Source organism: Eriocheir sinensis, chromosome 14 (genome assembly GCF_024679095.1).
Source record: "Eriocheir sinensis breed Jianghai 21 chromosome 14, ASM2467909v1, whole genome shotgun sequence".
Lineage (NCBI taxonomy): Eukaryota > Metazoa > Arthropoda > Malacostraca > Decapoda > Varunidae > Eriocheir > Eriocheir sinensis.
Window position 1 is genome coordinate 14,757,318 of NC_066522.1, and position 70,400 is coordinate 14,827,717.

At 43.4% G+C, this 70,400-nt stretch overlaps 4 protein-coding genes and 1 long non-coding RNA gene across 5 annotated transcripts in view; all 5 read right to left on the reverse strand.

Moving 5' to 3' along the window:
• Positions 1-20,423: 20,423 nt before the first annotated feature.
• On the reverse strand, positions 20,424-23,967 carry LOC126998552 (uncharacterized). The gene is made up of 2 exons (XR_007752919.1): positions 21,858-23,967; positions 20,424-21,612 (listed from the first exon to the last, which is right to left on the reverse strand). It is a non-coding gene; the product is annotated as an uncharacterized LOC126998552 (long non-coding RNA).
• A 576-nt stretch (positions 23,968-24,543) lies between these two features.
• On the reverse strand, positions 24,544-44,430 carry LOC126998550 (uncharacterized). The gene is made up of 3 exons (XM_050860339.1): positions 44,148-44,430; positions 32,358-32,442; positions 24,544-27,498 (listed from the first exon to the last, which is right to left on the reverse strand). Exons 1-3 carry the CDS (start codon positions 44,203-44,205, stop codon positions 27,309-27,311), a joined length of 333 nt encoding a protein of 110 aa, XP_050716296.1. The 5' UTR covers positions 44,206-44,430; the 3' UTR covers positions 24,544-27,308.
• Positions 44,431-50,395: 5,965 nt separating this feature from the next.
• Positions 50,396-54,821, reverse strand: LOC126998548 (ankyrin repeat domain-containing protein 50-like). Its single transcript, XM_050860337.1, has 7 exons — positions 54,685-54,821; positions 53,779-54,369; positions 52,887-53,456; positions 52,446-52,619; positions 51,197-51,379; positions 50,964-51,081; positions 50,396-50,870 (listed from the first exon to the last, which is right to left on the reverse strand). The coding sequence occupies exons 1-7, from the start codon at positions 54,706-54,708 to the stop codon at positions 50,554-50,556; spliced, it is 1,977 nt and encodes a 658-aa protein (XP_050716294.1). The 5' UTR covers positions 54,709-54,821; the 3' UTR covers positions 50,396-50,553.
• Positions 54,822-55,756: 935 nt separating this feature from the next.
• LOC126998549 (integumentary mucin C.1-like) lies at positions 55,757-57,836 on the reverse strand. Its single transcript, XM_050860338.1, has 4 exons — positions 57,687-57,836; positions 57,074-57,235; positions 56,749-56,883; positions 55,757-56,577 (listed from the first exon to the last, which is right to left on the reverse strand). The coding sequence occupies exons 2-4, from the start codon at positions 57,232-57,234 to the stop codon at positions 56,118-56,120; spliced, it is 756 nt and encodes a 251-aa protein (XP_050716295.1). The 5' UTR covers position 57,235; positions 57,687-57,836; the 3' UTR covers positions 55,757-56,117.
• Positions 57,837-62,142: 4,306 nt separating this feature from the next.
• Positions 62,143-70,400, reverse strand: part of LOC126998553 (proteasome subunit alpha type-1-like) — a 9,344-nt gene continuing 1,086 nt past the window's right edge. The window contains exons 2-7 of the mRNA XM_050860340.1: positions 69,036-69,095; positions 67,873-68,035; positions 67,491-67,678; positions 66,618-66,827; positions 63,472-63,666; positions 62,143-62,323 (exon numbers count right to left, since the gene is read on the reverse strand). Coding sequence (XP_050716297.1) covers positions 62,300-62,323; positions 63,472-63,666; positions 66,618-66,827; positions 67,491-67,678; positions 67,873-68,035; positions 69,036-69,095 — 840 coding nt within the window. The 3' untranslated portion in view covers positions 62,143-62,299. The remainder of the gene's footprint in view (positions 62,324-63,471; positions 63,667-66,617; positions 66,828-67,490; positions 67,679-67,872; positions 68,036-69,035; positions 69,096-70,400) is intronic.

The window sequence follows — 70,400 nt, forward strand, 5'->3', positions numbered from 1 at the left end:
GACATTTAGACCCTGGTAGGAGCGGAAAATTCCATAGTTAGGGTAAATGAATCGAAAGACATAAGTATCATATGCAATGTAATCGATGCTTATATTTATCTCTAAGAGTCACACACACACACACACACACACACACACACACACACACACACACACACACACACAAACACGAGACAAAACCATTCATCTTTCCCTCCCTCCCTTTCATACACACACACACACACACACACACACACACACACACACCTCTCATCGTGGGCGGGCATTGTTCCCTGTGAGACAACACTCGGGGTGGCTCACACAAACACGGGGCGGTAATGTGATCAGTGGGCTAAGTAGATCCCAGGGGGGCGGAGGGGGGGGAGGGGTCACACACGGGGCCATGCGATTCAGGTGGACCACAAACACCCTCACAAACAAGTCACTGTGGATTAGGTGGACACATACGAGGCCGCGATAGAACCCTTATAATAGACGTTACTTTTTTTTCCTTTTTTAGTGCCCTTGAGTTGCCTCCTTTACTGTAAAACAACAAATCACACTAATTGCAACGTTGTTATTAGCAGCAAAGATATGTATGCCACGGAACAGCGTCACATATTTGTTATTCTTCGCTCTGGTGTTATTATATCAACATGGCTGGACAACACAAGGATGGCCTCACTCCTAACAGGGATAAAGGAAGAGACGTGTGATGCTCCTTGTGTGTTAATCCAATCCGATCCGACCTTTTCAAATTTTTGCGCTCGTACTCATTTATCTGAACAACGATAACGCTCATGAACACTAAGTACTGGTACCGAATCAGTGGTGTAAAACAATAATGAATAATGAGTGAAGGGAAGCTAGTGGAAAGTAAAAAAAATAAAGGGTATCGTTTTGATCGGTGTCTGAGGGGAGGCCAGGTTTGTCCCCCCTCGGCTTGGATAGGGTTAAGATCAAAGCGAGGCCTAAATAATACTATCTGAACCCAGGACCAAAGGATCTCACGAGTATACGGGAGGAAGCCCCACTGAAAGGACTTAGGGTCATATTCTTAAACATTTCGGCGCCCAAGCACATTTGACAAGGCTTTCCAGGGGTAGCTTTATGACCCTGGTGGTAGTTTGACCCTTCTGTACCATGAACTCTATAAAAAGCAAACATGAGAACCTGACAGATATCCTTTTCGGCCTTTGCAATTAGTTGATGTGAGAGGCGGAAGCGTCATAAAATACCAACGATAAGGCCAGCTCAATCTCAACAGTGTCTTTGTAAGCGATCAAACTAAACTATACTCTCCATGATGATTAGAGTTCCTGCAGAGCTTCCTCAAATTTCTTACCTTCTGTACTAACACCAAAGACAATGAGGGAGGCTGACGCTGGTGATTCTGGTCGCTTCATTGAGCACGGAGCATCACAAAGGCAGAGTTGTATAAACCGATTAGCCTACATGATTTCCTAAGGCGCTAGTCGAGCCATTAGGTAAAGTGATTGATTGATTGATAGTTTATTGTTGCAAGTAAACAACAAAGGAGAAGGGAGGAGCATGCCATCCCAACCCCCAGGCAGTACAGAGTGTGATTATACAACGAAGGATACATGTGGAAATAGCACCAGGAAACTAAAAAGATACAATGGTTGGGGACAAGTGCTAAAAAAAATAAAGGCCTTGATTTAGTTAAGGTAAGGTAAATACAGAAACTATCTCGTGATTCAGCCCGGCACCGCGACAGCCTAATCTTTCTCATCCTCAAACTATGCTCACCACACACACTCTCTCCTTCACTATATCTTGCCTTTCTCCTCACTGTGTGGCCTTATGTCATCAGCTAATGGACGACACCACTGCCTACGCGTTTTGTGTCGCCCCAAACCCATCACATATATTATCTGGCACAGTCTCTCTCTCTCTCTCTCTCTCTCTCTCTCTCTCTCTCTCTCTCTCTGGCACCGATCTTTCTTCTTTATCTCTCATTTTAGATCTTCCACATCCAGAGGATCCTCTCTCTCTCTCTCTCTCTCTCTCTCTCTCTCTCTCTCTCTCTCTCTCTCTCTCTCTCTCTCTCTCTCTCTCTCTCTCTCTCTCTCTCTCTCTCTCTCTCATCTCTTATATATTGCCTAAAAAGATAAGTGACACATTCTTCCAAAATCTCAGCAATAAACCCGAACCGCCTTGATCCGATCCTTCCCTCCGCCCCGTCTCGGCCTATTTTCCGTCTCATTCCACCGATCGTCGAGTCAGGGAAATGCAAAGTGACGATGCTAAGTTGTTCTGCTGTGTGTGTGTGTGTGTGTGTGTGTGTGTGTGTGTGTGTGTGTGTGTGTGTCCAAGCAGAGTACAAGAGGAAGCAAGCAGGAGTGTTGGAGTAGCGGAGTGCACCAGGAAGCAAGCAAGCAGGAGTGGTGGTTTAGGGGAGGGAGGGCAGTAAGTTGAAAGGCTACGGCATTTGTAAAAGGTATTAAGAGTGACGTGAAAACACTTAACAGACTTTGGTTTAACTGCTGCACTGCTGTTTACTGAGGTGCTTGATCGCTGACAATGACAATGCTGTTTCCGTGACCCACCAATGCACCAATAATGTTTCATCGATGACGTCACACTGTATAGAAAGGGTTAACATTCTTACTTTACATACTAGTTCAACAAACACTGAAGCAGCTAAAATGTCCTTGCTTACTGGGCTGGATTCACAAAACATTTACCACATAGTTTAGAGCATTAACAGTAGTGGCATTCACAAAAGCCGAGGTAATAACTTTAATGCTGCAGGAAATTAAGCCACAGTCATAAATAAGTCGAAACTGCTCACGAGGGTATTATATTCCATGATGAAACACACGTTCGTTAGGCGAGGAAAGTCCGCGAACCCAAGATGGATTCTTGCATGTCAGCCTGCAGTCGCTAATGGGGCCCACGTGGACGAGCGGGGCGCAGAAAGTCATCAAAGGCGGCGAAGACTGAGCGGTAATGAGCGGCGGCTCCCTCGAGGACTGGTCTCCGGTTCTTCACCACTGATTAAAGGCTTCAGTTATTTCGCGTGTCATCAAATTAATATAATTCTTACGAGATTAAAATTCGTAGCTGATGGTGAGTTTACACAGCGGAAATATTAATTGCTTCAGCCAGACGTAGTGTTCCGTACAGATGATGTTAGGCACCTCTACTGTTAGCACGTGAATATAACTATACGATATTATACACTGGGCCATATTCTTAAACATTTAAGTGCCCTAGTACACATATATGACTAAGCTCTCGTAGGAGTGTGGGGCATTTCCAGGGACAGTTTTATGACCCCTCTGGTAGTTTGATCCTTCTTCTGTACCGTGAACCTAAAGAAACACTCATTAGAACCCGATTGATCCCCTCTTTGACCTTTTGAAATAATTGATGTGAGAAGAGAAAGCGTCTGATAATAACAACCTGCTTGTACATAAGAGCCTTTCAAACCACCAATCCTTCCTGCTCGCGGCCGCGGTTCGAGCAGTGCGTCACGTACGACTCACCGCGGCCTTGAAGGGGTCAGTGAAGTGGTGGCGGTGGTCGGTGGCGTGTGTGACTGCATGTGTGTCCTGTACTCTTTATTGTTAGTAAGAAAACCAAGTGCATGTCGGCCCTCATAGCCAAACCGTGGGATGGAAGAGGTTCACGGACGGTCCCAGCAAGCCCTGATCAGCAAGGTGGCGACGGGCAGGCAGAGGCGACTGACGCAGACGCCAAGATGCTGCCTCCGCCATTACCAGCACCAGCACCGCTACCACCATGGCTTCCTCCCACCCCTCGTCCTGCCCCGGCCCCCACGGCGTAAGTAAGGGTCCTCGTGAAATCATGTAGCGTGATAGTGGTAAACTGAAGGATACATTCGTTTATACGTTCGTTTTACATAGGCTTAGGTTATGTATGATGCGTTTCGGATAGGGCCGTGTCGATTAAAATTATATTAGACTATTGTTGCATAAGGATGAGGTTACCAAGCAGAGTTAGAATAATACATTTCGATTTCAGCGCACCAGAGAGAGAGAGAGAGAGAGAGAGAGAGAGAGAGAGAGAGAGAGAGAGGAGGGGAGGGGTACTAAGAGCGTAGATTTCAGTGGCTAGAAGAATTTTTGACCGTGTTACAAACCCTAATAATTAGAAAGCCGCCTCCTCCTCCCCAAAAAGAAAAGACACTGGAAAAGAAAGAACAAGTTTTAATGTGAATTGTTGACGCTTGAAAGTTTTGTTGTTTTAATGAGGCTGTCGTGCTGGCGGCCTGACACGGACACAAGGTAATTAAGTATACTGTTATCCCTCTTCAGCCCCCCACCACCTTTCTCTCTCTCTCTCTCTCTCTCTCTCTCTCTCTCCTTCTCCTCCTTTTCCTCCTCCCCCTCCTCCTTTCAATTAATCTTTCTCATTCTCCTTCTCCTTCTCCTTCCCTTTCTCTTTTTCTCTATTTCTCTTTTTCTTTATTTCACTCTCTCTCTCTCTCTCTCTCTCTCTCTCTCTCTCTCTCTCTCTCTCTCTCTCTCTCTCTCTCAGCCTGGCCTTTCCAATACCACCAAGCAGATGCTATCACGGAAATCCGGGTGTGTTTCCGACATATCAGGAGAGCAAAGGAAGAGGAAAGGGAATGAGATGAAGTCGTGAGAGAGAGAGAGAGAGAGAGAGAGAGAGAGAGAGAGAGAGAGAGAGAGAGAGAGAGAGAGAGAGAGTTTTATTAATTTTAAAATGAGAATGAAAGTTTAGGAACAAGTGGACCGAGTATAAAATGGTTTAGCGGAGCAGGACCACGCCGGCTGACTTAACACAAAGGCCGCCAACAAGGATGCCTGAACTTTGCGAAAATGAAAGTTTGTGGTGAGATAGATAGAGAGAGAGAGAGAGAGAGAGAGAGAGAGAGAGAGAGAGAGAGAGAGAGAGAGAGAGAGAGAGAGAGAGAGAGAGAGGGGAAATCCTATAGCCATGGCAAGCATTCAGGATTCAACTGTAAGCTCACTTGTCAATTTAGATTAAGTGGATCGGAAATCTGACGGTCTGTAGATGAAATTGCCACAGACAGACAGACAGACACAGACAGACAGATAGACAGAAAGACAGCTGAGAGAAATAGGACTCGTGCAGCTGAATGAGGGTTGAATATAAAAGTGAGAGAGTACGGCCGAGATTGAAAAAGGCGTCAATGATGAGAGAGAGAGAGAGAGAGAGAGAGAGAGAGAGAGAGAGAGAGAGAGAGAGAGAGAGAGAGAGAGAGAGAGAGTGATGAATATAAAAGTGAGTGAGAATGGCCGAGATTGAAAAAAGGCGTCAAGGATGTGTGTGTGTGTGTGTGTGTGTGTGTGTGTGTGTGTGTGAGAGAGAGAGAGAGAGAGAGAGAGAGAGAGAGAGAGAGAGAGAGAGAGAGAGAGAGATTAATAACTACGCTCTAGCACAAAACTTTACATTTCTTCTCATCTATCTTCGTTGGAGTGCAAAAAAATTAAACCCTTGCTGCGAGGTACCGACTGTATTCCCGTTTTCTTTGTTATTTTTTTAGGGAGGGACAAGACTAAAAGAAAAATAATGTTACGTGTTTACTTAGGTTGGTTTTCCTCTTACTTACTGCCAAGAGAAAGGAAAACAAACAAAACTAACAACGAACTGAAGGAGAACCGTAAAAGAGAGAGGTAGGTACGCTGGTTTTAATAATTTGCTGCAACTATGAATGTGCTGGTCGTCTCTCTCTCTCTCTCTCTCTCTCTCTCTCTGCGTCTGGTTCTAGAGATATGAAGGATAAAGTTGTTATTCTCGTTTACATAAAAGAGCGACCAGAGAAGATTGTTGTAAGGAGAGAGAGAGAGAGAGAGAGAGAGAGAGAGAGAGAGAGAGAGAGAGAGAGAGAGAGAGAGTAATAAAAATAATGGCTAAATATGGTAAAAAGAAATTCCAGGAAGGTTGGTTGTGTATATATGTTCAATGAAATTCCAGTAAAACAAACAAGAGCATTATGTAATCAAACTAATTATCGAGAGGAAGTGAAAAAGGGAATAATATTTTTGTAGCCATTAAGAACTAACGAGCCTAACGATCTTTCAATAGCAGGGAATATTTTTCAAAACATAACAGCAATAATATTCTATGCTGGTCGAAGTCAAGGCGCTGTTTATATACTAATGAACGTAATTACTGAGAGAGAGAGAGAGAGAGAGAGAGAGAGAGAGAGAGAGAGAGAGAGAGAGAGAGAGAGAGAGAGAGAGAGAGAGAGAGAGAGAGAGAGAGAGAGAGAGAGAGAGAGAGAGAGAGAGAGAGAGAGAGAGAGAGAGAGAGAGAGAGAGAGAGAAATCGATACCATTATAATACGAAAAGGAATTACATTTTAGGCAATTGCAGAGCTGTGGAGACCCAATTCCTATTTATTTTTTACACTTCGACACGCCTTTTTAACAGCTATGCGACTCATCCGTAGCCTAGTTTGTTGCCGCAGTCTTTTTTTTTTTTTTACAGTAAAGGAAGCAGCTCAAGGGCAAAAATAATTGGGAAAAACACGCTAATCGCTACTCCAGTAAAAGATAGTTGTATTATATGTTAGGGACGTCAGTTAAGGGAAGGAAGAAGTTTACATATTGCTTATCTTAACGTCTACTTCTTCGTATGTTTCTGTACGTATATATTTATCAGGCTTAAGGGCTAATGTGACGGAAATGAGCACCGAGGCAACGAGGAAAAGATTTAGTTATTACTTTTCTTGACAACTACTACTTCACATATTTCTGTACGTACAAATATATTTATCATGTTCAAGGGCCAATGAGACGGAGATGAGCACCGAGGCCATGCGCAGCTATGACGTACGCTCCTCCCTCCTTTGCTTACTTTATATTTATTCTTCCTTGCTTGATTTTTTTCCTGTATCAAAGCGACATTTTTGCAATCTTTTTTTTATTTCCCGTGATCCTGGGCATGCATTTCCTCCTCTTGTGCAATTGTATAAATCATATGCATCCTTTTGTTCTGTCAAAGTCTTGATCCTCTTTCATCTTTTTCGCAGTTTTTTTTCTTTAGTTGAGTCTTCGCTTTGCTGTTGCTGTTGCTGTTGCTGTTCTTGTTGTTGGTGGTGGTGGTGGCGGTGGTGCTGCTGTTTCTGATATTCCCTTCCCTTCCGTTCCCTTCCCTTCCGTTCCCTTCCCTTCCGTTCCCTCTCCTCCATGATCATGTTTGTCTCTGCCCTGCACATTCTGGTTTTCCTCATCAAAATCCTAATAGTTTTACTCTTTAATCTTCTTTTCCTCCCCCTCCTCTGCTGCTGCTCCTTCTCGTCGTCCTCCTTTTCCTCTTCCTCCTCCTCTTTCCTCCTGCTGCTCCTCTTCTCTCTCTCTCTCTCTCTCTCTCTCTCTCTCTCTCTTATTCTCGTATCCTTACCGTACTTTTTTATTATTATTATTGACACTATCATCATCATATTTATCATTACCATCAGCATCGTTTCTCACACATTCCAACGTCTACGAGTGAATTGGCTGCCAAGAGAGAACAAAAAAAAAAAAACAACAAAAAAATTTGGGATGTTGATGTGTTCTTGGCTTGGTTTTCGAGGGAGCGGCTGAGGCGGAACAGGTTGGGAATAAATCCTCACTTCCGGTAGCCTCTATCCCTATCATCATATATTACCATTATTATTTTTTTTCTATTACTTTATCGTCTATAGTAGTATTAGGAATGTAGTAGTAGCAGTAGTAGCAGTAGTAGTAGTAGTAGTAGTAGTAGTAGTAGTAGTAGTAGTATTTTCTATCATTATATTGTTGTCTACGGTAATATTAGGAGTGTAGTAGCAGTAATAACAGTGGTAGTAGCAGTAGAAGTAGTAGTAGTAGTAGTAGTAGTAGTAGTAGTAGTAGTAGAATAGTAGTTTTTTCTATCATTATATTGTTGTCTACAGTAATATTAGGAGTGTAGTAGCAGTAATAACAGTGGTAGTAGCAGTAGAAGTAGTAGTAATAGAAGTAGAAGTAGTAGTAATAGTAGTAGTAGTAATAGCAGAAGTAGTAGTAGTGGTAGTGGCAGCAGCAGGCAGCATCATTACGATCCTTATTCAGCTCTAGACGCGTCCCTCATTAAGTGACTAGCAGGGAGGGACAAAGGGGAGCAGGTGGAAGCCTCGGAGTCTAAAAACCCCATTCACAAGGAAGAATAGAGGTTCGGGATATGCATGAAAGCGGCGCCGGCTGAAATGAGAAGCCTCTGGCACTGGAAAGGAGGAGGAGGAGGAAGAAGAAATGGATGAGGAAGGCGAAGAGTAAGAGGAGTGTGACGGATGGAGGATGAAGGGAAAGAAGAGGAGGAGGAGGAGGAGGAGGAGGAAAAGGAGCATATAATAACTGATCGGGACAGACAGACAGACGGGCGAGGGGAATAATAAAACCTGAGCGTCTGAATGAGCGAGAATACAAAAGAGAACGAAAGATCGAGATGGAAAAGGGCGTCAATGGAGAGAGAGAGAGAGAGAGAGAGAGAGAGAGAGAGAGGGGGGGGGGGGGGGCCGCGGAAAGATTAATAACGCCCCCGAACACAAACTTTTGCTCCTGTATTGGTATTTTCGTTGTAAGAGAGCAAGAAATGAAACGGGTCCTGGATGCCGCACAGGGTTGCCAAGTCTCATGAGTGGGCGCTTACCAAATCCACGAAGATTCATAGCCGAACTGAGCGTTTTATTACCAAATTTCCTATGTGTGTGAATGTGTGTGTGTGATTTATTTATTTTTGTTGTGCAGCTTACAGGTTGTAGTAAAGTATTGCTTATGGGTAGTTAATCAAATAAAGCATTCAAGGAGATATCGTCAGGGCTGTCCACCTTACGTATTTAGTCATACATGTCTACAGAGAATTTATCCAGCATATTATTTGTGATTTTCAAGTCCTTGCAGCATATCCCTAGCATGGTGAGAGTGGTACGTATTCGCAAATTTGCTTCAAGCATTTTCAGTTTCATCATGTTGCGTACCTTTGTCTTGACGGCATTTACGTGGGAATAAAATCCTCTCACGTCTGCATTACTGGCTGGAGTTGTCAGTCATGCCGAAGCGTAGCCAGCAAGCTCCTGATAAGGTTTTCTGTCTCCTTCCTTATATTTTTTACTGCAGATCAACACTGGACTGGGTCATCAGGTATCCCACTCGCAAATATTTCCTCATTATTCCATGGATGGTACAAAATTCGACGATATTGCTCTTCGCATGCTTCTAAGGAGCCTTCCATTAAACAAGAAAATGGTAGGCCAGTAGAGGCTGGCCTGTTAATGTGCATTAGGATATTCATTTTGTTGGAGACTGCTTGCACAAACTATCAAACAGGCTTTTATTGTCAAACTACTGTGCCTTCTTATTACCAGATTTAGACTTGTTCATCACCAGAATGCCAAATGACATACTCATTACTAAACATATTTTTCATTACCAGATTTATGACAATCTGGTAATGAAAATGGCAACCCTGGACGCCGGCCGGTCGCTCCTCCTTTTCCGTTTTCTTTTCCGTTTTCTTCCCTGTGTCTTTTTTTTTTGAGGGGGGGGAAGTCTAAAAGTGAAAACATTTGTAAGAGTTAAAAGGAAAAATAGTATTGCGTGGCACTAGTATTAATAAGTTGTTGTTTCGCCTCTCGACTAGATGTGATTGGTGGTAGTACATGAGCGTTTTTTACTCTCTGCGCCTAGTTCTGGAAATATAAAGTATAACGTGGTTTTCTTTTTCCTTAAAATGTAATATAAAAAGATTACGTAGAGAGAGAGAGAGAGAGAGAGAGAGAGAGAGAGAGAGAGAGAGAGAATCAATGCCATTATAATAAGATTAGGGCTCTCATTAAAACTTGTTACAATCCCTGCACGTCCCGGCTCTCGGCTCAGCGTGACGCCCACTTCGGCCGGCACTGGAAGGCCTCGGTCCGTGTGTTGGGTTACCGGAGTGGTTTAAAATCTTCATGATGTTGGACAGAAATTAGAACTGCTGGTGGTGGTGGAATAATTTATAGTGAGTAGGAAAGTATGCAGTAAAGTAGTAAAATGGTAAAGTAGTAAAACAGTAGTAAAATATGCAGTAGTAGTAATTTTCTAAGCACGTAGACTCTGGAGATAGGAATTAAGACACGTACATAACTTACCGTAATATTTTTCTTTAAACATTCCTCTTATCATCGATTTTTTCTTTTTTTCTTACGTTTCCGCCTATGGTGCCAGTAGGCAATCTTGGTGAGGCCTGATGCTCGGACCAAGCCCATTATGGCGCAGGCAAGTATTTATAGTGGCGCCATCTTGCTTGGCTCATGCTGCACCCCGGAAGTCATCTGCGATCCTCTCTTTAGAGAGAGAATCTAGAGTCCGGGTTGATAGGTAGTCTTCACGACAGCATGCGGGTAGTCTTAGGCCACTCGGCGGTGACTGAAAAATCCCAGTTTGTGGCGGCGGACGGGACGAGAACTCACCTGCTCCTGAACGCTGCGCCGGCACGCTAACCACTCACTGACCCACCGCCTCTCTCTCTCTCTCTCTCTCTCTCTCTCTCTCTCTCTCTCTCTCTCTCTCTCTCTCTCTCTCTCTCTCTCTCTCTCTCTCGGTTAGTACTTCCTGTTGTCACTACTACTACTACTACTACTACTACTACTACTACTACCATTTCTGTTCCTCCTCCTCCTCCTCCTCCTGCTCCTCCTCCTCCTGCTCCCTGGCTTGCGGAAAATGTTGACCTGTCAGAGGCAACTCGTGGGCAGGAGGGGAGGGGAGGAGGAAGGAGCGAAAGACTGATGTCAAAGCTGCGAAAAAGGAAACAGGCATGTGTAATGGAGGAGTGAAGTGCAATAAAAAAAAAGAGACGAACAGGAATGGTGGAGTGGAAAGGAGTTAAAGGGAAAAAGAGTGGAGTGTTGGAGTGGAACTGAGTAAATAGAACACAGGAGGAGTGGGTTGCAATAGACAGGAATCAGGCAGGAACGGTGGAGTAGAATGGAGTAAATAGGAAAGAAAAGTGGAAGGATATGGAGTAAATGGAGTAATGACACCACGGAATTGGAGTAAACAGGAGAAAGGAGTGGAAGGAAAAGGAGTAAATGGAGCAATAATAGAGTGAAACGGAGTAAAGAGGAGACAGGCAGGAGTAGTGGGATCGTGAAGAATTAAGGAGTAGAATGGGGTTAACAGGAGTCTTGCAGGAGTGAAGTGCAGCAAAAAGGAAACGGGAGGAATGGAGTGGGATGGAGTAGGCAGGAAGCAAGCAGGAAAAGTAGAGCGGCAATGAGCAAGCAGAAACAGGCGGTTGTGGTGAAGTGGAGTAAAGATGAGACAGGCAGGAGTGGAGTGAAGTGGAGCAAGTTGAGCAGCGACGGCAAGGCAGGCGGCGAGGCAGGCGAGGGCTGGCCCATCAGTTCAGGGGCTGACGCGCTGACCCGGAAGATCCAATTCCAAGTCCCGCCAACGCCATTTTTCACACGTCGGTCCAACTCGAGTGGGGCTGCCGGGGCGAGGCGAGGCGAGGCGGCTTCCTACTGACGCGGCGTGATCGGTGACTCGGCAAGCTGGTCGTTCAGAAGCCGCGTCAAGAACAGAGGTATTTTTGTGTTTGTCGTTGTTGTTGTTGTTGTTATTGTTGTTGTTGTTGTTGTTGTTGTTGTTGTTGTTGTTGTTGTTGTTGTTGTTGTTGTTGTTGTTGTTGTTGTTGTTGTTGTTGTTGTTGCCCTCCTTATAACGAAAACGTATTATGAGATGTTAAGGGGAAAGTCCGGGGTTGCTGGATTTTGTAAGGTTCATATTTTCACGCTACAAAATGTCTTTTATATTTTACACGAGAAAAAAAAAAATCCGTCACGGTTTTTTTTTTTTTTTTGTTTGAGGAACCTGAAGAAGTCTATTTGTTTATATTTGTAAAACATTTTAACATCCACCAACAGGAAAGGACGGGAGGGATAGGAGGGGAGGGACGGGAGTGGTCAGGTGGACGTGAGGATTCAGGTGGACGGCCAGGGCTCGAGAACTGAGGAAATTTGGTATTGGAGAGCAGGAGAGCAAAGCCGTGAAGAGGAGGCGAGAGACAGGGATTTCTCTCTCTCTCTCTCTCTCTCTCTCTCTCTCTCTCTCTCTCTCTCTCTCTCTCTCTCTCTCTCTCTCTCATTTGCATTGTAACATTTTCGCATCACACGCATTCATCGCTGGACTCATTTCCTTTACTTCCCCCTTTTCTGCTTTACGTCCTCTTGCCCACGCGTCACTTTTCATTTTCTACCCACTCTCCTCCTCTTCTCTCATGCTATTTCACTGTTCCCATTCCTCTCCCAACGCAACGCTCCCTTCCCTCCGTGCAGTGAGGCGACGGCGTCCCACTCTCACTCCGCTTGGGTGTCGGGTGGCATTGCTCTCAGTCCCGGCAGCTTTATCGGGTGGCGGAAGTCGAGGCACCAGGCAGCCAACAGCACGCCACCTCGCTAACAGGGACGACTCGGGCGGCTGAGGCTCAGACAGGAACGGAGTTAAGATAAGCGGCTTCCGGAGTGACCGAGTTTCGCGTCCGTCTTTTTGTTTTCCTCACGCCCTGATTCTTGCTCTGAATATTTGGCTGAAAAGGCGAGAGAATACAAGGGAAGAAAAGATGAGAAAAGGAAAGGTAAGGAAAGGAAAGGAAAATAAAGGAAAGGAAAGGGAAGGTAAATGAAGGGAAGGGAAGGGAAGAGAAGAGAAGAGAGAAAAGAAGTCAAAAGATAAGAAAAGAAGAAAAAGAGAGAAGAGATGAAGAAACATGGAAAATTTGGTGCTTTTTATGACGAAACCTGTTCCCATCGATTTTTTTTCATTCATATCTACGCGAATAAGATTAACTTTCGGATAAGCGATGATATATGAGCGGAGGCGAGGGATGAAATAACCGATCTAAAAATTGTATTCAGGGAGGAGGTGTTCCGCGTCGTAAAGCATTCCGGGTTTTGAGTTGAAATTTCCTTGATTCCCAGAAAGTGTCTCTCGCCTCTCTGCCTGCCGCCCACCCCGCCGCCGCTGCCGCCTGGACTGGGAGCGCTGGGAGAGGGAGAGGAAGCTTGATTTATGTCATCGTTTTTCTCCGACCAGAGCGAGACAGAAAGGACAGCCCGTCGGTGGGTGGCTGGCGGGAAGGAAAGTCGTTAGGGAGAACTGGAGAGGAAAGAAGAAACACGTAATGTGCACGTGAAGGGTAAAAGGAGGAAAAAGAATGATGACGGATTGATACGGAGGAAACAATAGAAAGATGAGAGCAAGAAAAGGATAAAAGTTTAATAAGGGATGAAGGAAATTGGGGGAGAAAAGAAGAAACGTGTAATGCGCGCCTGAAGAGTAAAAAGAAGAGAAAGAAAGATGAGGAATTAATAAAGAGGACCCAAGAGAAATATGTGAGCAAAAGGAGGATAAAAGATGAATGAACATGGAGAGAAAAAAAAGAAACGTGTATTGCGCAGCGGATGAGTAAAGGGAGGAAAAAAAAATATAAGAGATTAATACGGAGAACGCAATAGAAAGATGAAAGCAAAAGGAGGAGAAAGAGTTAATAAGAGATGAAAGAAACTGGAGAAGAAAGAAGAAAGACGTAATGCGCAACTAAAGGATGACATGAAAGTAAAAGACGGAAAAAAAAAAGTACAAGGGATTAACATGAAGAACGCAATAGACAAATGTGAAGAAAAGGTGAAGAGATTGATCAGTGAGGAAGAAAACTGGGAAGGAAAAAAAAACAGAGTAAGAGGAAGCAAAATAAAGAGGACAAAGGATTAAAACGAAAGAGACAATAGAAAGGTGGCATGAAACTATATGAGGAGGAAAAGGTATGTAAGGGATTGAATAGCACTGAAGGAAGGATTAGAGGGGATTCAGTTCGAGAGAGAGGTTTTAATCAATCAGGAATTCTACTCAGTTTATAAAGGTGTCGAGTCGTGTTCAGACTTTTCCAAATATTTCTCATTCAAGAGGAAGGTATCAGGACACCTCTTCTCACGTAATTGACTGCTCTTTCGGCCACCTCTTCGGATTTTTTACAGGAGCAGCGAGTAGCGGGCTTTTTTTTATTGGTTTCCTTTTTTTGTGTGCCCTTGTGCTGTCTCCCTAGCTGTAAAAAAAAAAAAAATAAAGTCCGTTTCGAAAGATTGGAATGAACCTGGAATTAACGAGAGGGATTTTTCTACCTGTTTTTTTTTTTTTTTACCATTCCATCCCGGGCAATCACTCTGTAGCTCATGATAAAAGAATAATGGAAAAAGAGAAACTGACCCCCAGCGGAAATTAAATCGGTAACATTGCATTCGTGTGTGTAAGGCAGAAACCCTGAAAAATACTGTGCGGCAAACATGTCCCGATTAATTAGGAGTTTTTAGAGGAAAGGGAGTGAGTGAGGGCGGGAGGAAGGGAGAGAGAGGGGCTAGAGAGGTGGGAGTGAGGTTTCGTATGTAGCGCGAGGGAGGAAGGGAGGGAGTGAGGGCGGGAGGAAGGGAGAGAGAGGGGCTAGAGAGGTGGGAGTGAGGTGTCGTATGTAGCGCGAGGGAGGAAGGGAGGGAGTGCGAGAGAGAGAGGGAGTGGCTGGACTAGGTAATGTGTAGTGTGTCGTGGTGTTTGGTAATACTGCTTGTTTCTGGTTTCTCGGTTGCCACTGTGTCGTAGTTATTGCGTTACACTGTTCTGACGTGTTTGGTTTAGCGTCCTTTGTGATTTTTTAGGTTCACGGTACAGGTGGCGATGTGTTTTAAAATACTGCCCTATTACTCTCCGTTTACTGATTGCCGTTTTTTTTTTTTTTTTAGATGCTGTCTATAGCGCCGGTAGGGTTGCTTACTTGAGGGGTCTCTTGGGCGGCCCCAGCCCGTTAGTGGTGCAGGCGAATTCTATTTATAGTGGCTGCCGTGATGTATGACTCCTGCTTCGCCCATGCTACCCCCAGGTGCTCCTCTTGACCGAAGCTATTGAAGTTAGGGTTGATTGAAGATCTGGGCGATGATTGAAAATTGTCAGCGTGCATCGGCGGGACTCGAACCCAAGTCCCCGGGCTCACCACGCCAACACGGCGACTACTCAGCCACCGCCATGGTTAGGAATGAGACAATCGTCTATGTGTCGTTTCTGTTCCTTTAATGTATTGGCTTTCTATATATTAAAAGTTTGTTTCATATGTATAGATTTTCGTTATCAGTGAAAAAGTTATGTTGGAAAGTTGTTATTCTCTCTCTCTCTCTCTCTCTCTCTCTCTCTCTCTCTCTCTCTCTCTCTCTCTCTCTCTCTCTCTCTCTCTCTCTCTCTCTCTCTCTCTCTCTCTCTCTCTCTCTCTCTCTCTCTCTCTCTCTCTCTCTCTCTCTCTCTCTCTCTCTCTCTCTCTCACAAAATTATAATGAGCAATCCTGGCGTGTGAAAAAATAAGTTGGGTTTTCTTTTGTCTTGTCCTATTTTCCAGACTCATCACCTCCTCCTCCTCCTCCTCCTTCTCCTCCTCCTCCTCCTCCTCCTCCCTCTCCTCCTCCTCTATATCCTCCTCTTCCTCTTCCTCCTCCCTCCTCTCTTCTTTTCCCTACTCTACGTCGTCTGTCCTTTGTTTTCCCAGGTCACTCTCTCTCTCTCTCTCTCTCTCTCTCTCTCTCTCTCTCTCTCTCTCTCTCTCTCTCTCTCTCTCTCTCTCTCTCTCTCTCTCTCTCTCTCTCTCTCTCTCTCTCTCTCTCTCTCTCTCTCTCTCTCTCTCTCTCTCTCTCTCTCTCTCTCTCTCTCTCTCTCTCTCTCTCTCTCTCTCTCTCTCTCTCTCTCTCTCTCTCTCTCTCTCTCTACCACAAAAATCAGTTCTCTTTCATCCCTTGCATCTTTATCTTAGGGAGGTTTGTATTGAAATGTAATTATGATCCTAGCCTCGGTTTACCACATAAATCAGTTCTCTTTCATCCCTTGCATCTTTATCTTAGGGGACAAGAGGGAACAGAGATTCAAAACTTCATCATGCTTACTATTGTGTCATAAAGAGGTTTGTATTGAGATGTAATTATGAGACTTTCCTTGGTTTTCCACATAAGTCAGTTCTCTTTCATCCCTTGCATCTTTATCTTAGGGGACAAGAGGGAACAGAGATTCAAAACTTCATCATGCTTACTATTGTGTCATAAAGAGGTTTGTATTGAGATGTAATTATGAGACTTTCCTTGGTTTTCCACATAAGTTAGTTTTCTTTCATCCCTTGCATATTTTTTTCTTTAAGGAAGAGAGGGAAGAGAGATTTAAGCCTTTATCGTTTACCATTTGTCTTATCGTGGTGTCTTGTGTTTTGTGTATGAAGATGTAATGACACTTTTCTTGGTTTTCCTAATAATTCAAGCTTTTTCATCCCTCATCTTTTATCTTCAGAGGAAAAGGGAACATAGATTTAAGCCTTTATTATTCACATCGTAGTGTTTTGAAGGGTTTTGAATATGGATGTTGGTTTTCCTTATAAATCAGCTCTCTTTTTCTCTCACATCTCTATCTTAAGGACGAGAGAGAAGAGAGTTTGAAACCAGGGCCAAAGGAGTACAGGGTCAAGTCATGCGTCGTCCTTTGGCCCTGTTGTAAACCTTTGTCATTCCTATCGTGGTGTCATTAAGAGTTTCGCGTAAGGATGATCTGCCAAGCCTGTCTCATTATATTCAGGTTGCTGTCGCGGCACGAAAGGCGGGAGTACAGTGAAAGAGGATCCTGCTGATGAGACGTGGGGACTTGTAACAATGGAGGATTAGCGTCGATGCTAATAACGGTCGGATGCTATTTTGAGAGTCGAGCCGAGGAGGGTTAATCAAGGACACTGGAGGCTTTTACATAACAAAGTTTTGGTCCCCTTACTTCTTCCTCTTCCTCCTCCTCTTCTTCCTACTCTTCTTCCTCCTCTTCTTCACCCTCATTCTAGTCCCCTCTCTTGCTCCTCCTCCTTCTCTTCCTCATCTTCTTCCTTTTCTTCATCCTCATTCTAATCCTCCTATGTGCTTTCAATCTTCTCTTCTCCTCCTCCTTAATCTTTTCATTTTTCTGCTTTTCTTCTTCCTCGTACTATTTCTCCGCTTCCTCCTCCTCTTCCTCATCTTCTTCCTCTTCTTCATCCTCAGTCTAATCCTCCCATGTGCCTCCAATATTCTCTTCTTCTCCTCTTTCTCAATCTTTTCCTTTTTCTGATTTTCTTCCTTCCCTCCCCGTTTCTCCTCTTCCTCCCCTTCTTCCTCCCTCTCCTCCTTCTCCTTCTCTTTCTATTCCCTTTTCTCCACTTTTTTTCTTTCCTTCCTCTCTCTGATACTGGACACTGGAGACGTTTATATCACAAAGTTCTAGTTCCCCTGTTTCTCTTCCTCTTCCTCCTCTTCCTCTTCTTACTACTCTTCCTCCTTTTCTTCATCCACCTTCTAATCCTCCCAAGTGCCTCCAATATTCTCTTCTTCTCCTTCTCCTCAATCTTTTCCTTTTTTTTATTTCTCTTCCTTCTCTTCCTGTTTCTCCGCTTCCTTCTCCTCCTCCTCCTCCTCCTCCTCCTCCTCCTCCTCCTCCTTCTATTCTTCTTTCTCCTATTCTTCCATCTCCTTCCTCTCTTATACTGGACACTGGAGACATATATCACAAAGTTCTGGTCCCCTCTCTCTCTTCTTCCTCCTCATTCTCCTCTTCATCCTCATTCTTTCTTTGCGCTTCCAATCTTCTCTGTTCATTTCTATTTTCTTTCCTTTTCGTAATTTTCCTCCTCCTCCTCCTCCTCCTTTTCCTCCGCCTCCTCCTGCTCCTCTTTCTCCTCCTCGCCATCCTCTTCCTCTTATGCGCCTTCAACATCATCATCTCAACATTTTTCCTTCAAAACTCCTCCTCCTCCTCCTCCTCTTCCTCCTCCTCTGTCTTCCTTCACTCCATCCTTGTCTTGCATATATATATTTGAAATAGTGCGGAATCTGGGGCACCCAAATTGTGTGTGCGTGCGTTCGTGTGAGTGTGTGTGTGTGTGTGTGTGTGTGTGTGTGTGTGTGTGTGTGTGTGTGTGTTTTGTCTCCGTTTCTGGAAGTTGTAATGTGGATATAATGGGTTTCGGGCAAAAGTTTCCTTGTCTGCCGAGAGAGGGCGGGGCGGTGGTGCCTCTGCTGCGTCACTGGGGATGGCGGCGGTGGTGGTGGTGACGGAGGGGATGAAGACAATGCTGAGGGAGATAGAGAGAGAGACAGAGAGATGGCTGGTGAGAGGAAAGAGCGGATGAAATAAAAAAATAGGAACAAATAGGAGGAGTGAGTGAGTGAGTTAGGAAGCTGTGGCGAGGAGAGGAAAAGGAGAGGGATACTATATGGGAAATGAAAGGAAGATGACAGTGATACGATGATGGGACGGTGATGTGAGGATGATAGAAGAGAAGTGATGGTGTAGTGAAGATGATGGTGATGGAAGATGAAAGATGCTAATGGTTGAGGTGGCAGCAATAGGGTGGTGTTGGGAGGTAAAAATGCTGCAGTGAAGATTGTGTTGACTTGATAGGGTGATGATAGGAGATAAGAGATGCTGCAGTGAAGATGGCAGTGACTTGGTGGTGATGGGAGATGAAAGATGCCGCGGTGAAGATGGCAGTGATTTGGTGGTGATGGGTGATGCAAGATGCTGCAGTGAAGATGGCAGTGACTTGGTGATGGGAGATGAAAGATGCCGCGGTGAAGATGATGGTTATGGGACATGAGTGATACTGCGGTGAAGGTGAAGGTGAAGGTGGTGATAAGATGATAGTGATCGGACATGAGGGATGCTGCACCAAATCACGACGACAGCCAGTAGACAGCCATCCAATTTTCTCCCAGCTGGACCATCATCGGCAGGTCTTCTGTGGTTAACGTGGCTTGAGATTGGCTGGGAGACGAGACCTTTCAGCCTGATCGATGGCCCCACTTAGACCGAAGTGCCATATTCTCGTATCGTCAGGGGGCTTACTAACACACACACACACACACTTTTGTTTAGGCTTTCGTAGAGGTTGTTGTGTTAGTATTTCCATGAGTAGTAGTTTGAGGAGTTTAGTGCTAGTTTGACAAAGGCTTCTGCACCATGAACAGGAAAAGCTTCAGTGAATACGAGCCAAAGATGCTACTTCATTTTAGGGTTTACACACTCAATTTTGATAAGGCTTACGTAGAGGTTCTTGTGTGTAATTCCATGGGTAGTTTTATGAGCCTAGTGATAGTTTGACAAAGGCTTCTGCAACATGAAAGGAAAAACCACTCATGAGAACCCGACTAATCTCCTTTGTGGCCTTCGGAAAGCGTCTGAGAATGGGAAACCACGATGTGATTCGGCACTTTTGTCAACACACCAGCGTCCAATCAGCTAATGCCTTCCGTCGTTTTTTTTTTTTTTCTCTCTCTTGACCCTTTAATGACCCTTACATATTATCCAATTAGTTAATGTGTTCTCCGTTTTTCTGTTGATGTAACGTAGCTCTGTGGTGTTTGATATAATACTTCATTTAATTAATTGATGCCGTGTTGTTTGTTCTCTTAATGAAACTGTTCCTTGATTAATCCTTATCCAATTAGTTAATGTCTTTTCCTATTGATGTAACGTTGATCTTTGGTTCTTAATACACTTCACCATTCAGTTAATTGATACCGTGTTGTTCTCTTATTGTAACTTGTCTCTTTGAAGTTCTACAGTCATATCAACTAAGTGTTTCAATGCCTTATAATCGTACCAACTTAGTTCTTCAATGTCCTATACATACTTACATGATCCACTTAGTCTTGTTTGTGTTCTTGTCCCTCTACCATATGACAAAATGAAAATCTGAAGTAATTAAGTGTTATGTGGACTATATCTTTACATTTAGGTGTCTTTGTCAGTATTTCATTATTTAAATGGGTTTTGTTTGTAAGTCTTTTGCTTGTTTGGAAACGTGGCTTGTGAGGGCGACGAGTAGTAGTAAGGAGAAAGAAAAATATGTTTGGTTTGGGGGACATTTTATTGGAAGCCAGGCCGGGTGGTAGGGGGGGGGGGTGCAGGAGGGAGCCACACACGAAATTTGCAATTAATATGAAAATAATGAATCCAGCCTCGCCGAGTTTTATTAATTCTGGACACACGGAACTTTGCATAACTCATTTCAAATATTTGTTTTTATTGGAATGCGTTGTACTGGCGTGGGCGGAATGACGGATAACATGACGTAAACACACTTTTGCGAAATTCTATACACGGGAATCGTATTGATGAATTCACTGGACCTTGGCGTTACCGAACCTAAAATTTACAAGAGTTAATTTCAGCCGGTTAAAGAATAAATAAACAAACGAATAAGTACAATAAATAAATTAATACACAGTAAAAATATAAATAAAAGACCGAATAGAGAATGGACTAGAAAACTCATTACATTATTCGATTTCACCCTTCGCTGTTCCACTTCTTCATTTAACTTGTTTTCAGAAAGTGGTTACAACTTTTAGTGGAGGAAATTAATTGTTTTTTCGTCTTCGTTTCGTGTTCGTCTTATTCTTTTTTCTTTTTTTTCTTCTTCTTCGTCTTCTTGTTCTTGTCTTGTTGTTGTTCTCGTTCCTGTTCTTGTTCTTTTTCTTCTCGTTCTACTTTTTGATTTTCTTCTTTTTCGTCTTCGTTTTCGTTTCCGTTTTCGTCTTCTTCGTCTTCATCTTCATCGGACCGTGTATGAGCCCCCTTACACAAAATACGGCATGTCCTCCCTTTACCCGGCTTAGGGCTAATCCGTTCCATAACTTCACAAGCAGAGACGGCCTCGTAATTGGAATAGGACGAGAAGCTCCATAATGATCATACACATACACACACACACACACACACACACACACACACACACACACGTCATTGGAGTTGCCTGCGTGAATAAAAAAAACTGCCTGAAGACTATAAATTTTCCTCTCAATGGCAGGAATCGACGGTAGGAAATTTGATTGACATTGGAAGACCGTAGTTACCTGGGTGGCGGTGCGTTAAAACAGATATGTTGACGGAGCTCCTGAAAACTTAACCCCGGAAGAGAGAAAAATATATACATGTCAAAGTTAAGTAAATGTTTTGGCACAAGACCGAGTAACCAAAAGCTTTATACCTCGTTCGTTAAAAAGATAAAGTTGGTGTGTGTGTGTGTGTGTGTGTGTGTGTGTGTGTGTGTGCGTGTGCGTGTGTCAGCCCATTCACGTCAGTCTGAGTTTAACGAAAGTCTTTTTCCGCTCGTAAAAATAGCTTTGAAGTGCCGCCCGCCGAGTGAGTGCCGAGTCAGCGGGGCGAGGCGGCGCATCTTTCCGGCGGGGAAGAAAGAAAAGCGAAACTCGGGACGACGTAAATTAACGCAAACACGCGAGGAATTTTGTCTTACCCTTCCAGCCAGTCCATTAATTTGCGCTCGGCTGGATTCTCGAGCTCACGAGGACGCAATAAGAGCGAAATTGCTGGCGTCGATCGAGATCCACGAAAATAGGGTTAGGAGGAAGTGCGCCCTCAGCAGACACGGCGGTTCCAATCAGACTCGTTCCGCCGACTCTCCTCCTGCTGTATAGGTGCTTCAGTATACCACCGACCCCACAGAATGAGTCAACGAGAGGTCGGTTATCGGGTTTTGGCGCTACTGGATGTGTTGTCTGACGAAATAGAAAGTCAAAATATAAAGTGCAAGACTCGTTTCGCGACGCACCTGCTAAATAGACGCGTCAATATTCCACCACCGACCCCGCAGAATGAGTCAACGAGAAGTCGGTTATCGGGTTTTGGCGCTACTAGATGTGTTGTCTGACGAAATGGAAAGTCAAAATATAAATACGCGTCAATATTCCACCACCGACCCCGCAGAATGAGTCAACGAGAAGTCGGTTACTAGATGTGTTGTCTGACGAAATGGAAAGTCAAAATATAAAGTAAAAGACTCGTTTCGCGACACACCTGCTAAACAGACCCGTCCATTACACACCACCGACCCCACAGAATGAGTCAACAAGAGGTCGGTTATCGGGTTTTGGTGCTGTAAGATGCGTTGTGTGGCGGAAGACAAAATCAATCCAAATATTAATAGACCCGTTCCACTGTGCAGACGCGCAAATATACAACGAACCACCAAAATGAATCTACAAGAAATCTGTTATCGGGTTTTGTTTGGCACGGCTGGGCATGCTGTGTGACGGAATATGAAGTTGATCAGAATTTCAATAGACTTTCTTTTAGGCGTTCGCTACATCAAGGAGGCCTCTTACACTGACTGGTATACACTTTGTAATGGTGTGCATGGGGTATTTCGAACGCTCGTGTGCATCCTGAAGAGTGAAAAACAAGGAAATGAGGTTAATAACTAGCTAGAAAAGATTGGTGTGGTGGCAGGTTACGACTGATGAAGTTTTAAGACAATACTGAAAGGCATACAGGAAAAGGAGAAAGAGGAAGAAGGGATGGAGGAGGAGGAAGAGAAAGATGAGGAAAAGGAAGAAAAAGAGGAGAAAGAGGAGGAGATGGAGAAGAAAGAGGAGTAATTAAAATACTGAAAGGCATGCAGGAGGAGGAGTAAGAGTTGATATTAATATGGGAAGTATGGAGTAGACTGATCAGCTAGACAAACACGGTGTATAATTTTTACGTTAACGGGGACAAGCCAGGAGTAGAAAAAAAGTATATACAAATGCATTAAATAAATCCCACAAGGCGCTGATCCTATAATGACGGAGAGGGAGTTAGAGGAAGGGGATTAAATTCATTTCCCGAGGTATCTTAGTCACCTTCCTCTTTATGTCGATTGGCGGCTTGAATTGGGCGTGAAATTGCGTTTAAGTGACTGGCTCGAGAGGCTTCCGGTGGCGCGCGACTCACGGTCCGTTTAATCAAAGCGTGGAATTTGATAAACCAAGAGGCCGGCTCATCACATTTCGAGTTTAATCAACGTGAGGGGATTCCGAGGAGCAAGGCGTGCCATGGTTATTGGATTCTTGGATTCCTCTAGAGACTTTACTGAGGATTAAACATAATGAAACGTCGTGATCTTTTGCGGTAACACGTTTCTAATGATGATAATTTGAGCTGGTCGTTATTTTGTGACGCCTAAATATCGACTGAAAAGAACGTGGGTTATAATCTTGTTAGTCGTGATACAGATTTTTAAAGAAGAGGAGAGAGAGAGTAGTAGTAGTAGTAGTAGTAATAGTAGTAGTGGTAGTGGTGGGGGTGCTGGTAGTAGTGTGTATCTTGGTATAGGTAGGAGGTAGTAGGATGATAATGATGATAATTATGGTTGATCCTATATCTGTGGCTTCCAAATACCGATAGAAAAAAGAACGTGAACTATACTCGTGTTAAACGTGTTATAGATTAGAGAGAAGTAGAGAGGGAGAGGGAAGGGGAAAGGGAGAGAGAGAAAGAGAGCGAGAGAGCCCCTATTACGGTCCGCCTACAAGAGCGTGAGTGAGTGAGGGTGGTGGTTAATGAGCATGTTTGTTGTTCACTGAGGAGCCAGAAGCCAGGACGGAGAGAGCAAACAGGAGCACGAGAGGTAAAGGGTCCGAAGAGCTTTGCCGCGCCCACGTCTAATCGGAGTGAGTGTGTCCGTCCCTCTCCTTTCCTTCGTCTGTGTGTTGGGTAAAGAAGCTGAGTGAAGGGAGGAAGGGACGGCAGCGAGGGCCCGGGGAGTCATCTTTTCATTACCGGGGCCGTGTTTTTTTTATTTCCCTTTCATCTGTGTATTCTGTTTATCTGTTTATCACGTTTATCGGTATCTGTTTCTCCTGTTTATCTGTTTTTCTGTTTTATCTGTGTGTTTCTCCTGTGTATTTGTTTTTCCTGTTTTATCTGTATCTGTTTCTCCTGTTTATCTGTTTAACTGTTTATCTTTTTATCATTTATCTGTATCTGTTTCTCCTGTTCATCAGTTTATCCCGTTTATGTATATCTGTTTCTCTTGTTTATCTGTTTTTCCTGTTTTATCTGTATATTTTTCTCCTGTTTATCTGTTTTTCCTGTATCTGTTTCTCCTGTTCATCAGTTTATCCTGTTTTATCTGTATCTGTTTCTCCTGTTTTTTATCTTTATTATTATCATTCTTTATCTTTATCCTGTTTCCTGTTTATCTGTTTATCTCTCTTTATCTTGTTATCCTGTTATATCTGCTATCTCTGTGATTTGAACTGTTGAGATGAGAGTGAGATGAGGTGATGCTGTGGTTTTTGGTTTTGGTTGTGAGGTAGGAAGTTGTTGGTTTTGTGTGTGTGTAGAGGTAGAGGTGCGTGTGTGTGTGTGTGTGTGTGTGTGTGTGTGTGTGTGTGTGTGTGTGTGTGTGTGTGTGTGTGTGTGTGTGTGTGTCTGGTAGAGAGAGAGGAGGGGAGGCAAGAGGAGGTCGTGTGGGCTTGTGGAAAGGGTTAGGTTAAATGAAATGAGGTTTAGTTAGATATGGTTTTGTGCGTTTGGCGTGGTGTTTTTATTATTAGGTAGATCAAAGGCAGTAAGGAACCAATTATCGTATTAATCATATTATTACTTTTCTATCATTCTACTCTCCACTACTGAAACTCACAAAATCAAGTCAAAGTAAAAGCTAATGAAAATTGATTGATGTTTTTGTTTTTTGTTGATAGTTGTTGTTCAGGAAACTAGAAAAATAAAATGAAAATAGTACGATAATTTGGCAACGCTGGATGGGATAGGTGTGACAGGAGGAAGGTGTGTGCGTGTGTGTCTAACAGGAAGTCGACATTTACTGCTTAGGAGGTCAAGTAGGAAGGTCTCAGAGTGTACCAGGTGTCATTAGAAAAGCTGTATTCCCTTTCATAACATCCTCTGTCTAACAAGTTTACCAATCGAAGGAGTCTCTTTGATGGGAGCTTCGATGAGAACGTCCGTGCACTCCCTCTCGCATCCTCGGTCTCCTCTCCGTTGAACCACCGCTGTATAATTCCCACTCTGTTCAACCTCCGCCGGCGCGTGTTTGGTTAATCGACAAGCAATTACAGGGCGGAGTGTTGGGCGAGAAGCGATTGCCGAGGGTGGCTGATGGTGGTGGTTGTGTGGTGGTGGTATAAAAGGAATAGGAGTGGTGTTGATGATAAAGGAGGTTGGCGGTTATGGAAGTAGTATTAATGGTTGTGGTTGTGATAAGAGTTGTAGTAGTGGTAGTGGTAGTAGTAGAGGACGTTTCGGGAGGTTGTGATAGTGGTGGTGGTGGTTATTATTTTGTGGTAGTGGTAGTTATGGAGTGGTAGTTGTAGATGGTAGTAGGTGTTGTGGTGAGTTGTGGTGACGGTATAACAGATGTTTTTGGGTAGTTGTGGTGGTTATAAAAGTGATGCTGACGGTAGTGGTTGTTGTAGTAGTAGTAGTAGTAGTAGTAGTGGTGGTAGGATGGTGCAAGTTTAGTCATTGTGGTGGTGGTGGTCGGGGTAACAATGGTGGTGATGGTGGTGGTATTGGTATCAGAAAGGCAGAGGAGAGAATACACGCACCAATACCTGGCTCACATTCCTCAGTTACTCCTAATTAGAAACAGGGGAATAGGTTACGGGTGTTGCTCATTAGTCACACAATGGAAAGCCGCGCACACGTCACTGGCGGCAATCAATCATGTTCCAACACGTTCCTCGATATCTAATAAAAAAAATAATCACGTTGCGTTTTTTCCGATAAGCCGAGTGGAAAACAACGCAGCGCTAATATAAAGGAAAGAAATATTAATAAACCAAATAAAACTAATGAAGAAACTAAATATTGATACTGGTTTTGGAGTCTTGTCTTCTAAAACACAATATTGCATTTATTCTTTCGCTTCGTTTACACCGTTATCTTCTCTAATACAATGACTCTTCGTGCTGTCTTAAGAGTGTGCAATATGAAAGAAAATTACATCCACTTGTCAAATCATACAACATCTCTCCTTCAGTACAATTCCTCAGGTCTTAAGAGCGGAAAGTCATAACGTGAGAAAGTTGCACCTGCTCGTTCACTTTGGTCAAACAACTTTCTCCCCTTCCAATACAATTAACCCATTCATGCAGGTGATCGCAATATGCCTTCAGACGAACCAGCCAGTCGGAACCTTCATCTCGGGAGACTGGAGAAGCGCGCACACACACACACACACACACACACACACACACACACACACACACACACACTCCATTGCTCTTTACGACGTGCCACTTGATAGGAATGCTTCGTGTGTGTGTGTGTGTGTGTGTGTTCCTAACGAGAGGACACGAGGGTAGATACGGCGTAGCTACATTCAGACGGTATTCACACATTTCATCCTTTTCATATTCCTCTCCTCCTTGTGTTACTTCTGTCTGTGTGTGGCAAGGGAGAGGGAGAGGATTGGCAGCTCTTTTCACCCAGCTGTCTGCGCTTACATTACTTTTCGTCAGGGTACCATTTCTTTTATGTTCCGTTGGGGTATATTGTAGGAGAGTCCGTGTGTTTATAGCGCCAGGCAGATGTATTGTTATTGGGTGTGCAGATTGATGGCGAGGACAATAGATTGATGCAAGGAGGGATCGACGTGCGTGTTGGATGTGGTGTTGTGTTTGTGTCAGTCTAAGTGATGCTGTCGGGGCGGCGGTGAATCGTCAAGAGCCTGAGAGAGATGATGCAGAGTGGTGTGAAGTAGTGTGTGTGTGTGTGTGTGTGTGTGTGTGTGTGTGTGTGTGTGTGTGTGTGGGTATGGGTGTGGGTGTGGGGCGTTGGAGGTGAATTTGGCAATGCGTTGTCGTGGCTTTCTGGTGTGTGAGGAGTTTCATTTTCTTGTGACGTTGAGAAATTGATGATACTGCAATTCGTATATGTCAAATAGTGGTGGTAATGGAGAAGGAGGACGATATAAAGAAAGGCGTAATGAGGTGAGTGTATTTCCGACTAGTTTCACTCACGCCTCCGTGGTCTAGAGGTCAGCGTTCCTGGCTATTACTCCACGGGCCCGGGTTCGAACCGTGGCCAGGGCAGTCGGCGTTCAGCTTACCCAGCTCTTCATCCTCCCTTTCGGGCTGGTCGATAAATGGCTGCCTGGGGAAATCTGGGGAAGATAAACTGTGGCAATCCCGGATTTCACATTGGCCCGTCGTCCCGAGGTAAGTGGTTCTAACCTACCACAAGCTCAATGGGTCAACGGATTGGAGTAGAGCACCGCAGCCACGCGCAGATATAGCGTATGCACCCACCTTTACCTTAGGGAAGTACAGTCAACTCAGTGCACCCGTGTTTCCTTCCACCTCCTTCTGCAATTAATCGAGAATGTCCCATTGTTAGCGGTAATGTTATCATCTGTTTTCGTAAGCCTCTTGAAGCTCATCTGCGTGTGGAACCTTCCTTTCACGCTGTTCTCTTGCCTGTGCAGCGGCGAGCCTAATTTTGAGGGTAGGGAGAGAAACAGAGCTAGTGTAGAGAGGCGGCGACCTCTTGCGGTGGGTCCTGGAGGTGGTACGGTGTGAGGGCTAGGTCGTCGAGGTGCGGGGCGTTGGTCGGGGGACACTGGTGCGGGCGGAGGTGCAGGTCTGGTCCATGGCTGATGTACCGGACTGTTCGCTGTTGCCGCACTGCCAGAGGGCGCTCCAGCCGCGTCTGGCTGCGGGAGACAAATACAGGGATTAGTTAGGCTTGGTGAGATCTACTGATAGGGTGAAATGTGTGTCATCGCTGCTGTGTGGATTATGTGTGATAAGTTCTCGGGTTGTTCGTAGCATTATAAGCATCACGCAAAAGAAAACTGAACTAATCTTTAGACACCTATCACTGGTATAAACTATGGTAAAGATGGTATGTTTCAATCTCGCCTTTATTGTAAGACGAAAATGATTGAGTTTTCCTTGAATAAGATGCCGAACACTACCGTTGAAGGCGATCCTGCAACCATAATGCTATAAGCCGTTCCTGTCACAAAGGTTTCCGCTAAGATGAAAGTTTACGTCCTGGTTACTCAAGCCTAGCAATAAGGAAAGGTTTTGCCTCAGAAAACAGACCGACTGATTGATATACAACACATGACGGCGCAGAGACTATGAATTCTGTATGATAATTGTCTAACTATTTTAGATACGCAAAGACTGCATTTATAATTAATAAGAAATAGCTAAGAAAATTGCTATAGATTCACGATAGCCTGGTAATGTAGACTGAAGGGACCAATGATGTAAGAACGACCACATGAGCAAAAACTTTCCTCATCACGCGGGACAGCGGCGTCACGTGCACCGAGAAGACAGAGGGTTGCTGAGTGTCCGCCTCGAGTGTTGTTCACGCGGTCAACTCGAGTTTCCCGGGATACGTAATTGAGACACGGACCGCACGCCACTCGGGATAATTAATAAAGTTTCCGGCATGAGAGACACAAAGGAGGACTGCGTTATTGCCGGAAGGTGGTGTCATTTGAAGTGTGTACCGTTCAATGGCGTATCATTTCAGCTGTAAAGTAACTGAGCAGCATATACTGTTAGAAGGATAGAATTTACTGAATAGCTATCGTTACAAACTCTGACGTATAATGGTAAGTTGATGGAAAAAAAAGAATGTGTCTTTTATTTGATTCCTTGGTTTTCCTCTTACAAGCATATATTCGCTTGTATTATACCGTCATTTCAGTACTTAACACGAGGCCTTGAATGCACAGTAACCGACGCCTAACTCGTCAAATTGTTGCTTTATGTTTTTAGTTCACATTCACTAGCCGAGTTTTGCTTGCTCTCTCTCTCTCTCTCTCTCTCTCTCTCTCTCTCTCAACAATGGAGCACAGATCAATTGACGCAGCGTTGACTGAATTCCAAACAGAGGCAACACAGAGACTCGGCTAATTAGACACTTCCGTCTCCCACGTGTTGGCAGGAGCAAGGCTTAATTGTCTCCTTTCGTTCTCCAAATTCAGGTGATTAGAAGTTCGTAGTACCATATCAGGTCTACATTTTATACCCTATCTCTTCAATCAATGTTCCGTACACGTGGCACCACCCTTCCTTGTCTTTTATAATTTAGAGATTTCATGATCAATTAAATAGCGAATTCAAGGATATTTTTGACGTTCTAGATTATTATAGTTAGTTTATATTGTTTAGCATAACCCGTGTCCTCAGTCATAGCAATATGAAAAAAAAGCTATCTTGTGTATTCCTTTTTTTTTTTTTTTGCGTGTAGATATAAATTATCGCCATGTTTGTTATGATATTTGTGCTGCAATAACCAGAACAGCAGTAGTGGTAGCAGCAGCAGTATTGACATCAGTAACAGTAACAGCAGTAGTAGAAGTAGTAGAAGTGGTAGTAATAATAGTTGTAGTAGTAGTAGCAGAAGTCGTAGGAGTAGTCGTTGCTGTATATAAATTATATATAAATGTTTATATTTATTTAAGTGTCCTGTAAGTCTCTGGAAATACCCTAACACATTTAGCACCTGAAGACTGATCATCAAAAAGGTTTTTCAGTAAAATTTCCATCAAATTGCCGGTAACATTCCAATGTTTACAAGAAAAAGTGTGTTACGGACGGAGCGTTAAGGCAGTGACGCGAAAAAGTCTACGGACACAGCCACCCATGTTTATATTACTGAATAGCACGTAGCACAAGAGCATGTAATACTGATTGACTACCTCCAGGAGAGTGAGAGGAAGACAGTTAACAGCAGAAGCCTGAAAAATGCTGCCAAGGCGCTATAGGAACACTTTGTTTGACTAGACAATATCGATCCTGCGAGCTCACCACTGGACCGCCACTGCCAGCAGACAGGTATCGACGGAAAGTTTGGAATAGACTAAGTGTTAGCGATGAAGAGCAGTTTTGGGACGGATGGTGAAAAGACAGACAGGCAGACTGACAGACGGACAGACAGACAGATGGACAGACAAGCAAACAGACAGGCAGGCAAGAAGAGAACGTGAAGAGAATAATAGGAGTAAAATATAGAGGAAGGAAAGTGATGTTTAGTGAAGAGAAAAAAGAAAGGAGCTCAACGATGGGAATTCTTTTGGCAGCATCGTCAGGTCCGTGGTTTGCGGGGTATTTCTTTCCATCACCAGGTGTGGCCGTGGCTCCGCTCCAGGCATTTTACCGCCTTTCAAGAGATAGAGAAACTGAAGTGTTAAAACAAGTTCCCAAGTCTATATATTCTTTTTCAGATAATTTAGCTTTGCTTCGTGTGTGTATTTAAATGAAACACAACTCTTTTTAGTTTTGCGGTTAGATTTTTAGTGAATGTTATTTTTTTGCTATCTATCTCTTCCTCTCTCTCGCTATCTCTTGTTCTCTTTTCCTTTCCATCAAGTTTTTGCCATCTTCGCCCACCATCCCTAACTCACCCTGTCAATGCATTGTTTGTTCTCGCTGTTCTATTTTGAGAGGGAATTCATATTTATGTGCGTTGGCAATGGATTACATGCTCATTTTCGTTTATATATCAAATACAGAAGAAGTAAAAATATAAGTAAAGTTTGGCTGCTGGTGATGGTCGGAGCGGCTCACTCGCCTGAGGGGACGCGCTTTTCCAAACTTTACGGGCAAAGTTTGCAACAAAATTCATGCAAAATCCAACATCATAGTTTAGTCGAACCCACGCCTCGTTATTTACCCGGCCTGCGCTTTAAATATTTTACTGTTTAGATAAGACTGATCAAACGACGGCCTCGGTGCGGGAACGAATACAGCAACAGAGTCACCAGACTGCAGTTGCTTGCCGGCGCTGCGCTCCCCATAGCACGAGGCGGACTAACAGACACCCCCCCATGATAGCACTCCGCTGTAACGAAAAAGAGAGACGTGCATGTACGCTCCGCCCATTTGCCAACTGCCCACCCGCCTGTCTGCCTCCCTGACCGTTCGTCTATCCCCTACGACTTCCCTTTCCCTTATCTGCCCTCCGTTTGCCAGCCTGCCAGCCCGTCTCCCCGTTTTTCTATCCGCCTGTTAGCTGGCCTGCCCGTTCGTCCACCTTCGTCCCCTGCCCGTCTGACATTCCGGCTTCCTGTTCGCCAGTTTCACCGTCCGCTTGCCAGCCAATCCGCCCTCCTCCCCTCCTCTCCATCCTCCTGTCTGCTTGTCTCTTTGTTCGCCCGTCTGGTAATTCTCTGTTCAACCACCCGTGTGTCCGCCTTCCTATACACTCCTCCGTCTCTCCACCCGTACGTCCAACCATCCTTCTGTCTGCTTCTCTTAAATCTGCCAGTCGTCTCGCCCATCTGTCCGTCTATCCTCCCGTCCTCCTCTTCACCCGTCCGCTGTTCTGTCCGCCCTCCCGTCCGCCTAACATTCATTCCATATCGCCCGCACGAGGCAGTATTGTTGATCCTCGCGACTTAATCAACATCCCGGCTCCCGTTGAACAGCAGAGAAAAAAAGCTGCTCGTTTCAATGAGTTTAAGTTGTTTTAATTGAGATCCAGAACATTTTGAACAGTATTTTTCCATCTGTTTGTTTTTGTTTGTGTGGTGGTGGTGGGGACGGGAGGGAGGTCGTGTGTGTGTATGTGTGTGTGTGTGTGTCAAAAAATCGTGTAGAAATGTTTCTTTTTAATGAGGATATGATGGAAGAGAAACATAACATCTAAAAAATTCAATAGCCGACCCACTCTAATCTTTTATATCTTGTCTTCTTCGTTCTCATTCTACGTACAATGATTTCTCCATAATTAATTCGTCTCTCCGTAGTTCTAACATAATCAAGCTTGAACAACTATTACTCATGCAATTACGCTTCTACAAGTATCTCATTTCTGAATAATATGAGCCAAATCCCTGAAGAGAAATTCCCGCAGCTTCGTCGAGGAGAGAGGAGAATGGAAGGGGGGGGGAAGGGGGAGGACAAGAGGGAGCAGAGGAATGTGACAAAGACAAGAGACAAAGAAAAATGGAACGAGAAAGAAAATAAAAAAAGCACAGAACCAAGAGACGAGTTATTACGAAAGATGAGAGAGCAGAACAAAAGAAAACAAGGGAAAAGAGAAGGAAAGGAAAGGAAATTACACGGAAGAAAGGGAAGGGTGTGGAAAGAATAAAAATACAGGAGAGAGAGAAAAAAGAAAGCAATCAAGAAGCAATAGATGAAACAGAAGAAGAAAGAGATAAGGGAAGAGGGAAAATACGAAAGGTCGGTGAAGAGAGAGAGAGAGAGAGAGAGAGAGAGAGAGAGAGAGAGAGAGAGAGAGAGAGAGAGGAAAGATAAATTAAAGAGAGAAAAAAAGAAATCACAGAAAATGAACCTCGAACGAAAAAAAGAACGATAAATAACGATAAAAGAACGAAAAAAATTAAAGAAATGAATAAAAGGAACTCCAGAAGAAAACCCCAAAAAGGAAACTGAATATAGAGAAAACAAATAGAAAAGAAAGAAATAGACACACACATTCACAGAGAGAGAGAGAGAGAGAGAGAGAGAGAGAGAGAGAGAGAGAGAGAGAGAGAGAGAGAGAGAGAGAGAGAGAGAGAGAGAGAGAACAGAGAGAACTCACCAGATCAAATAAATGGAGACCGCCACCGTGAGAATGAAGCCCGTGCCGACAGCAACGATCGCCATGGTCCAGAAGTTGACCTCCTCTGAAAGATAAAGAAAAAGGAGATTGAGTATATTTTTTTCTTATAATGCACACACACACACACACACACACACACACACACACACACACACACACACTAATACGTAGAAATTTCATCTAGCCACGAATACCGGAAACTCATTTTTAGGCGAATTCATGGAAATGGAAAATATTGAACACATCCACACAACATCGAATCGTCTCTTCACGTCATACAGAAATAGCCAAAAATCTCTCTCTCTCTCTCTCTCTCTCTCTCTCTCTCTCTCTCTCTCTCTCTCTCTCTCTCTCTCTCTCTCTCTCTCTCTCTCTCTCTCTCTCTCTCTCTCTCTCTCTCTCTCTCTCTCTTTCTTCCTTCTTCCATATTTATCTACTGCATTATTTTCTCATCTTTTCGTTTATACTGATCTACTATTTTATTTTCTTACTTCTTTCCTCTTTTCTGATTATTTGGTGTCCTTTAATTTCGGCAATGTCTCCAAGTTAATGTTTTTTTCTTTCTATTCATTTTTTTCCCCTTTCCCCTCGCGCCCTAAAAGCTGCTTGCCGTTTCCTTTCCCATTTTCTGCAGTCATGAAGGAAGAAAACGGGAAGCCAGTGTCATCAGGGTTGCCGGCCCCTCATCTCCTGGTCTTAATGAGCTTCTCTTGTTGCACCTTGCTGAGCGCTGTACCTTCCTTTTATTCTTCTTCTCTCCTTTCATTCCTCCTCTCTTCCATTCCCCTTCTCGTCATCCTCTTTTTTAGTTTTTCCTCTCCGTTTCACTAATCCGATATATCTCTTGTTACTATTTTTTATTTTCGCCCCTTTGTTCTTTCATTTCTTTTTACATTTCAATTTTTCAGGATTATCTTCTTTTGTTCCCTTCTTTTTTATATATATATTTATGTACTGTATTCTTGTCTTCTTTTTCCTTTTCTAATTGCTGTGCCTCCCTCAGTTTTGCTACTCCGTTTCCAATTATTTTTTTCTTTATTTTTTTTCTCATTTATTTTTTTATGTTCCTACTTTGCCCCTTTCCTCACATTCATTTTCATTTTTTATTCTATTTCGACGACTTTACTTCACAGTCATTCTTATTTTGCTTTTTCCTGGCTGTTTCATTCGCTATTTTCTTCGCCAATGTCTTCCTGCTACGTTCACTCTTTCCTTTCCTTTCCCTGCTGATTTACATTCTTAATTCTTTTACCTCTTACATCTTTGTTCCATTGTTCTTCACTTCATTTCAACTTTCTCTTTTCTTTCCTTCGTTCTTTTATTGTTTTATCCTTCATTTTGTCTGTCTTTTCTTTAGTTAGTGATTTATCGACTTAATATATTCTTCTTCTTTATTTCGTTATTATCTTCTCTCCAGTTCATCTTTTTTTCTTCTTTTGATAACTTTCCATGGTTGCTTCTTTGCTTTTATTATCACACGACCCATTTGCCTCCTCGTTCAGTTGGTTTTATTTCTCCATTTTCTCCTTTACACCCACCTCCTCGGCTCCACCAATCCTTCACTTTGACACCATCCCCTTCAGTTTCATTTCTGTCCCGTCCTTTCTTCCTCCTCCTCCCCTTTCCCACCTACAACAAAAATGTCATTCAATCACCATACATCTTCTTTCCCCCTCCAGTATTTTCTTTCCTTTCTCCTGCTCCCCTCACCCCTTGCTTCCACTCTCCCATCCACTCTCTTTAATTCCCCTCCTGTTCCACCCTACCTTCCCCTTTCCGACCCTCCTTCGCGCCCAGCCTCTCTCTGCCCTCCATTCAGCCTCCATGAAAAAAGTATTGAGTGAATGCTGTGGAGCGTGACCGTTGGGATTGTTTGCGTGCGTGTGTGTGTGAATGTGTGTGGGTGGGTGGGTGTGGTGGGTGGGTGTTTGGGTGTGGGTGTTTGTGGGGTGTTTGTATGTATGAGTGTTTTTTTGTTTCTTTCTTTGTTTACTTGTTTGTGTGTCTGTTCGTTGTCCAATTACGGGAGATAAATATCCTCACATTTTTTTTTTTTTAGTTATTAGATCATTGAGCTTTCATTCTTATCGTCTCTTTCATGTTATCAATTTCCCTCCAGTCATAACGAGCCTGTTTGGTTTCTTATTCCAGTGCGTATTTTTAGAACACAATCATAGAGCCAATATTTGCCTTATCATTTCTACGATTTGTTGCTTTTAACTTATGAATCATTTTTATAACTTATTTTGATTTTCGGGGAAGATTTCTGGTGTAGGACTGTTCCATAAATGCACTATGTGACTTTGCTTTCTGTTATTAAAAAAGAAAAGAGACCAGCTACGTAGATACCGACTAAGATTTTGAAGACCCTTGATCAAATGAAGTAGTGAACATACGTCAATAATGATACTTTTTTTTTATATATATGTAACATCGAGCGTTTGTAGGCAGTAAACTGTTAATGACTTGTTTCTCATACACAGTAAGAGAAACGAAAGTTGTCGTATGCATTGCCTTAAGGAATGGGCGACACAGAAACACACTCTCCCTTCTTTGGCTCGTCGTCAGTGCAGCGTCTCACCCGCGGCAGAGAGAAAGAGAAAAAGGTTTCTTTCCCCGGAAAGGAAATTCCCCCAAACTTCCTCAACGGCGTGTGAAAGTTGGTCGCTTCCTGTCAACTTTCTTTTCACGCCTTTATGTTTCTTATTTGAGGACAGTGCGTGGGGAGGCTCAGAATGTTTCCTATTTTTCTCTCTCCCTCAATAGAGTATAAGTTATTTTGTCTAATGAGAATTTGAAACACTTGCTAATCGATTTGAGTGTCGCTAATAACTGAGTGACATTTTGTAAGACACACCAAATACATATCACTCAAGTTTTGTATTGTTTGGAGACCTGCTTGACCGATACCAGGAGAGGAGTGATTGTGAGAGGATCGGCTTGAAGATTAATGCCTTTTCATTGTGGTGAGTTCACTGGAGCTTACTTTTGGGATAGCGCGACCAGTCTAGGAACGGAACTGCCGTAAAATAAAAGCCATTCGTTTCAGCGGTTTCTCTCTTTTAATTGGTTTCGCTGCGTGCCTCTTCCACTCCCACGAAGCAATGGTCCTCCTGCTGTCTGTTTACTTAGGTGTTGTAAACCCTTGCTAACTGTGCTCTGCCTCTTTGCTCCCTCCCATTGTTTGCACGTTTATCGTATCTCATGAACTTGTTTGTCGCATGCTTCTTCTTGAGAGTAATAACCTCACCAATCTTGCGAGTTCAATACACTTATCACCATTATAGTTTAGAAACATATTATATTATACTAGGAAGACATATAAAGACAGATAAACAGACAAACAGGCAGGCAGATGATACAAACAATACATGCAGAAAGAAACAGACATACAGGCAGAAAGACAGACAAACATTGAAAGAAGGGAAGCACAGGGAGGCAGGCAGACATACAGACAGATACAGTACGACATAGACAGACAGATAAACAGACAGACAGGCAATCAAGGAGAGGAATAGAGAGCCAGACAGGAATGCAGACAGACAGACAGACAGACAGACAGACAGGCAGACAGATATGCACAGAAACTACACAGAAGTAAAGCCAACGAGCCAGACATGCAGGCAGAAAGCAAAATTAAAGTGAAGAAGTAAAATGAGTGAAAGAATAAAATCTAAAAGAGGAATGTCATGTAGTTTCTCTTAGGCGACGGCAACGTACAGCCCGTCTCCTTTCATATCCATTCCCTCCTTTCCCTCCCACAGACACTGATGGTGGTGCTGGTGCTGATGGTGGCGGTGGTGGTGCTGGTGCCTAAGCCAGACGCGGAGGCTGTTTGATCAGAGGTGAGGAGGGAATTACCTATTATCCCGAATGATGGGGCGAGGACGAGGGAGGCAGGGGAGCAGGGAAGACGTGAAGGTGGTGACGAGAGTGAGAGAGAGAGGTTGGGGAAGGGGAGCATGAGAGACGAGGGGAATGAGAGAGGCGAGGAGAAATTAGAGAGAGAGGGGATGGGGTAGAGGAGAATGAGAGACGGGGGGTAGTACGAGCGAGAGGGGAAAGAATGAGAGAGAAGGGGAGATAAATGAGAGAGAGGGGAGGATAAATTAGAGAGAGAGGGGATGGGGTAGAGGAGAATGAGAGACGGGGGGGGGGGGGGTTAGTACGAGAGAGAGGGGGAAGAATGAGAGAGAGAGGTGGGGAGAATGAGAGAGGCGGGGAGAATGAAAGAAAAGGGAGAGAGAGAGAGAGAGAGAGAGAGAGAGAGAGAGAGAGAGAGAGAGAGAGAGAGAGAGAGAGAGAGAGAGAGAGAGAGAGAGAGAGAGAGAGAGAGAGAGAGAGAAATATCTATAAAAAATCCCTACAATGCAATACCTCTGTAATTATATAGAACAGTCACATTCTGTACCTTCAGACTGCAGCAAACAGTTAAATCAGTCTTTTTTGGTGGGGGAATATACGAGTGACATGATTCCAACGGTTCGTAAGAGTCTTTCATTCTAAAAACAGCACTGGGAAAAACTCGCTGCTTGGTATAAAAATATTAGTTTCCCCCCCCCTCGCTTGACTCATGAGAAAGAGCAGGAAAATATGCAGGAGCTGGTGCGCAGGGAGGAAAATGTGAGAGAAATTTTGGGTGCAGTATAATTATTTAATGCTTAGGGGGAAAGACTAAAAACTAAAATACAAAAAAAAATAGAGAGGACTAAAAACTAAAACAAATAAAGGTTAGAGAGAAGACTAAAAACTGAAAATGAAAAAATAATAGTTGTAGGGAAGACTAAAAACTGAAAAAAAAAATAATGGTTGGAGAGAAGACTAAAAACTGAAAAATAAACAAAATAATGATAAGAGAGAAGACTTAAACCCAAAAATAAAAATAAATTATAGAGAAGACTAAAAACTTAAGAAAACTAAAAAAAATAATGATTAGAGAGAAGACTAAAAAATAAAAAAATAAAAATAATGATAAGAGAAAAGACTAAAACCTAAAAAATAAATGATAGAGAAAACTAAAAACTAAAATAAACTATAAAAAAAAAGATGAATCCGAGCTGCGCCGCGTTTATGTTTTCTGAGGGTCCTTTCTTGGGAGTATTCGCCGCTGTCTCCCGCCCTACGCAGCAGAAAATTGCCCTCCATCCAGTGATTCATTTTGTGCGTCACCTAAAGTAATATATTAAAGTGGAAGGGAATCTCGGAGACACCTGTGACCACGTGGGGGAAAAAATCTTTCTAACAAGCGACAGCAGAAGGAGAGGACGACATGAAAGAGAAAGTACAAGGAACATGATGATAATAAGCTATAAAACTAATGGCTTATAAGCATAGCGATCTAATAAGGATCTAATAAGAGATTGATTTAACTGTTTGCTGCAATCTGAAGGTACAGAATACGTGACTGTTCTTATATGATTACACCGAAATTGTGTTTTTTTTCTACAGATATTTCTCTCTCTCTCTCTCTCTCTCTCTCTCTCTCTCTCTCTCTCTCTCTCTCTCTCTTCTCCAGAAATAGAAGTTAATAAATGAAATTAACCATTGGCTATTGAAATGAACTGCAAATACTTGAGGAATATTGAAGAATGCTATAGAAGGAAACGGGTTGAAGTTAATAAAAACAAACTTGAAGTAAAAGAGAGGATAAAAGAGAGGAAAAAGTGACACGGGGCGTAATTCCAGAAGATTAAGCAAAGAGGGAATGGGAAAAATTCATGAGGTTCTGGATGATCAAAGGGCCGGGAGTCGAGCTTGAAAAAGGAACTGGGAATAAAACGAAATTACTTAAATTCATTAAAAAAAAAAAGGCAAAAAAAGAACTCCTGGAAAATTTCACCTTCAGATTTTTACGAGCTACAGAGGAGGAAGATAGAAGAGCGGAGGGAGAAAAATTCCAATCGAAGTTTTAACCAGCAAAGAAGAGCTATGAATATGATGCATACGCTACATGTGTGTGTGTGTGTGTGTGTGTGTGTGTGTGTGTGTGTGAGTGTGTGCGTGTGCGTGCGTGTGTGTGTGGGTGAGTGAGTGTGCATGTGCGTGTGTGTGTGTATGTGTGTGTGTGTGTGTGTGTGTGTGTGTGTGTGTGTGTGTGTGCGTGTGGTGCAGTTTTGATATCCTCCTGCCCATATTCTCAAACATTTCGGAGCTTTCACACCCATGTTTAATAATGCTTCCGTAGAGGTTGTATCAGCATTTCCATGGGTATTTTTATAAGTCTAGTAACAGCTTGACAAGACTCCTTCACCATGAACGTTGAAAACTCTCATGAGAACCCGACTAATCTCCTTGGTGGCCTTGGTAAATATTTGTTGTGAGAGCCGAGAGCGTCTGAGAACACAGTCCATAGATAAGTTAAGTACGCGTCCAGTGCAAGACAACAACCCCGAAAGATTTGGGGTGTATGCGTGGACTTGGTGGCGAGAGAACTAAAGTTGCCCTGGTGTTGGTGTTCCTGCTGCGAGCCGCGAGACAGAATAGGGCGGGGAGGGGGACGCCTGGCTTCCTGCCGCCTCGAATCCTCCCAGACAGCCCCCGACCGCCCGGCCCTCATGCCTTTTTACATAATTGCAAGGAATGGCCAAGAAAGACAAAGTGAGGAAGAGAAGGAGAGAGGATGAAAAGAAAACGAGAGGGGAAAAGAAGGAAAATGTTTGTGTATGCATTACGTATATATGAAAGTCTCCTAGCTCAGACGGTGGCAAAATAGGTTCCCTCTTTTGCGCGAAGCTGCTTCCTGGCACGCGCTAAAAACTCCCACAACTCACACGGCACCGCTATTACCTTTTCCATTCCCTCGCTCTGACTCCTACATTACCTGGCCTTACCTCACCCGGCGCTGATGTGGGAAAAAAAGGGAAGGAGGGAGTAGGAAAACAGAACCAAGTAATGAAATGAAAGCAAGATGAAGTGCACGTTTTGGGAGGCGCTGGAGAACTTTGGGTATAATGAATTTTCTCTATAGTTGAATTTGATGGTTTATGGCTTAGCGTGTAGAGGAACGAGTAAAGAAGTGAGTAGGGAAACGGAACCAAGTAAATAAAACAAGATGAAGATGCAGGAGTATATGTTTTGGGGGCGCTACAGAGCTTTGAATATAATGAACATTCTCTAATAGTTCAATTTGATCATGTTTGGCTTGGCGGGTAGAGGAGTGAGCAAAGAAGTGATGAATCAGGTCAAAAAGGACAATAGGATGATGTAGGAGTGTACGTTTTGAGGGCGCTACAGAACTTTGGGGATATTGAACTTTCAGCATAGTAGAGTTCGATAAATTTTACATGGCGGATAGATTGCGTGGATATCTCCGGTTGCAAGAAAGGAAGCATATCAGGAAAAAACGAGAGGAGGAAATAGAAGTCTAGGGTAAAGACGGAAACTGTTTTCATATAGCGATGTGTGTAGCTTTAAAAAGACTCGACTATGATCTTTTCTCTGTCTCTTTCTCTGCAAAGTAAAGTTATTCGAAAGAGAAATTTGGAGTGTAAAGATTCGATATTGCAAATCGTAAAAAAAAGAATAAATGTATATATAAAAAAAAAACGAAACCCAGGACTTTCGCGCAAGAACAAAGAAGAGATCCCGAGTGTAATGATCCGTGTGCGTGTGTGTGCGTGTGCGTGTGCGTGTGTGTGTATCCGCCCCCTTCCGCGTGAATACTCATTGAAAAAGATGCAAAGCTCAAGGGGATCGGAAATGAGAAAGAAATTACGGCGTCGAGGGGAATGAGAAACTGAATCTGGCGGGGGAGAAATGGCGGCGAGGAAGAAGGGAGGAGGAGGAGGAGGAGGAGGAGGAGGAGGAGGTGGCGAAATGTATGAGAATAACAAAAAAGAAACATATATAGTGGCGGTGTTTCCAAGGAGACGTTTGTGTGTGTTTCTCTCTCTCTCTCTCTCTCTCTCTCTCTCTCTCTCTCTCTCTCTCTCTCTCTCTCTCTCTCTCTCTCTCTCTTATAGAGCATACAGACGTTAGGGTCCTTGCCAGGTCGTGTAGCCTAACTATTTTCCGCTTCTCTGTAACAACGATGGTAAAAGTAGATACCTGTGTGAGTTGCATAAAAAAAAATAAAAAATAAAAAACGGAAAAATGCTGTTATCGGTATTCTTCAACGTTATTTTTATCGTTTTTATATTCATTCCGTTTTATTTAGCATTCTAGTTTTCCACGGCGGCGAGTTTGCGAGTTTATTTTTCTCTCAAGCGACATAAGTTTACTTTTTCCTACCTAATGCCTTTTTTTTTCGTTTTGTCATCAGTATGTTGCAATGACCAATTAAGAGAGAGAGAGAGAGAGAGAGAGAGAGAGAGAGAGAGAGAGAGAGAGAGGCAATGAGAGCGAGAGCTAGAGAGAGAAAGATATAGTGATTTTGTCTGCCTAAAGAGAGAAACGAGAAACAGAAAACGAGTGCGAGTGAGGTTGATAATTGGATGGTACATATTAAATTAAGAGGCTCACTGTTCTTCCTTGACGCGGTCTAAACGTTATACCCTCTCTCTACCCTGGGGACGGAAAAAAGATGAAAAAAAAAAAACTTATATTATTCATCGCGCCATTCTTTTTGTTGGAGAGGGAGGTGGCGGTGGTGGTGGTGGTGTTGGGTAGGGTAGCATATTTCCGAAGTGTCTACATGATTGGCACTTTCACGAGCCGCTGAGCCGTGGGCGTCGCTCAGGTCGTATTCTTAAACGTATCGGGCTCCTACTCCGACTATTTCCCAAGGCCACAAAGAAGATTAACCGGGTTTTCATGGTCGATATTTCCGTTCATGGTGCAGAAGTTGTGTCGAGGTATAACTAGGAACACAAAACAGGCCATGAAAATCCCAGGAACTTCTACACGACTCTTTCCAGAGAGTCTTCATGAGGTATACCGATACGTTTAACAATACTGGCTGTAGCTCACAAACTAAGCACGTAACCCTCCTCTAATCACTCTCAGTATTAAAAGCAAAACTATTCCAACTTATCTTAATTCATCATAACTAACCTAGCCTTAACCAGAGGAATATGCGTCGTGGTAGTGGTGTGGGTGAGAGAGGAGAGAAGTAAGGGTGTGCGAGTTGGTTCCTAGATGGCGTTGCTCATCACGTCGTCGACCCTCTTTTGTTTCTTCATTGAGGGTTGTCAGTCTCCTTCCTCGTTCTCGTTCTCTCCCCCACCAGGGTATCAGTGTTTTTATCTCTCACCTCCTGCTCCTGCTTCTCTCTCCTTTTTTCTTTTCTTTGTCTTCCTCCTCCTCGTCTTCATCTTTGTGTCACCTCCTCCATATCGTACTCGTTATTTTTCTTCATCCGCTTCCTCCTTCTGGTTCATATCATGCCCTTGTTTTTCTCCTCCTCCTCCCCCTCCTCCTCCTCCTCTTCCTCTTCCTCTTCCTCCTCCTCTTCCCTCGTAGTCGCACTTTCAGAGGACCAACAAGATCTTTATCAAATTATTTCTTCTTTTGTCTTCTCTAACGGAGCAATCAAATGGAAAAGAAAAATCGGAAGGGAAAATAATATCCGTGTGTGTGTGTGTGTGTGTGTGTGTGTGTGTGTTTGCCTGGTTGTGTTTGCCAGTGCCGAGTCAACAGCCGATGGGTTTTCGCTTGTGCGGTCTCGCCTCCAGCTCTGAATTAATCTGCTTACCTTTGAATCAGTGAATGCTCTCTGTGTATATCCTTTTACTCGTCCGCGGGCAGTCTGTTCGTGTATTTGTGTGTGTGTGTGTGGAGGGGCGGGGGAAGGGGCAGGTGACGTATGTGCGCGTGTGCATGCGTGCGATATGGAAGGAAGGAGAAGGCTTGAAAAACTCGACTGACAAGCATGCATACATTGACAGACGGAAATGTGGGTAGACTGGTCGACTGGTCCATATTCTTAAACGTACCAGGCTCCGATGACGACCATTTTCCAAGCTCACAGAGAAGATTAACCGGGTTTTCATGGGCGATTTTCCCGTTCAAGGTGCAGAAGCCGTGTAAAACTATCTCTAGGATCACAAAAAAGTCCATGAAAATCCCAGGAGCTTCAAATAGAGGCTTTGTAAATAGGCGAACTGAGGCGCCGATACTTTGAAAATACGGACTTTAGCCAACATTCTACAAAGAGACTGAAAAAAATAGAAAAGTCAGACATACAGGTAGCAGGGAGAGACTGAGTATATGCTGCTGCAGGTGTGCGGGAAGGAGGTACAGCAAGTATGAGTGTAGTGAAGCGAAAGATACGGAAAAGAGCTCCATTATGCTCTCAAGGGTGACTCCCGTGTTGAGGGTCTTGATGACGTCGAGGAGTTTTATATATAGACGGTTTAGACCTTCTGTGGCTTCTCATCTCTCTGTGCTCCGCGGAATCTCGGGAGTGTTGTAATGGAGACTTCTTGGGCGAGGCGGTGGACGGTATGGGGTCGGCTGATCTTCTGTGTTTTCTAGCCTTTCTGTGCCTTCCCGACCTCTTGGAAGTTTTGGATACGTCGGCGACCTCGGGAGCTTTCTTGCGCCTGTTCTGTGTGGTGTTCTGCGCGGTGTTCTCATCCTCCGCTGCGGGCTGTGTGACGGAGGTTGCAGAACTAACGGGCTCTGAGGTGTCTGGAGTGGAAAAGCTCAGCACCTCATACGTGTTTAGTGTCTCCGGTGAGCCGCCCGGAGGCAGAAGATGCTCGTCCGTCATCATCTTGAGCTCGACAACCGGATCGTGGAGCGCCGGATCCTCCAACTTAGATTCCCTCTCAAACGCATCCGGCGCAAGCATCACCTGAGACTCCCCCGCTAGAACCTCCTGATTGGATGAGAATTGTAACGCTTCTGTTTTGTTTTCGAAGGAGCTCATAGAATCCTCCATAACATTCATATGCAGATTAGTAAGGAAACAGAGGTGGGACACTACGACGAGGGCGATCACGGCGCAGCCCACGATGTTCACCACCACGCAGACACTCGCCAGCAGCGTCACTTGCTGGGCTAAATCTTGGATGCGCGGGGACGATACACTCATGACATAATAAAAAAATATCGAGTTTGAACTTAATGATTTTTAGAACTAATAAATTTTAGGTATTAAGACTACTACTGTTGCTGCTGGTGAGGGCTTGAGTACCCATATTGAGTTTGAAGTTATTAAGATTTTTAGATCTAACAAATTTTAGCTATTAAGACTACTACTGCTGCTACTTGTGAGGGCTGGTGGATGGGGCGTGGAGCTGGTGTGGGGGAAAGGAGAACCCCTAACCCCCCCACCCACATCCATCCACACACACTTCTCTGGCTTACACGAACATTAGCAGAAAAGAACCCAAGCAAATACGAACATGAAATAGGCACCTGATGCATGATTCTTTAGTAGGTGGTTTGTTACTTTGCAGTGAAGACGGTGCTACAGGAAGGTGGTGAGGAGATGAACTACGACAACGTTTGCATCGATCCGTTCAATCTCGTATGGAAAAAAATAAGGACGATAAACAAGGAAGAAGAAGAGAAGAAGAAAAAGAAGAAGAAGAAGAAGAAGAAGGAAAAAGAAGAAGAAAGGGAAAAGGAAGAAGGAGACCACCAAGAAGTTGACCAAGAAGACGAAGAAGAAGAAGAAGAAAGAAGAAGAAAAAGAAGAGGGATAGGAAGAGGAAGAATAATAAGAAGAAAGGGGGCGAGATGTCAGATCGGTGTACTCAGACAATAACAACACCACAACAGACAGACAGGCATTGACAAGAGGAGCGGCGACAACAGACAGACAGGCATTGACAAGCGGAGAGGCGTGCGACAGGGAGGACGGAAACTGTTGCCTATACTCACGGGGCAGGTACTGGGCTTGGGCTTGGGACAGGTAGCGGAAGGTGTGGTTGCTCTTCATGGCTGTGACTGTAGTACCTTTGTTTTTATCTCTTTCGTTTGTAAGCGTCACTGTCTCGTCGCTTCTGTCTCTCTCTCTCTCTCCTTCCTCCTCCCACTCAGCTTCACTCACTCGCCTACTGCTTGTCTTCACGAACTCAGGTGAACACTCCCTTAATCTCTGCGCGTGTTTCAAAGGATTCTTGCTTGCTGGACTTAGTTTACGCAGTCACTCCGTATTTCAGCCTTTTTTAAGTTGAGTCCGAAGTTAGTGTTTTTTCCTTGCTCTCTCTCTCTCTCTCTCTCTCTCTCTCTCTCTCTCTCTCTCTCTGCGGAGATGCACTGAGGAACGTTGCTTTCGAAAATTCGTGTCTTCTTTCTCGTTTTAGTGATTGGCTGATACTTCCTCCAAGCGTTTTATTTATCCTTTTTTTTATCTATTTATAGGAAAGGATAATCTCTTCTATCGTGCTCTGAAGGGAAAAATATATATTGTGAGGATGCTTCTCTCTCTCTCTCTCTCTCTCTCTCTCTCTCTCTCTCTCTCTCTCTCTCTCTCTCTCTCTCTCGAATGGAGCTTGGTATAGTGTGTGTGTGTGTGTGTGTGTGTGTGTGTAAGCCCTTAGGTAGCCTATCTGAGGGGAGTGAGTGCGGAAGGGAGGAGGGGGTCAATAGCTGGGACTTTAGGGTTAACGAAGAGGGGGAGGGGGGGGGGGTGGAGGGGAAAGGGGAGGGCTCAACGTGGTCCCTCTGAGGCCGCATCTCCGCCAGATAGCGCCACTGAGCCCGGAGCTTCCGCCTCATGCATACAAGTAAAGCTAGCTGGGGGCCACTCGTGTTATTGAATTATTTCACACACACACACACACACACACACACACACACACGCACGCACATATACGTAAATTAAATCATGAATGGAAAAGCGTAGATGTAAATTTAGAAGTTAAATGATAGAAATGTGATTAAATGTAGGCCACGCGAGCTTGGAGGTACACACACACACACACACACACACACACACACACACACACACACGCAAATTAAATCGTGAATGCAAATAGTAGTAGATATGAATTCAAAGATATATATATATATATATATATATATATATATATATATATATATATATATATATATATATATATATATATATATGATAAAATGCAAGAAAATGTGGGAAAAGCGAGCGTGGGTTAAAACACACACACACACACACACACACACACACACACACACACACACACACACACACACACACACACACACACATTGTCTTTGTTCCCTCCACATCCATGAATAAAATAAAATCGTATATGTAGTTTCATCTGCACGGGAATACATTTTGTTTGTTTTTTGCTTCCCCGCGTCCCAGGCTCTAGAAACCTAAGCAAACCTGACATCATTTTAATATTTAGACTCAGACTTTTTCGGGGCGTTTTTCATGGTCTTCTGTTATACGTTAAGAGGTGTCGCAGAGTACCCATTGATAAGAGAGCATGTTAAAGAAGGGTTACAATGTTCTCGGTGTTAGCTTCTGCCTGTGAACGCATTTCCAGATAAATGTTGAAAGTCGCGATACCGGTTGTCAGGTAGGTGGACGTTTTGAAGAGACCAGCTGTTGATTACCGTTCAGCAATAAATTCCCTAGATATTCCTTAGATTCCTTAGATATTCATTAGATTTCTTAGATATTCATTAGATTCCTTAGATATTCCTCAGATATTCCTTAGATTCTTTAGATATTCCTTAGATTATTTAGATGCTCCTCAGATTCTTTAGATATTCTTTAAATTCGTGAGTGCCTTGTTTTTCTGGGAATCAAATAACAAAACCACAACAATGAACGTTCGTATCACAAGGAAAGACGAAGAAAAGCAACTCAGCGAGAAAATAAAGAAGATCTGAGGTTTGAGATTTTTTAATTTTATTTCTTGGAATCAAATAATAAAACTTCATCACATGACCTTCACTTTAAAGAAAAAGAAAATAGTTCAGCGGGTAGACAAGTTCCTTATTTTACATTTAGACTGATTCGCTAATATTTTAATCGCAATTCATTTTATTTGGGTTATGATGCATTTCTTAAGGGACTAATGTAGATTCCTTATTATTTCCATCTCTAATCACGAGAGGAAAGTTGATTAGTTGATCCATGAAAAAAGTGTGACGTTAAAAGATCTAATTAGCACCATGTTCTATTTCTGAGCTTGTATTTATTTTTAAGTTCTCTATTGTTATATTTATTGAGTTCCTTTATCATGTTTTTAATTAATTACTGTTTTTTTTGTAGTCTTATATTATAGTTTATTTAGTTTTATATTCGGCGCCATATGACCGTTGCGGCGCCAAGAACTGAACGCCCCAATAATCAATCAATCCATTGTTGTAGCAAAGTTTAAGTCGCACTCGTTAATCTTTTACCGCCATCTTTTTCCTTCTAGCCTTCTGCCCTCTTCCCCCTACTCGCCGTCATCCTCTTCCTCTTCTTTATTTTTACCCTCCTCTTTCTCTCTTCGTCTCCTCTGCTGTGATAAAAACATTCTTCTTTCCTCTTCCTTCTCCTCTCCCCCCTCTTTTACCTCATTATTTTTCTCTACCTCCCACAACCCACCTTCATATCCTCCCATCCTCCTCCTCCTCCTCGTCTTTGTTTTATCTTCATTCTTACTTCGCTTCCTTTACTTCGATATAAACATTCCTGTATTTTTCTAGCCTGGCAGATAACGAGTCGTGGCAGCCAGCGATCCCTAAACTTAATTACCTCTTTCTTTCCGGTCTCAGAGGCTGTCGTGTTGTGGTCCAGGTGTGTGTGTGTGTATGTGTGGAGGCGACGGACGAGGTAAGACGATGTGGAGTGAGGGGGAAACGAGGGTAAGCGTGAGGGTGAAGGTGGGTATGAGTAAGGGGGAAGCATGTGGGTGTGTGAGGGTGAGGTTGAGACGCAATAGAGATTAGAGGATCGAAGAGTGTGTAACTTTTTCGGTCGTGAAGGGAAACTGAAGTAGACGTATTTTCCTTCTCTCTTTGTGTATTCTGGTGGAGGGGGGGGGGGGGGGCACGGTGTTTTGTCTGTGTGTGAGAGAGTTTGCTGCACTGAATTTGACACTTGGAGATAATGAGATAAAGTATAAAGACTCTTCATATCGCTCTCAAAGTCTCCTGGAAGCTTTGACATGACCAACCAGGGACAATATAAGGAGCGTGTCCAGTTTAGGCGCTCCGATAGTTTTTTTGTTATTCTTCGATGCGATTTGGTTATTACAGATTTTCTATATAAACTATATCGCAGCTGCTTCGTTCCTGTTGTAGAGCTTACGGGGTGTAGTAACATTACTTTCCACACCTGACGAGCATAGACTTTATAATAATGGTCATGGAGAGAAGAAAGGAGGAAGAAAAGTTAGAAAAGATGAAATAAAAAATGGAAGAAAAGGAAATGAAGGAAAAAAGGATGAAGAAAGAGCGGAATAAAAAAGGAATAAAGAAAGTTGGAAATAATGGATAAACAGAGAAAGGAAGGAAGCTAGATAGAAAAAAAAGAGAGAGAGAGAAAAGAAAGAAGGACTGAAGAGTATATAGTAGAAGAGAGAGAATTATAGCGGTAAGAGGCGGGCAGCTCCAATGGACCGCACAAAGAAGATAAACAGCAAGCGGTCGGATGATCATTACCCCACCAAAGCCTTCCGCAACGGCCACGTCTGCAACAAGTGTCGGTGGTCCGTAATGACTGTTGTGTAACCAATGGCCAATATCACGCACGAGTCCACCGCAAGCGATCGTGACAAGAGAGAAAGAGGGAGTTCATGGCCTCAAATTAACGTAGCCGCGGCGCCATTAGTGGAAGATGTAATGGTAGTAGGAGTAGGAGGAGGAAGAGGAGTAGTAATGGAGTAGTATAGACAAGACGAGTGAGTAGCTAAGAGTTTTCAGAGGAGGGGGATTGAAAGAGTTGTAGAAGAAAGAGAAACAGAAGAAAAAAGAAAAAGAGAAGAAAAATAAAAATAGAAATCCTGTGAAATCCTGTGATATATAAGTGGACTAAGAAAATGATGATGAGGAGGAGGAGGAGGGGTAAGAAGAAGAAGAAGAAGAAGAAGAAGAAGAAGACGAGGGAGGAGAAGTTAAGAAGACGGAGGCGATAACGAGAAGAAGAGAAAGCAAAGACGAAGAATAAAAAGAAAACAAGAAAAGGCAAAGGAAGAAGAAGAAGAAAATGAAGAAGAAGAAGTAGAAGAAGAAGAAGAAGAAGAAAATAAAAGATGAAAATGAAAACGAATTAGCACTGGTGTGAAAAACTTGTGGTGGTGAAAGGAAAATAAAAAAAAATAAGAAAAGGAGAAAAAGAAAAAGGAAAAACGAAAAGGAGGAAGAGTAAACCATTTTCACGCACAATCAAAAGGAAAAATATAAAAGAGAAGGAAAAGAAGAATTAGAACTACTGTAAAATTATGTGGCAATGAAGGAAATACAAGAAAAGAAGAGGAAGAAAAAGAAGAGGCGTAAACAATTTCCACGCTAGGCAGCACACAAGATTTATACCACAATCAACGGCAATTTCAGAGGCAGCCGCTCGCTCGCTCCTCCAGGGGAAGAGAATTAATATAAGGCGCCTGCACGACTGGGTTTACATTCCCTCCGGACGTCTCCTATTCGCCCGACAGAAATTACAATGGCTCGTCGAAGCTGGCGTGACCGAGGGCCCCGTGTGACGCAGGTATGCCACGATATCGTACTCACCAAACTAGATTTTCCTATTTCTAACGCATAACGACTGCAGAAAACCCTCTATAATTAACACTTTCAGCAATTAATATAAATAGGTATCGGTAATTTTCTTCTTGCGACGGTTTTTAGCCTGAAATCGGGAAAAATTAAAAGCTGAGAACGACAATCTGGCAATGTTGGTGTGACGCAAGAACAGTATGGCTCGTACTCCCAGACGCTTTAGACTCTCACAAGAACTATTTCCAAACGCCAGAAAGAAGATTAGTCTGGTTTTCGTGAGTGTTATTCGCGTTCATGGTGCAGAAGTCTTTTCAAACTATCCCTGAGCTCATAAAACTACCCATGGAAATAGTAACACAACCTCTACGAAAGTCTGTTGTGGATGTGTAAGTTCCGAGGTGTTTAAAAGTATGGGTCTCAAGTCCTCAACCCAATCAAGAGTCTGGACGCGATGCTGGCAAGTGAAAGGAGAGCGTGAGGCGCCAGAGTGGCCGGGAAGGAGGTATTGATGGTGCAAGGCAACGCGTGGAAGACTGGTGACAGGCGGGAGGCTCGGCGGAGGCTGCTCGTCGGGCAATATAGGGAGGAAATAAAGTCGTAAAGAGCTATATGGAAGGAGCTGTAAGAATCGTATAACTGGAGTGAAGCACAGAAATTGTACTTTAATACGAAGAAGTGTCTCGTTTTAGAAATTGGGGAGCGAAGAAAGAGATGGAGAAAGAAAATCAGGTAGAAACGTAATATAGGTGGAGTGGCGTGTAGTGAAGCAAAGGATGGAAAAGACCAGTGTATTTTTGTGGAAGAGGATGGGAGGGAGAGGACGAGGAGGGTCAGTAACAGCAACCACAGCTACAAGAGGAGGAAAGATTATAGACATGATAATAGAGAAGAAAAGTTTAGTTGCATGTGTCACGGCTGCTGAACGAGACGGAGGAGTGGATGTTCAGTGACACACACACACACACACACACACACACACACACACACACACATGGTTTCAGCTAGTGTTCACTCTCCAGCGTCTCAATATATAGTTACATTTGCACAACTGTCCGCCATGACTGGATAAGAACTAAGTGTATATGATGTCAACACATTCCCTCGCTGCAGGAATAAGAGTTTCACCACAGACGGAGAGCGACACAGCCAGACGAGGTTCGACCCGCCGCCGCTCAGGACGAGGGCGGAGCGGAGCGGTTGTCCTCACTCTACAGAAAGCGACTCCAAACTGACTGTGCCGTGCCTGGCCCTGCAGCCTTGCTCCGGCCGCTGCTGAGCCTGTACTCGTGCCGCCCTGACGTGCTGGCGACGCTGCGGGAACACCTCGAACAATGGCCCGAATTATCAGACGATTTCGCCTCACAACAAGTATTCACAAAGGCCGCAAAGGCGATTAGCCGGGTTCTCACGAGTGTCTTTCACAGTTATAATGCAGAAGCCTTGTCAAGCCATTACTAAGCTTTACTATGAAGAAGAGTAACAAAAAGAAGAAGAATGATTTATTATTCATAAAGAATAAAATATTTATCATATTGCCCACGCTCTGGAAAGCTTCAGAAACATTGTGTAAAGGAAAACAGCTTAAGCATTAGAACCAAAACTAATCACTCAGTAAAGGCACAGCGTAACCTCAGTCCACGGTCTACTGGCTTAGCAGCTGTGTTGGGTTCAGGAAAAACCTCTTCCTCAGTACGCTGTGAGTTTCTGTCGTGGTTCCTTGTAGCCTTGGTATAATGTGCTCGTTCACCTTCTTGGCTAATTCCTCCACGTCGAGGCTGTGGGCAAGGCTGGCGAATGCCCTCACGATAGCCTGGACGAAGAAAGTCCCATTTGTGTCCCGAAGAGCCCGCACGCCCTCCACGGATGCAAACAGAGAAATGCGATCCTTCAAGACATCCTTTTTGTTTGGCACGACTGTCCTCTTTTGCTCTATCTCTATAGCATCTTGGTCCACCGACTCTGTTTAGGATAAAATATCAGTTGATAAGAGAAGGACTTCAGGATATATAAATACGGACACAAACCCCACACACACGCACACACACTACTTACTTTCTTGATCCAGGGCACATCCAGTCTCAATGCATTTTCCTCGACAAAAGTTGAAGAGGAACAGCTTGGGTTTCCCTCTCAGGCTGGGGCACTGCTCATCCGTGAAGAAATCGTATACCTGGAAACAGAGTTACGTACTTGTATTTTTTAACTTGAGATTAAATGTTACAAGAAGCATTATCACGCCATCTCACATACCAATAATTGTTTCTCTAATACAGCTTTGTGATTACCTCGCCCACTGTCATCTCTTCGCCGTAGTATGTGATGAAGGTGTCGGTGTTCGTGCCGTGGCTCAGCACACACACCACTGCACAGTCTACCTTCCCCAGCTCCTTACTGTTACGAAATGATTTTAGAGCCAACTTGGTATCTTCCTTGTCCAAGTTGACCCACACAGTCACGAGATAGCCCATCTGTGGGTGAGAGGCGGCTATATCGACTAGTTTAGATTCCACTTATACTTAATAGTTAGTCCAGAATATTTTGTCGTAAACGTGTATGATTTTCTTTATGCCACTTATTTGAAATCGTAACTGTTTTTTTACTAAGATGATAAGGATGACAGAGGTGGGCAAGTGCGGTACTTAGTGCGGTAGTACTGCATCACAAAAAAGTACCGTACTACCGCAAAATTTATGAAAATACCGCACTACCGCGGACCGCACTAAAAATCCTGCGGTACTTTTTTGCGGTACTTTGAAAACTATCGAAGACGACATTTGCAGCGCGGCATTCTCACAGAAATGTTTTTTTTTTGCAGTAAATCGGACTCAATCATGCAGTCAATCGGTATCAGTCATCAGAGTCAGTGATTCATTCATTCTGAATTTTCAATTATTGTTCAATATAAATACTAAATAGACAGACTAAACTACTACACTGCGAGTCTTCTTTGACCCGCGCGGTGCCGGCCATTTCAACCCCGGACCCGTCCGTGGTGCCGGCCGATTTTTCATTATACTATTTTAAGCATGTTTCCTTTGTTTGGATAGCCAGGATAGGCACTGAAGTATTTTTTATTTTGACTACCGCTACCGCAGTACCGCACACCGCGTACCGCACTGGGAAAGAAAAAAATGGGACCGCACTACCGCAACCGCACTACTCTGGAATAAATACCTCACTACCGCAACCGCATTACTGATTTTTCAGTACCGCGCCCACCTCTGAAGGATGATATGTTTGCTGACATCATAAACGTCCATGTTTCCTAAAGCAAGCAATCAGGAAGAAACAGGTTAATCGTTCAGTAAGTTGGTCAATCAATAAATCGATCTGATTGTTAGAGGGCAGACAAACAATCAGTCAGACAACCAGTCAATTAATCATGTATCAATCAGTCAATGGGTCTATCAGCCACCCAGTTGCTTTGTCAATCGATCCGTCGGTCATTCTGTCGGCCAGACAGTCAGCCAGTCAAGCAGTTCGTTAAGTCAGTCCAAGCTTCCGTACGTATAATAACAGAAGGTCGTGACTCACCTCCTCAAAAAGGTATTTGAGCATCTGTCTATCTTTTGCTGCACCATTTCGATCATCTTCCTCAATGTAGAATTCTTCATAGTTAAGAAGGAGGACTCGACCTCTCGGTTTAGACAAGACCTTGTACACACTCTCGCTGGGCGGCACGGGCTTCTCCGGGAAGGTCACAGGCACCTGTGTCGACGAGATGACGGATTTCAAGTGATCGTTTTGCACAGGGATTTCTTAATATATGAGGAACATCGAGGGAAGACAGCTGTCATAAAATATATGGAGTAGCAATAATAGTATGTAATACGCCCCAGACAGGACGAATATTTACACTCATGACCATTACAGGTTGTAAACAAACCACTCAGTCCATGAAAGAAATGTTAATACACATCTCCTTATTAGGAATAAAAATCTGCTTATTAGGAATAGAAATACAGACTTGGGTACCTTAGCAAAACCTCCGTCAGCTGTGTCTGGTGCCATCCCGGTCTCGTGGCCACGCTCCTGAGTCAGCTTGGCGGCAGCGGGCTGCCTTCTGTCAGGATTACAATGCGGGTTGTCCTCTAGTATTTTTGCCAAATCCTTAGCGTCGAACTGGTGAGCGAAGTCTAGCGGCGTGAACTTTTCCTCTGTGGTCTGGGCGTTGACGTCCGCCCCTGCCTCCAGCAACGCCCTGACCACCCCGGGACTCCCGCCGTTCATGGCCATGTGCAGGGCCGTCTCGCCGGTGTCCAGACGCGTCAGCCTCGGGTCGGCGCCACTTGCCAGGAGGGCTCTGACGGCGTCCACCCTGCCACTGAGGGCGGCCACCATGAGAGGCGTGTACCCCTCTGAGTCGACTTGATCCACCTTGGCCCTGTGCTCCACGAGGGTGGTGATGATCGACGCTGAGCCCCTGAGGGCCGCCGCGTGCAGAGGACGGGAACCCGTGGGGCTCGATAGGTTGGCGTCGGCACCAGCCATTAAAGCTTGCCTTGTAGCCTCTTCCTGCCGCTTCATGATGGCTGACACAAGTTGCTAAATGTAGAGCACTGTTGTTATATGCCTGATGTGAGGCACCAGTTGACAGCCAACAAATATACCACTTTTTGCAAAATGACATAAACAAACGGGGGACCTCCCCCAATCCCAGAAGTATATAAATATTCTTAAAAATGAAAGAAAATATGCTTTAAGCCTAATATTTTTCTCTAGATCAGGTTCTCTTACCTAAAATTGAAAATAACAAGGAAAATTGCTTTATATTGATGATCAACGTTACCTTAGTAACATTCAATATAATTTCAATTCTTTCAGTTGCATACCAAGAGAAGCATTTTCTTCTGAGCACGGGACTTACCTTGTCAGGAACACTTTTGGCCGTTGTGTACAGGTCGAGGTGTTCAGCCAGACGGTGGTGTCCCTCCTCTCTGGCCATCTCGGTTGCGGTGCGTCCCTTGCTGTCTTTGGCCTCTGCTTCACACAAAATGTCATTCAGCAAAACAATTGCCAAAATTTTAGCGTCCAACTGCGCGGCGAAGTGCAGTGGCGTGAACTTTTCCTCTGTGGTCTGGGCGTTGACGTCCGCCCCTGCCTCCAGCAACGCCCTGACCACCCCGGGACTCCCACCGTTCATGGCCATGTGCAGGGCCGTCTCGCCGGTGTCCAGACGCATCAGCCTTGGGTCGGCGCCACTTCCCAGGAGGGCTCTGACGGCGTCCACCCTGCCGTTGAGGGCGGCCACCATGAGAGGCGTGTACCCCTCTGAGTCGGCCTGGTCCACCTCGGCCCTGTGCTCCACGAGGGTGGTGATGATCGACGCTGAGCCCCTGAGGGCCGCCGCGTGCAGAGGACTGGAACCTGTGGGGCTCGATCGGTTGGCATTGGCACCAGCCCTTAGAGCGTTCGCCACACTTTCTTCAGTCATATCTATCAAAGCCCACAGCAGTGTCTGAAACATCGAACCAAAAAATTTATGTAGTATGTCATAACTTCATGTTCATTTGTTGTGAATAGGAAGAGAGAGAATGTGTGTGCGTGCGTGAGTGTGTGCGTACGTGCGCTACCTAATTCCATGTTATGTATGTATATCAATCTATATCTATCCATGTATCCGGTGATTTAGCTACATCCACACAACTGTCTTATCTATATTTATCAATACACCTGTCTGTCATTATGTCGCTCTTTGGTTTGCTCAGGTGGTGTGGTGGCAGCGGGGAGGGGCGCGCTGGGGCCGTGCTGGGTGCTAGCGATCTGTACTAACCTCGTTAGGATTATCACGAGACATCTTGAGACGCGTGTGCAGGTCAGGTCTCTACGGTAAGCAGCTTCACTGACTGACTGGCTGATGGTGTTCCTCGAGATACAACTTTTAACAAACTGATAACACTCCAGCGGTGATAAGATAATCCACTGTCATTGCTACCTCATGTATACGTGTTGCTTATTAAGAAGCGCATTACTTTATATTTTGGGATTCTAGTTTATGACTTTCTCTGTAAACGAAACAAAAATATTTATAAAAAGACTGTTGTTGGAGTGAGTTAAAATCAAATCGTCCGTCTAGATTAACAATGACACTGTGATAAAGGATTGCCTGAATGGCCTACACCAGTGAGGTTTTCGGGATGTGATTCATCAAGCTTATCTGCTTCCGCACTCACTCTTTTACACAGAGCATCAAAGCCAGACCAAGACACAGAGCGGTAAACCAGGCAGCTTCAGCACCTCAAGCCCGCGCAGATTTAGTGACTTTGGCAAATATCAGAGGGGAGGAAAGGGAAAGAAAGCGTATATCACAACATGAACAGAAGTGTAGAGAGTGCATGGAAAGAGCAGTTTGAGGAACGTATAGGAGCGACTGACCTCATTCTCTGAAACTGATCCTCTGTTCATCTTACTGACGTTATGCGCAAGTAAAGACAGTTCTACCCAGCAGCCCCCCCCCCCCCCCCCCTCGCGTGAAGCTACCTGGTCACCTCTATGTATTTGGGCCAGACCACCAAGGATTCTGCGCAGCGTACAATTAATCACATCCTGGCCGTCAGTACAACCAACTCCTTCGTGTATCTGTGAAATAATATGATATAGAATTTATAGATGGATCGATTGGGAGCATTAGGTAATTAGTTTCCTACCTATGATCGTGTTACTTCTTTCTGTTCTTTGGATTTACAGGAATTTATTTTTTAAACTGTCTAATTTGTCAGTAATATAAAAAAATCTTCTCTCATTCGCTCAAAGATGGTCTGCAGCTTTAAAGCAATAGCACAAAGACGCATTAAACGAGGGTGGATACAATGATATAGTTTGTAGGTACATTAAAAACAACAGCAAAATTTTCATGTGATTGCTTTTTATTCCAAGATTCTCCCCTGAAGTTGCCTCGGAAACCTTGACATGTTCTAAGCGTCCGATGATCAAGAGTGGTTATGAGGCAACTCCGCGCAGCGTCAGAACCACAAGAATGACCTCCAGCCTCTCGCGTTGAGATTAACACTTTCCTCATATTTGATAAGCCGAAACTCTTATCTGGCTTTAGTTAAACCACCGCCCATCAAAGTTACAGCATGCTACACGATATTGACACTGGGAAGGAAGAAGATGGTGGAAAACTGGGAAAGGTGTCATAAGAAAGTATAGATTTTGCTTCAAGATGGCTGGTTTGTACACTCTTTTTGGGGTCATCTTTAAGTTCTAGCATTCAACGGTGGTGGTTTCAACGGGAGTGGTGGTTTCAACGGGAGTGGTGGTTTCAACGGGAGTGGTGGTTTCAACGGGAGTGGTGGTTTCAGCGGGAGTGGTGGTTTCAACGGGAGTGGTGGTTTCAGCGGGAGTGGTGGTTTCAGCGGGAGTGGTGGTTTCAACGGGAGTGGTGGTTTCAACGGGAGTGGTGGTTTCTACAGGGGTTGTGGTTTCAGCAGGGGTGGTGGTTTCGGCAGGGGTGGTGGTTTTGGCAGGGGTGGTGGTTTCAGCAGGAGTTGTGGTTTTAGCGGGAGTGGTGGTGGTGGGTGCAACGGTGGTGGTGGTAGGTTTCTCGCGACACCAGATGTAGCAGCGGAAGCCCGTGTCGGTGGTGTCGGCGTTACTGGCGAAGGTGAGGCGCGCCCAGCCCGTGGAGGTGATGGTGCCGTCGGGGCTGTCTGAGCCACACTTCCTGCAGTCACACAGAGGACATGAAACTCAATATACGAGTGGCAAAGAAGGTTTCTTATTGCACGCAAACCCTAGAGTTTTCCGCTCTATTTATGTCTTGAGCAGTAGTTATGTGTGGTCTTGATGCAATGTGATAGCAACAGCGTTAAAAAGATCATACGAATACACTTACTCTTCGCGGGAGCCCCTGTACGTGACTATCAGACGATCGTTGGCACAGTCGGTGGAATCCTCCAGCTGGAATTCTGGGCAGATGAACTCCAAGTAGGTGGATGTCTCGCTTGGGCAGGTGATCTCATACTGGCACCTGCAGAAACACCCGAGAGAGGGTCGCTAGAACAGAGTGGAGTGCTACATCGCCACGTTAGTGGAGCTAAGGAACCGTCGTTGAACATTTGTTAAAAAAAAAAGCATGAATGACGAACGGGGAGCCCAGTTTTAGTACGAACATACGCAAGGCAGATTTTGTACTAAGAAAAAGTGCTAATGAGAATCACCTGTACGTATCGTCGTAAGGCTGGGGGAAGTTCGGTGACTGGATGGCCACCCTCTCTCCTGGTGCCATGGTGGTGATCTCGTCACAGGGGAGGACGTCCAGCCCCTGCACAGCCACCGCCGCCAGCACCACCGCCAGCACTGTTGACTTGATCAGCACCATGCTGCAGTGGATCGTAAGGCGACGATTAGATTAAAGGGGCGCCCCTGCAATTCATGGATTATTGTGTATGCTGGCAAGGAAAAGCTTGGCGACGCCGGGTTATTTAATGAGGAATTGAAGACCTCCACCACGAACCGTAATCCTGTCCTCTCTTTGGGTATATAAATTGTTTTACAACACCGAACTGGGGGAGAGGAGATAGACAGACAGAGGGAGATAGATAGATGAATATTTTTATTTACAGCAAAGGAAGCAGCTCAAAGGCAAAAACAAATAGTGAAAAAAGCCCGCTAATGAGTGCTCCTATAAAAGAAACTATATATGAGTGGCCAAAAGAAAGGTCATTTTCGGATGGAGAGGTGTTATGATACTCTCCTTGATAGAAAGCTAGAGATAGATAGAAATTGAAGTAGGCAAACCGGTCATTTGCGCTCCCACAAGATACTACTCACGTTAGCTAGTGTCGCAGTGTTCACGGAGAGGGACCTACGTGCTTTGGAAAGGCTCGGCTCCACCTAATATACCTGTCGCCGCCCGCCCCGCACACACAGGCTGGTTGACACAGGTGGCGGCCTGGCCGTGGCTGTGTGGCTTCCCTCGGAGCATTGAGGAAATTGACAGCTTATCAAATCAATTAAAAGGGAATTTGTATCTTAGAGGTGGTGTATACATTACAGATACATCATGAAGATAGCACGATATTTATTGGAGAAATTCCTGAAGTATTGGTGATTTTGATGTTGAAAACACCTGCCAGTGAAGCTATTCTTGTATATACTCACGGTAAGGTCCATCTCATGTAAAAATCGACCCACATTTTTTTACTGATTATAAGACAGAAACTTTTTACACCGCTTGTTAAAGGCGATGCAGGTGTTTGTTGTTGTTGTTGTTGTTGTTTAATATCAACATATGCATGTAAAATTCAGATTGAATAATGATTTTGGGCATAATATCGATACGGAAACAGTACGAATACACCTTTGAGTATCTAAAGCAATGTTAGTGTTCAAAACAACATACAGTGGAATGGTTGCCCAAAGCCGACAAAGAAAATTGATTGAAAACAATATAGGGTGTGTGTGTGTGTGTGTGTGTGTGTGTGTATGTGTGTGTGTGTGTGTGTGTATGTGTGTGTATTTACCTAGTTGTAATTTTACAGGGCCTGGGCTTACGCTCGTGTGGTTCCGTCTCCGTATCTATAATTATCCAACTTTTCCTTGAAGCTCTGCACACTCTTCGCCGATACTATTTTTTCACTTAGTCTGTTCCAAACCTCTATATTTCTTTGTGGGAAGCTATATTTCTTTATGTCTCTTGAGCATCTGTGTGTGTGTGTGTGTGTGTGTGTGTGTGTGTGTGTGTGTGTGTGTGTGTGTGTGTGTGTGTGTGTGTGTGTGTGTGTGTGTGTGTGTGTGTGTGCTCCGGCGTAAGGCGTGACAGGTCGCTCACCGGGAGGATGAAGGGCTGTAACGAGCCGCTTATTTGCCCCGCCACTGACATCTCTAATGAACGTCAATCCCGGGACACCTGCCGCCGCTGCCCCCCCCCCCCCCCTTCCCCACCGCCGGGCATTGCCTCATCAGTAGCTTTCAAAATGTTCGTATATAATAATATTCTCTTAGTTTTGAGACAAGGTCTCTGATTTATTTATTAATTTACTATTTCATCCATTTTATTTTATTTACTTATCATTCCTGCCTTTTCACTTTTGTGCGTGTACTGTTTCAGAATTTCCATTGTAGTCAATGATTTATGAATTTTCTTTGCGTAGTGATGCGTGTACTATGTGTGTGTACCATCATGTTTTGACAGTGGTACGTGGGCACGGTTCCGCTAATTCGCTAACCGATAATTAGCGAAGCTAACTTTTTCTTTAGCTGATTAGCGTTTTCGCTAACTTTGGAAACAGTTAGCAGATCAATTAGCTTCTGCTAAGTGTAGTTCCTCCTCCGCTAACTTAAGTCCACTAAAAAATTCATACAGTTTTGTTCTTGTCCGTTGTGGGCAGGCAGCACCAGCTGAGCCGCATGGCGCAATAATTCCAGGGCTTCCAGTTTTGGGTAAATCACGCCTTAAAGTTGGGTAATTGGACAATTATTGGGGAAACTTTTTGGTATTTTAGGGTAATGCATCTTCCATTTCCAACTCTTTGAACTCGGGATTTAATAATAAGAATTCGATATTTTCCACCTGACAAGAAATACTTAGGATGATAAAAATAAGTGTCAGTTATGGAAAGAAAGTAAAAAATAAACACACATACTTACCCAAACAAAAATATATATATTCGTTTAAAGCGCACACTAACAATATTGATGGAGTTTGATACAACGTTATTATGTTTTTCTCTAATCCCTTGTTTTCACAGTACATAGGCCTATAACCACGACAGACCCATGCATGCCGCTACCAAAAGCATGGAGAGCCAAGTGGCGTTTTATCAGATTAATGCAGACGTCAGTGATTAGACCTCGAACGTGTGATAACAGTCTCTCTATCTTTGACAATTATTGGTCTCTAAAACGTCAATGTGGTGGTGGTGGTGGTGATGGTGGAGATGGTTAGGTTTTGGTGGCTTGGAGATTGTGGTGAGGTTGGATTCTGGTGGCCTGTGGATGATGATGGTGGTGGTGGGGTGGTGGTGAGGAGGGGTTGACAGCTCCTCCTCAGCTTGGTAAATGCCCAGCTTGGTTGTAGAGGCAAACTCAAAGGCCTTCATCACTGCTCCCCGAAAATGTGTGAAGAATGGTGCCAAGAAGACTCAGCTGAGGTTTAGAAAGGAAGGGAAAAAAAAAGACATAGAAAAGATACAGTTAGATGGATTAATCAATAAGTAGGTAGTAGGTTGATAAAATATTATATTGCTCATTGACTGATTGGTAGATAGATATAAGTAGATGGATAAGTAGAGACTGCTAGATATAGGTGTAAATGGATAGATTGGCAAAGAGGTATAGATAGAATAATCAAATGGCTGACTGACTGATCGACTGACTGACAGGTAAATAGATAAGAAGGTTGATATACATTTATTATCATAGTAATTGTACCATTCACTTACCTTTCCATTCCTTAGCACGGCATGATGGACCACTCCCTCAAGCATGATAATCCCCTAAAACGGAAGTCACATATAAAAAATTCCTGTTATGTTCTTTGAATGTAGGAAATGTTATCAACTGATGGGGAGAATCTTGGACAGCCTGTTGTAAAGGAAACTGAGAGAGGGTGTGAGATGACTGCTTGAAGGATATATGTGTGAATAAGCTTATGTATTGTAACCAGTGGGAGGAACGACGCTAGCACTCAAGTTGATTGCGGGTGTATTTGTTGCAGCAAGCAAAGCTACCATTGAAACAGCTTTGCTTAGGAAAGGGGAAAAGTAATGATCTTGTCAGGGAGGGAAATAGGTCACCAGAAGGGAGTTTATGTAAAAAATTAATGATAATAAATAATGAATTTATTTTTTTTTATTTTTTTTACGATGCTTGACAATTATTTTGTTTTATGATTTATCTTTATATTTTTACCAGATAAGCTGAAGGCTTTCCTCCACTTGAGAAAGCATTGTGCCACCCTTGCCAACAGTCATGTAGTGACCTCCAGTAAAAGGGTGGTGGGAGAGAATGACAGCAGTAAATGTATATCCTGAGGGTCAGGGAAGGAAAGGTAGGGTTGAGAATTGCTTGCATTATTATGCATGAATTTTGGAGACAAGAGAAAGCAGAGACAGGTGAGCTTCATGAGTGATTAGTAATAAGTTGATGAAAAAATGATAAAAGTTTGAGATGCAAAATTGACAACTGTTTCAGGATTCTGATTATCACACTATTTAAGGAAAGGTATGACAAAAGAGAAAATAAAAGTTACTGGTGTGTAGGGGAAGGAAGAAAGGAGGTGGCAAGTGAAAGATTACATGTCCAATAGTAAGGAAATAAATATATCATGGAGGTAATAGGGGTTGTGTTCGGGGAGTTTATGATGTTTGCTGTGAATCATTAAAAAAAGTTGAGGGTAGTAACAGGAAAAAGTTGGGCCCAAGGTGCAGAGTGAAGACTGGTAATACATATATGGTGGCCAGCTGTGATTAGAGATCCTGTGGTGGAATATTTCATTCAACATTTGTGGTTGTAACACATACAAGAATTTACGCTTTTCTCTCTACTGACCTCCTAATTTCTGGCTTCTCTGCATTATCTTGTCCACAGGCATATCTTGTATCTGATTACTCCTTTGCAGCACTTGAATCAATGTGGTATATCACTGATTAGACCCAATCATTAACCAAATACACATTCTCTTGTATACTTTCTATGACCATTATATTCTGCATTAGTATGAGGCAAACTAATTTAAAGTTCTATACATAGTTTTTAAAAGATATTCTCAAGAATATGACACATGAAGACAGACTGAAGGAGATGGACTTGACGACACTGGAACAAAGAAGGGAGAGAGATCTGATCACACTGTATAAGTTGGAAAATAAGTTTGATGAAGTGGATAGAGATGATCTCTTCTTAACTGTGAGAATGCAGGGGCTGAGAGGACATAGGAAGAAATTTAATAAAGGAACCTGTTTGAGTGACCTAAAAAAGTATAGTTTTCCACATAGAAGTGTTAACACATGGAACAGCTTGCGGGAAGAGGTGGTGGAGGTGAACAGTGTCCAACAAATGAAGGAAAGGCTGGATAAATGTAGATATGGAGACGGGACTATTAGAGCTTAGCTTGGGCCTGCTAGACTACAAATAGGTAAATATACACACACACACATTTCACTATTCACACCCTTTCAATCATTTATACTATTCTTGAGCCTTACCATTACTGGCCACTTGCACCTTCCACTTTTGGGATAGAGTAGAATCCTTCAGTTGATTGTCAGGGTAATTTAAGCATCTGTCTTTTCTATATCTTTATTTGACCAAACAGTACAAGCAGACAATACTTTGCTTTAAGAAACTTTCTTTTGCGAAGTAGCATTAATGTTAAGGACAGCCATTCATCCCTAAATTCCAAGAGATGACGTGTGAAATCATAACATATTTTGGTTTCTTCCTTAATCAGTGTCCATTGAATCACCCTGCAAAGAGAAAAGTTACTGTTAGTGCAGATAAATACTGAAACATTAAGCAAACAAATGACTAAATCTTGAAGATCTTTCTTAAGTCATCCAGTGATTTTTTTTTAGATGAATAAGCTTTCTGTACACAGTTGATATGCAAAAGGTTCCTAAGTTTATCTGAGTACTGATATACTGAGCATATTTACCATAAGTGGATGATAAATGTGTTCACATGCATAACATTCTCAAATACCATCGCACTAGCACACTTATCACCCCTACATGGTTACAAGAAAATTAAAGATTTTAAGAAAAAAAGAAAAAAACTACAGTATGTTATGAAAAAGGTGGAGCTCAATGCATCTCTTCAGTAACTGCAAGGCAGCTTCTCAGAAATTTTAGGCTACTTTGTTTTCCTTTTGTATTGCTAGTAAATGTGAACCATTGAATTATTCTACTACTTTTGCTTGGGGACAGAAGACTACTTTGAGGTGCCTTTCATTTCTCAAAGTTTACTCTACATTTCTATAATGCATTCTGATAACCTTTATAAATGTGAATGTAAATTTCTACTTTACCTGCTGTGCTGGCTGTGGATCCATAATACGAAACCAATAAGAACAAATGATTCAACATGTCAAATGGTATTTAATTATAAATCTATAAGAATGTACTTTCAAATTGTATTCAGAAGTTTTGCATCATCTGTGTCCCTGTTTGATGTCTCAGTGCCTCCAAGGGGCTTGCTGTGATGTCAAAGTCTAACTAAGACATAGCCCTTGCTTCCTGTTCTAGTTATTTGCTCTTTATATCATCCACATTTTCCCTTACTCTATCTTGCTCAGACGAAAATGGTTTCTTCCTCATAAACTAATAATCTAAATGTACTTACAATCCCTTTTAATTTACTAACCCTTCCTTTATTTTTCACTTGACAAAATATTAATTAGATTTTTGTTTAACTTGATAACCCTTCCCTTCTTTTTCACTTGACTAAATATTAATTAGGTTTTGTGTTCCTTTATCAAGTTTTGGCCTTCGGTGATATTTGCATTCAGAATATGCACTTTAAACTTTTCTCTTAAAGGCTTATCATTCTAAAATATTATTGTAGATTATATTGATAAACATTAGCATATCACATGACTACTACACAGACCACTGACCTGATCTCCAGCTGCTGGTGGAGGCGCAGGAGCAGAAGACGAGCCCTCTTCCCCTGTGGAGGCCGGGGCGTCTCGGGTTCCCCCAGTCCCACCCCGCCTTTCCTCCTGGTCCAGACCCTCCAGGTATGGACTGACATCATCATCGTCATAAATGCTCAGCTTATCTCCGTCACCTACAACTGCTATGCTGCAGTTCTGAGGGCAAAAAAGATTAACTTGAAATTTTCATCACGTACATATATACAATGAAACTTTTAACTATACATACACATTCATAACTGCATTTATCTTTTTACAGTAAAAGGGCCAAGGGAAGGCAGTGGCTGCGTGGTCAGAATGTGGGATCAGTGTGCAGGACCCAGATTCACGTTCCACCTGCTGCTATAGGCTGAGAGGGTAGCCAAAAGTTGCCCACATGCAATCCTGATGGCCACCCATCAACACGGATTCAAGCGAAACTCTCTAAAAAGGATCAAGAGAAGCTTTCGGGGGGAGCATGAACCAAGGGAGAATGGCGCCACTATATAAAACACTTGCCTATGCCACTAACGTGCTAGGGCCTACCAACAAGCCCCACCACAAAAGCCTGCCAGTGCTGAAGGTCAAAATATGAAATATGCACACTATATGCTATTGCTAGACAAACAACAGGAAATCAAATTTGAAGTAACAGCCAATTTGGTCCTTGGAACATCTTGTCAATACCTGAAACTAAAGAGGGACATGAAGAGGTGAAAAGACATTTTTTGTTATATTATTGCAGAATCATGGTATTGCTGGAATGATTTCTGACCAAAGGTGACTACTCAGTAAGACAATCTAGATCCTGCATAGTCCCTGAATGCCAAATCTGGGTCATATGGAATGCTATTCAAAAGTTAACCCTTCTCACAATAAGCAATAAGAGACAATCTGGAGTGTGGAGTCAGATGTAAAAAACTCCGACTCTGACTCCACCCTCTCCCCCCTTCCCCTCTTTTGCAGTACTGTGGTAGGCAAATCAAATCCAGCCATATCACACCACATGACACCCAGCTGTATCACACTACACCACACATCACACCCACCTACACACTACATCAACCCCAGCCACACCATACATATTACAACAAGTCACACCATGTCAAACACCACACCCAACAACACCATACACCACATCACACCATGCCACACATCACACCCAACAACACAAAGCCACACTACATGGATCCCACAAAATAACACATCATGCTTAACCACACCATACCACACATCATATCCAACCACACCACATCATATCCAGCAACCCCAAATCACACAGCCACACCAACCCACACATTACACACAACCACACCACATGACATCCAGCTACACCACACCACACATCACATCCAGCCACACTACATCTCACACCACACCCAGGTACACTACACCACACCTTACACTAGAGCACACATTATACCCAGCCACACCATATCACACATCACACCCAGCCACACTACACCACACAACACTCAATCACACCAAACCCAACCACACCACATCACACATCACACCCCATCACACCACACAATACATCATATCCAGTCACACAACACATATCACACCCAGTTACTCCATACCTTACACCATACCCAACCACATTCACCCACACACCACACATCACATCCAGTCACATTACACATTACACCACACCCAGCCACATCTTATAACACATCACACCTAGCTACACCACACCACACACTATCCAGCCACATCAACCAATCTGACACTCATCCACACCATGCCACTCTGCACTACAATAGCTACACCCGGTCAGTTCACACTACACTACAATTACAAATTCAGCCTGACTTTTTTTTGTTTAGCAATGATAGGACATCCAGATCTCAAAAATGACAGGTTGTCTTTAATAGGAGAGGCCTGGCAACCCTATGCTGAACTCTGAGCAGCCTAGCACAGAATCAGTGCTCAGACAAGTGGACAGACAAGTGGAAACACATGCAAGTATCTTAACCCTTTCATCACTAAATGCTCGCAGCGAGGACTATTGTAACTTGCCGGTGGTGCTAAATGCTTGCTGAGAGCGCCAGTCGCACTCATATCAGCCTAGCACGGAAAATCTATGGATGAGTAACTTGTGGATGTTGTTGCCAAATATAGCAGCACTTATGCATAGCTTCACCTATCACCTGACTGATTTTTTGACCAAATAGTTGTAAATTTTGCCATTGGCAAAACTACCCTGCCAGCACCCCATCAAGAGATCTACTCAGTAGTTGCCTCAATATGGCTGACCGTCGTGCACGCACAAATGTACGTCTTTACAGGCAATACCCCCTGAACGTGCTTGTACATTCGCAGGAGAGGCTTACATAACTGAATTTTATAGATCTTGGCCTCCTTTTTCCAATGGTGTTTTTTTGTTTTTTAGCTGTGATGAATAGTTTTTGAGATACAGAGGTTAAAAGAGTGAGCACTAGCGTCACTTGCTGGTGGTGCTAAAAGCTCGCTGCGAGCGCCAGTCGCACTCACAGGCAACACCCCCTGAACATGCCTGTATGTTCGCAGGAGGCTTACACAACTGAATCTTATAGATCTTGGCCTCCTCTTTCTAATGGTGTTTTTTTGTTTTTAGCTGTGATGAATAGTTTTTGAGATACAGAGGTTAAAAGAGACCCCCCTCCCCCCGCTGGACTGCCCGAGTGTGCCTGGGGGGATAGTCTTGCTGCGAGCAATTAGCAATGAAAGGGCTAAAAGAATCATATTTGCTTGATATGGCATATGTTGTTGGGTTCATCTTCCATGACATTGTCAAGTAATTCTTCTCAGTAATTTACAGATTAATCCAAATTTCCACAAAAAAATCCATATGTATTAAATTAATTTTTTGAAAAGTCTTCCCGCAGGAGCTCACACAATACCTTGCCTCTCCCACAAATTTGTGGAAATTTCCTAAAGAGTGGCAACACTGTTACAGCAGTGCAGCCAAGGACTTTATACGAGAATTGATCGTGTAAAGGAGTTGGAGTCGCAGACATTTTAACCAACTCCGACTCTGGCTAAAAGTTGGCAACTCCAACTCCGAATCCACACCTCAGGAGACGATACCAAGTGGAGGAGGCCAATGATCCCGGAAAGCTTGTGGTAAATTGGTGTTACAATACCTTGTTGGTGAGCTCCATGTCATTTGGCAGAGTGTCCCTCAAGGCACGTAGGGCATGTCTTATTAGCTCCTCCCGTGTGGCACTTGGGAACTCATCGAGGTGGCGCTCCAGATAAGTGCGAGCACTCTGTGACCGTGCACCAATTGCCATGGCACGGCAGTCATAATAGTTTGCTGACGGGCAGGTCTGGTAGATGTGGGGCCCATCCTCCTGAAAATAAAATCTTATTTTGAGTATGATATGAATACATTGGTATTATGAGAAATATTAACTACTTTTATAATAGCAGTTGTCATAGTAGTAGCTGATAAATAAATTAATGGAATTTATGCTGTATCATATCAGTGAATGTATGTTATCAAGTTGAGATGAAATGACAAAAAATGTCAATTTGCCACCAAATATTGTAGAAAATACAGGTTAATTAATATACCAGTACTCTTCCAGGTTTTATATGAAAATCTGAAAGGCACACTGGAATAACATCCACTTTAAAAACAATATAATTTTACAGTGTTCCAAGCAAGAGGTCACATCTTCTGATAGGCACACACTACTGGATGTTATATTGTCCATTGCTCTCTTCAACTGAACTGATTACTGTGAGTAAAGTAGACTTCTGAATCTGAATCACAGTAATGAGTGAGGGTTTGAGGAGAGGCAGATACCTGGTTTGTCAAATTCTAATGAGGGATGGGGATTCATCTTTAATAAAGTTTTTCTTAAGCATGTATTTGATTTATTATTACATACAACCTCTGAGTTTATTTGTGAAGTTCAATGCTATGATAAAATATTTTGTTTTTAGCTTCAATCTCTAATAGAAAATATGTGAATCAACTCTACTAATATTAATACATCTAGCCAACTTACATCATATCCAGCTATCAAGAGGCCAACACCATACGGTCTCTTGTCGTACCGCTGAGTAGCTACCTGCATCTTCATACCAACTCGCTCCATTAGCTTGTTAAGGGAGAGGGACTGGTCATGGGCAAAATGTTCATGACGACACTCGGTCCTCATGAACCGAATGAGCACACGGGCATCTGCAGTCAGTCCTGTAAGGTGGAAATAAAATGCTGTTGCAACTTCTTTTGCATGCATTCACTCATTCATTCAAACCTTTTCAAAAACTTTGAATCAAGTTATGTAATGACATGACAGCTATTAAAGAGAAGGAGCAGAAAGGAGGGGAATCAACAAGCATAACTTACATTTGAGAATCAATAATTAATTTGAAAGTATAAGATACCTGAGATGGAAACAGCAATGTGCTCATCAAGGGGCCTGATCTTTTTCTGGTGAGCTGCCAGTTCTGATGAGGCTCTCTTGAGTGCCACCAGCACAGCATGCGTGGAGCTCTTCAAGCCTACTGTGGCTGAGCCCTGCTTCACCGCCTCCATGGCATACTCCACCTGTGTAAGACTGGCATTAGCAATCTAAAACACTATATTTCATGCTTTTGCTGGATGACAGTTGTTAAGTTTCAGGATCTTTACAAGCTTATTTTTTTAATATTTCACCCTATGGTGCCAGTAGGCTGTCTTGGTGGGGCCAGACGGTTGCCCCCAGCCTGTTATGGCACAGGCAAGTGTTTATAATGGCGCCATCTTGCTTGATTCATCCTACCCCCCAGAGCTCATCTTTGATCCTCTCTTTAGAGAGAGAATCTAGAGTCTGGGTTGATAGGTAGTCTTCAGGACAGCATGTGGGTAGTCTTAGGCGACTCAGTGGTGACTGAAAAATAGCAGCTTGTGGCAGTGGGTGGGAGGCAAACCCGTGTCCTCCTGGACACCGCACCCGCATGCTTAACACTCAGCCATTGCTTCCCTGTTTGTGCCTTTTACACGGGATCTTTTTGATAAAAAAGTTGATTGTTTTCAGCAAGTATTCTGCAGTCTGGTACTTATATATGTAATGTTTGCGAATATTTCCTTTTTATTTGCTTGCTACAATTAATACTGTAAAATAATTCTTACAATAAAAGGTACAACCATATAATATCATGATCTCGAAACTTTGATAATAAACATATAAAACCTCAGTCATTCAATGAAATAAATGTAAAAAATAACCTGGTGTAGCAAGCAGACAATAAAAAAGAAAGGAGGAAATAAAGTTGATCTAAATATAATACTCTCATGGCATGCTGAGTAAACAAATGGCAATAAATAATTTGATTGAGAGAATGAATGACAATACTGGGATGCAAAATAAGACCTAAAGTAGACTGAGAAAGAGATAACAAATTAATTATATTTGTCATGACAAGCTGGGAGAGACACAGGACCTGAAAAGGTTAGGAAAAGAACTGTCCTTCACTACTAATAATGGTGTCATGTACAAAGATTCAGATTTGACAAACTTGCCACCACCACAAAACATAATGACATACGTATGGTTGAGTTCACTCACCTGGTGGAGGCGGCCTTGAGGCGACCACACAGTGACATCGTTATCGTACTGATTTCTGAACTGAAAAGAATAAATAAATCCTTATCATTGCCTTGAGCTAGCTTAATAGTATGAATCCCAATTATATTAAAGAAATGCTTTTGAAGAAACATCCCCATTGGCTCACAACACAGCTATTGATCAAAAGGCTCATATGGATTGCAAATCAATACCACATTTCATGACATTACAAAACAACTTGACCAACAAGACACGTGACAAGTTGACACAATTGTTTTAGATTTTCCCAAAGTCCCACAAAGATGACTGACTCATGGAGGTAAATGCATCTACAAGTTCACCTGTCCCACCTTGACAAATGAAACTGTTTATTACTGGTAAGTTATGATGTTTATAATTTATCTGGTAACACTTCCCTGTGGAAATCATTAATTTCCTGAATTTCTTTCACCCTCCCCAAAACTAGTGATTTCTGCAAGAATGTAACATTAATAAAAAAAAAGACATCCAAACTAACCAGAGATAAGTTTCTTTCTCAACATGCAGAAATGAATAAAGAATAAGTATTCAAGGTTTCTAAAGGACACAAGGAGGGCTGGGCTTGACCGCTGCTGAGGTGAGCCACCGCCTCAATCTCCCTAGTGAAAACAGCAGATTATGAAGCACATCGCAAGTATTTATCGAAAGTAGTTAAACTTTAAAAATCTAACAAAGCCTAATATCACCTCCTAACAGGGGGACCTTACCCCTCTTTACCCATCTAATCTTTTAACTTGAAACTTATTAACAAAATGGGGTATCATTCGAGTAAAATCATGTTCTTTTACTCTAGTACAGATGGATACCAGGGATCATAAGGGTAAAGAGACATTTCTTTTTCTTATTTACATTAACCATCTGGCCTCATCACTTAGCTGTCAATATAAGATCTTTGCTGACGACTTAAAAATTTATATGAAGGTTGAGTAATAATATTTCCTCTACAATCAACTGTATAGCTATGGTACTTTCCAGCAAGATATTGATGTACTGAATGGAATGGCAAAATCATGAGATCTTGACCTTCACCCAGACAAATGTGTGGCTCTAAGATTTGGCAGAGATCTCCCTCCTGCTGGCCTTTACGACCAGTACTTCATTAGTGATATTCCTATCCCATTTACCACTCTGAGCAGAGATTTAGGGGTAATGATTGATACTAAACTGAAATTTCATGACCATATTCATTCTGTGGCTTCCAAAGCGGGTGGTGTGGCTTCCAATCTATTGAAATCAACATTATGCCGTTCTCATGATTTTATGATGGCACTGTACACTACTCATGTTCGTCCTCTACTTGAATTCAGCTCAATTGTGTGGAACACT

Excerpts from the sequence above, each read along its gene's own strand:
- LOC126998548 (XM_050860337.1), bottom strand. The coding sequence starts at position 54,708 with ATGTCTCGTGATAATCCTAACGAG. Across the intron at positions 51,082-51,196 it reads AAGAGATGACAGTGGGCGAG|GTATACGATTTCTTCACGGA; the intron begins GTAATCACAAAG and ends CTCTGTTTCCAG. Across the intron at positions 50,871-50,963 it reads ATGTGCCCTGGATCAAGAAA|AGTCGGTGGACCAAGATGCT; the intron begins GTAAGTAGTGTG and ends TATCCTAAACAG.
- LOC126998549 (XM_050860338.1), bottom strand. The coding sequence starts at position 57,234 with ATGGTGCTGATCAAGTCAACAGTGCTGGCGGTGGTGCTGGCGGCGGTG. Across the intron at positions 56,884-57,073 it reads CCTTACGACGATACGTACAG|GTGCCAGTATGAGATCACCT; the intron begins GTGATTCTCATT and ends GTGTTTCTGCAG. Across the intron at positions 56,578-56,748 it reads TACAGGGGCTCCCGCGAAGA|GAAGTGTGGCTCAGACAGCC; the intron begins GTAAGTGTATTC and ends GTGTGACTGCAG.
- LOC126998550 (XM_050860339.1), bottom strand. The coding sequence starts at position 44,205 with ATGAAGAGCAACCACACCTTCCGCTACCTGTCCCAAGCCCAAGCCCAG. Across the intron at positions 32,443-44,147 it reads CCAAGCCCAGTACCTGCCCC|AGGAGGTCAACTTCTGGACC; the intron begins GTGAGTATAGGC and ends TTTATCTTTCAG. Across the intron at positions 27,499-32,357 it reads GTCTCCATTTATTTGATCTG|CCAGACGCGGCTGGAGCGCC; the intron begins GTGAGTTCTCTC and ends TGTCTCCCGCAG.